General features: G+C 46.6%; 1 protein-coding gene and 1 long non-coding RNA gene across 2 annotated transcripts; both read right to left on the reverse strand.

Moving 5' to 3' along the window:
• Positions 1 to 11,402: 11,402 nt before the first annotated feature.
• LOC122834034 lies at positions 11,403 to 15,586 on the reverse strand. Its single transcript, XR_006371114.1, has 3 exons — positions 15,469 to 15,586; positions 14,592 to 14,911; positions 11,403 to 11,628 (listed from the first exon to the last, which is right to left on the reverse strand). It is a non-coding gene; the product is annotated as an uncharacterized LOC122834034 (long non-coding RNA).
• Positions 15,587 to 23,941: 8,355 nt separating this feature from the next.
• On the reverse strand, positions 23,942 to 56,548 carry dag1 (dystroglycan 1). The gene is made up of 4 exons (XM_044122077.1): positions 55,875 to 56,548; positions 37,146 to 37,757; positions 28,244 to 28,699; positions 23,942 to 27,605 (listed from the first exon to the last, which is right to left on the reverse strand). Exons 2-4 carry the CDS (start codon positions 37,560 to 37,562, stop codon positions 25,800 to 25,802), a joined length of 2,679 nt encoding a protein of 892 aa, XP_043978012.1. The 5' UTR covers positions 37,563 to 37,757; positions 55,875 to 56,548; the 3' UTR covers positions 23,942 to 25,799.
• Between the last annotated feature and the right edge of the window lie 15,541 nt (positions 56,549 to 72,089).

Below are 72,089 nucleotides of genomic sequence, written 5' to 3' on the forward strand. Positions count from 1 at the left end.
GCCAAACCAGATCTTCAGCTGCACAGCAGCCCTGATCTGTGGATGCAGAGAGACTGGAATGAAGAAAATGAACAACAACAGGAAAGTCTTTCTGAAGAGGAATGAAATATTTTCCCAGAATCCATCCTGCTTTGTCTCTCCTCTAAATATAATCAGTAATGTTTCCGTCTGCGTGTTTGTTCACTCGTTAGCTATTAAACACAAGAGCTACAGACAATAAATTCACTAATTACATGCTGAACGCAGATGTTTAGTTTTGTCCGTCAGCCATGAAGCTCTAGATCAGAATCTTCCAGCTGCAGAAACCCGATCAGAGACGGAAACATCCTGCAGCCTGTCGTCTGCCGGAACATAAAGCTGCAAATAACAGGGAGACACTTCAAACAGCATGTTGGGATAATTAGCAACCCAAACAATTAGCATTTTAGACACCTCACCAATTATTTTCAGTTCTGATCCAGAGAGGAGAGATGAAGAGGATAAAGAGGAGCGTCTGAAGACGAGCAGAAGAAGACAGGAGGATGAAGTTTAAAACATTTTATTTTTTTTAAGCAGAAAGGTGATAAAAATACTCAGGAATATTAACTGATAGAGGAAACAAGGGGCTGGAAAATATCCCTATCCAGTTAGGATAGGTTCTGGTTCTGTCGGTTTGGCCAGAACCAGAGACTCATCTATCAGAACCGCCATCGTTACTCAATATGTGACCTAATGTTCAGAACATGTTCAGATTCAGATCAGGTTCATGTGCTGAAGATCTGATGCTGTCATGCTGAGCAGCCCTCAGTTTGCTGCTTTCTGATTGGTTGCATCTTGACCAGCTGTCCTCTCATTGGTTCAGAGAGCAAACAAAATGTTTCCAAACAGAATAATTTAGTTTTGATATTTTCAACAGTCCAACAGTGAAAATGTTTTTTGTTCCGATCAGTTTGCTTCGACCTGAACTGAGTCAATGCTGGACAAATTTTACGAAGGATTCACACCGACCCAGTTCGGTCCGCTTTAACCAACTCCGGTCCATCTGCCTAGTCAAAGTCCAGCCCGGTTGGCGAGGTGTGAACTCTAATTGACCTCTGACCTTTGGTCCTCCAAACCTCATCTGGGTTCAGTTGAAGTCAACTCTGGTCCAGTTTCAATGACCAGAGACCAGAAACCGCTCCAAAAGCAGGAAGTGGACTACAGCGCAGGGCATTCTGGGTAAATCCAATCAAAGCTAACGTGCTAGCCTAGCGCTAGCAGCAGAAATGTCTCCTGGTCTTCAGCCAAAGACTAAAGAGAAATCCTCCAACACTAAAATCTGACGCCTCCATCTTGTTTCTATCTGGTGAAGAAGGAAGTTGCTCTCAGTGTCTCCAGAGGTTTTTGTGTGGTTTCCTTCAGTGGTTGTTGGTGCAGCGCCCCCACAGGCCAGGAGGGGAACAGATGGTGGGGTTCTGGTTCCAGTAGAACCGGGTCGATGGACTGAAGGAGGGAAACGGACTAAATCCTTTTTGCTCATTTCCTCAGAGACTGGAAGATGAATCATAAACTGTTTCTTCGTCTCGCTGGTAACTGTGGGAAGGTTTTCCATTTTCAGGCTTTGGTTTCTGCGATGAGCTGAGCCAGAACAACGTGGACCGATCCGTTTCTACTCGGACAACTGAAAGACATCCTCATGTTGTGTCTAAGGCAGGTTAACGGGACAAAGATAAATCTCACATCAGAGACTTTAAACATTTGAACATGTTGGTCCAGCTTGTAGCGTCACTAAAACCTGAGGACTGTCTGCGTTTCTTTACTCATTAACATTTACATAAAAATCTCAGAACTGAAGTTTCGTCCAATAAGGATTCAAGAAATCATTTGCAGCTGATCAGCAGTTTTCTGTTTCTGCCTCGTCCTGCAGGATGAAATATCAATTATCATAACTGACGGGAATCAGATTCCTCCTTCAGATGAAACAGGAATCGGTCCGGATTTCTTTCCTCTCAGGATTTTCCTGCTGATTTGCTTCGGTCCTTTCATGTCTGCTTCAGATCTGGGATTGATCCGTTCGACTCTTCAAGCAGCCGAACTCTTTGATATCAGACAAACAAACAGAATAAAGCAGAAGTTGTGTCAGTGAAAATCTCCCCAATGTTTCTGTCAGTCGAAGAACTCGGCCATTTTTTCTGGAGTAACTAGTTTAATATCTAGTTATATTAAATTGATAACTAGAACAAACTTTAAGTAGGACAATTATTATTTCCAAATCAATAAAATCCACCTGAACAGTTTGTAGCAGCAAAGCAAAGAGGAAACGCATGGCTTTGGTTTCGTTTGGTTCATGGTGAACATGAGACCTTCTGGTCTCACCAGATCTAAACGCACCGTGTGTTTTAATAGACATCATCAGTTTCAGTTGTGAAAATGTTGCATGAATAAACCATAACTTAAAATAAATGAGACTTCACGTTGATATTGGTCCGACTCTTTAAAAAGCTGCTCTGCCTTCACAGCAATGTTCACAGCAATGCTCCTCCACGATGCCGTTTACAACCAGATGTGCAGTTCCTCCAGGTGTTTGCTAATTGCTGCTGCCGCTAGTCTAGAGGAGCAGAGAGGGGGCGAAAATGTTCAACTTTGGTTGATTATTTACGACATTTTAACTGAAATGCATTTATTACTTTGGACGTTTCCAGGTTTTGAAATCTAAACTGGAGAAAAATATTCGACTCAAAGTTGATCTGATAACTTGAACTCAAACTCTGCATGTGGCCCAGAACTAAACTTCAGGAGGAAAAACGATGTTTCTCCTGGAAACTTTTTCATTTGAGTTGTTTTTTTAGGAGGTCAACTGAGTAACGCTCTGTTTCCCTCAAAGGATTCTGGGTATTATGGGCTGGCAGTGTGGGCAGCTCACAGCTGGAGCGTTCCCAGTCTGACGCCAGGCCCAGTCCAGCATCCCGTCTCATTCCCGTTCAACCCCTTTAGAGCCGAGCCAACCGTCTCCGTGGCAACTGGCCGCTGTGGCGCCTCGTTTGTGTTGCTGCGGCTTCCAGACCTCTCAGGTTGTTTTCCCTCTTACCCTCATTATCTGGGTTTGTGGTTCGTATGAAGCAATCAGGTTCTATCCACTGAAACTGAAATATTACCATATTTCATAAAAAAAACGATCATCTGATCAAATTCTTTAACTCCATCCTGAACTTTGACTCTGTTTTCTGTTTGGTAAAAAAACAGCAGGAATTTCAAATGTTTCCAAACTTGCCAGCAGTGGAGCAAGAAGCCACAACAAGAAACAGATTTCACTCTCCAACATTCAGACGGGAAATCTCACTAAATCTCTCGAGATCAAACGGGACTTCAGCGTAAACAAACATGGCCGACGAGTTGAGTAACGAACAGACGGTTGGCGACGTTTAGAAAAAATTATTATTAATTGGGATTAAAGTCCAGGTTCTGCAGAATCAGTCCAGTTGCTCCTTCGGACCCGGAGGAAGGAAAAGCTGCCCGTCTGCAGGTCCTGAGGTGAAAGTGGTCAGTTAGAGGAATAGAATAAAAGGATAAAAACACAAAGTGAGTTTCAGTGATTCATCTGGTGGATTCACAGAAACACTTTCTAGTATAGAAAATGCAGATTCAGCTCAGCACTAAAACTGCATTGAAACTTGATTTATTCTGTTATCTTTCATGGCCAAACAGAGAACCAGAGTCATTTTTTATCTGCTGTCCAGTGATAATTAGATGAAATAAGCTTTTATTGCTCTGCTGCTGTTAGCAGTAACTAAATCAACCCAGAGTTCTGCTTTTACCCGCAGTGGTTCTGAGTGGATTTAAATTAGACTTTATGAAACAAACTGGGATAAAATGTTTTGTTTTTTTTACTTTGAGTTTTTTCACACCTTAAGTTTGGGGAACCAGAACTCCATCATCTGCTCCAAACCAACCTGTTCCCCTCCTGGCCTGTGGGGGCGCTGCACCAACAACCACTGAAGGAAACCACACAAAAACCTCTGAAGACACTGAGAGCAACTTCCTTCTTCACCAGATGGAAACAAGATGGAGGCGTCAGATTTTAGTGTTGGAGGATTTCTCTTTAGTCTTTGGCTGAAGACCAGGAGACATTTCTGCTGCTAGCGCTAGGCTAGCAGGTTAGCTTTGGTTGGATTTACCCAGAATGCCCTGCGCTGTAGTCCACTTCCTGCTTTTGGAGCGGTCTCTGGTCCGCTTGGTGTTCACATTGAAACTGAACCAGAGCGAGGTTTGGAGGACCAGAGGTCAGAGGTCGATTAGAGGTCACACCTCACCAACCGAACTGGAGTTTATAGACAAATGGAATGGAGTTGGACTAAACCGGACTGAACCGGACTGAACTGGTGCTGGTGGAAGTGAAGTCTTAGTTTTTGTGCTTCTATCCAACATTCGGGTTTTAGCCCAAAGCTGCAGGAACCTTTTCAGGAACCAGAAGAGTTTTCTGGAGGAACGCAGGGGGGTAGAAATGTGCCCTAACTGCCCTGTGGGGTAACGGAGGGGTCAGTCCTGTTAGGATGGACTCTGGATTCAGATCATGACATGTAGAGTTTTATTAAAATCATCTTTTCTGTTAACTTTAAATGAATGACATTTGGTGTTTGCTCTGCTTCAGTCCAGCAGCTTTAACCTGCAGTGAAACGATTTACTGAAAGGAAAAACGGCGTCCAGCTGCAGCGTGTGTGAAGCCGCAGTTCCTACGACACACCGGATACTAGAGTCGTGTGTTCAAAGTGACTCTACAGCAGTTTCACACATTAACTGCTTCTTGGTTATTTCTGTTTTTGCCCGTCAGTCTGGAATGACTTTCAGAAGAAACGTAAACGAGACGCTCAGAGAACCCAAAGGCTTTCAGCAGGCAGCCATGTTTTTAACGGTTCTATTGTTTTATGCTTTTAAAACTAAATCAGTGTTTGTTACTGCATGAACATAAATGCTGATATCTGTCAGGTAACTGTTGAAGAGCAGACGGGATCTGTCCGTCCGTCCATCCAGGGTCAGCTGGTTCTTCTGCCGTGTTTCATTGGACCGTCAGATGGAAGTCGTGTGAATAATTTACGGATCTAACTGCTGATTGGGTTAAAGCCAGGCAGCGTCTGGACCCGTTTACGCTGCTGGACCGATGAAACAACCAGCTGCAGAAGAAACGGATCTACAGTTCTGATGAGAGGGTGAAAATATGAACACATTAAACATGAGCTTAAATCTTTAATTTCCAAAGATCCTCTGATGCTGAATAAACTTTAAAATCAACCCAAACTGAGCGCCGCTGTGACCTCTGACCCCTCCGCTGTCCGACTGCAGCAGCATTTCATCAGCAGAACCAACGACCGGGCAGTTCTGGTTCTCCAGAATCAGAACCGGCTCAGACATCCTTCTGTTCTCGACTGAGGAACTTTTTACTAATTTATCTCAAGATGTTTTAAAGTTTAGTTTGTAAAATAGGTCAGTGTTTCAGTCCTCAGCAGCTTCTGAACTACCACATGAGGCTTTTTAAAATAAAAATCCTTCAGAACTTTCTTTTATTCTGAGGTTTTCTAAATGTCTCCAGAAGGTTCATGAGCAGCATCCAGTGAGAGACACTTTTACAGAAGCAAAGAACCAAAAATCTAATTCATCTTCTGCATCTCTGAGAAACCTCGGCTCTCTTCAACTCTGGACCAGAGCCTGCAGCGTTTGGAGCGACTTCATCACAGAGAGCCGTTAGCTTTCCTTCAACAGGGAACACAGAGTCTGAACGTCTGTCTTCCTGGATATCACACCTCACCTGACGCCTTTCGCTCAGGATTATTCAGAGAGAATCAAACAGTGGAGAGGAAAAGTCAATCTAACTCAGATGAAATGAGAAGACAGAGCAGCTGAAGCTGTGATGAAACAATCAGAACCAAACAGGAAAAGATTTACTGAGATTTCTGTCAGGTTTCCATGGAGATGGTTTAGAAACGATGCAGCAGATTAACACTGATTTACTTCCATCCATTGTTTAAAGTTCTGCAAAATGAAAGATATTTAAAGAAACCTGAAGTTTAACAGAAATCACAAACCTTTTCTTACGATAATAACAGACAGTAAAACTCTGATGTTTTATCACTTTGTTGGATTTTCAGAGAGAAACTTCAATGAAATGAAAAACAACCAGAAGAAAAGTTCCTGAATGAAACTTTGATAAAAGTCATTTTGTAAATCTGTGGTTTATTTAGCTCTAAATAAAACCGAAGCTGGTTCTGCTGGAAATAAACCCAGAAATGTCTCCTCAGCAGCCAGTCCGCCCGACGAATCCACAGCCGGACTGGATTCAACATTTAACATCAAATCATGTAAAAACAAAAAACACAATTAGTTTTACTGTTTGGACATTTATTTGAGAAAAACCAAAGTTCAGATATTTGAAAGACCTGAAATTGATAAAATCTGAAGTCAACAGGACGAGTATCTGGAAAAATGTTCCTAAATATTCTTTCCACATGCCGACACAGAGAGCTTTTAAACTCCTCTGTTCAATCCCATGATGCTTTGCTTCAACCTGTGACTCAGGTTTCACTGGCAGAAATCAAATGCTGAAGTAAAATAAATCAGAGGGGAAAGTCTGAGCTGCTGAGATGAACTATGACCTCTGATGTCGGCCCAGGTGTGTGTGCGTGTGTTTGTGTGTGTGGGTGTGTGTGTGTGTGTGTGTGTGAGCTCTGAACATGGTGAAGCAGACTCTACATTCGCCGTGTTTCAGTCGTCATGCTGTCGGATGATCTGTGGTGAACAAACTCAGCGGTTTTCTCATCACTTTGTTTGCAGTTTTCTCTGCAGGTCGTTGCATCACATTTCTCATTCTGACCGAGAAAATCTGAACCATAACGGTTGAAAAATGTTTTCAGTTTCTTCTGAAAGTTTTAGTTAATTTATTCAATCTCTTGGCTTGCTCCAAGTAACCGAGGAACTGAAATGCAGGATTTGGTGAAGGAGGAGAAGTCTGCAGCAGGGGCAGGATAAAGACGGCGTGATGATGAGGCCTGGGGGAGGAGCAGCAGCTGCAGCACAGAGACACCTGCAGGGAAGCAGAGGAACTCCACACATCAGTAAACGCTGGCGGCGGCGCCAGCTGCAGCAGATGTTCCTCCGTTCCTCTTCGCCTCTGCAGAGTCCTCAGCCTGATCCAGGAAACCCTCCGGCCGCCGCGGCTCGCTGCTGATGCCAGAGGCGTCCGGTCCGCTCATCCTCTCCCTGCTTTTGTTTTGCTCCCTGTGCGGCGGGTCGAGTCGGATCTGGACCGGCAGGGAGGTCGTGTTGGAGCGCCGGGTCCGGGTTACAGGAAGCAGCCTTTACATTAGCATCCAGATGAATTACTGGTGTTGCTTTGAACTTTGACCCAGCAGAGCAGCCGCCTGCTGCGGCTTTATGAATATGAAGACGAGTCAGATCAGATTCCCAACAACGTTTTCATGTTTTCATGCATCTTTTATTCCCAGCTGCTCAAAGAACAGAAACATTCAGATTCCAGCTAAATTTTACACATTTCAACTAATTATGAGGCTTAAAGAAGAAAAGTTTTCATTCTTTACAGAATCTCAAACCCAGAACTTTTATTTTATTGTTCAGGTTTCTGGAGGTTTGTTTAGTTTTTAAAGGAAATGTAAAAACTGGAACCAGATTAAATCCATGTTTAATAAATAAGTGACTCTTATTGTTGAGCAAATAACCAGAGTTGGTAGTTGAACTACAGGAGCACAGAAGTTAAAGACTATTATTATTATTAATATTAATATAATATTATACGACCATCTCACTGAACTAGAAACTAAAACTGAAAAGAGAGACAGAAAATGATGATGGAACTGAAAACAGTAAAAATCTGAAAACAGAATGACGTAACGATGAATCTGGAGCGTTTATTAGTTTTAACTCATTCAGGTTCATTGACAACAAAATCTGTTTATTCCTCACATTAGAAATGTGCAACAAATAAAACATAAATATGAATATTTATCTCTACAGACCAAGAAACGTTTTGAAAGGTTTTTATGAAGCCAATTAGTGAAATGATGATGATGATGATGATGGTGATGATGATGATGATGGTGATGATGATGATGAAGATGATGGTGATGATGAAGATGATGGTGAAGATGATGAAGATGATGATGATGAAGATGATGATGATGATGGTGATGATGATGAAGATGATGATGAAAACGATGAAGATGATGATGAATATGATGATGATGATGATGATGAAGATGATGGTGATGATGATGATGAAGATGATGGTGATGATGAAGATGATGGTGAAGATGATGAAGATGATGATGATGAAGATGATGATGAAAACGATGAAGATGATGATGATGAATATGATGATGATGATGATGATGATGAAGATGATGGTGATGATGATGAAGATGATGATGAAAACGATGAAGATGATGATGAAGATGATGATGGTGATGATGATGGTGATGATGATGATGAAGATGATGGTGATGATGATGATGAAGATGATGGTGATGATGAAGATGATGATGATGGTGATGATGAAAACGATGAAGATGATGATGAAGATGATGATGATGGTGATGATGATGATGATGATGAAGATGATGGTGATGATGATGATGAAGACGATGAAGATGATGATGAAGATGATGAAGATGATGGTGATGATGATGATGAAGATGATGATGGTGATGATGATGAAGATGATGATGATGAAGATGATGATGATGATGATGAAGATGATGATGATGATGAAGATGATGATGAAGATGATGATGATGATGAAGATGATGATGATGATGGTGATGATGATGAAGATGATGATGATGAAGATGATGGTGATGATGATGAAGATGATGATGAAGATGATGATGAAGATGATGATGATGATGAAGATGATGATGGTGATGATGATGATGATGATGATGGTGATGATGATGATGATGATGATGATGATGATGAAGATGATGATGATGGTGATGATGATGATGATGATGATGATGATGATGATGAAGAGGCTCTCCAGACTGGATCCGACCAGATTCCTGATAAACTCCGGTTCTCCTCTCTAACGGTTTGCTGGCAGGAGCAGCTGAAGGATTTTGGTTCGGCTTCATGATTATTTATCTTTGTTACTTTGACAGAGCCGTTTCTCCTGGACGGTAATTAGTTCCAGTAGAAGTCTAGAAACATCCAGTTAGATTCTCTCAGCGTTTTGAAGCATCAGCAGAGTCACTAATTAAGCAGCGGTAATGTCTCCGTTTGCATTTTGGAAAATGACACTTTGCTCTTTCGCTGCACATTCAGTGAACAGGTAAACATCCTGTTAACGAGCCGCTCCGCTGCACCGGATTAATGAACGCTGCAGAACCAGAACACCCGGACCCGTCACACATTTATACTCTTAATGGAAGCAAAATAAAACGCAGCTGCGCTGGTTCTGATCCACAAACAGCTGCTGAACTGAATCACTTCATTCAAACAGAACCAGTGTGACGGCATGAAGCAGGCGGAAAAACAAACAAATAATATAATATAATGTAATGTAATGTAATATAATATAATATAATATAATATAATATAATATAATATAATATAATATAATGTAAGATAATATAATATAATATAATGTAATATAATATAATATAATGTAATATAATATAATGTAAGATAATATAATATAATATAATATAACATAATGGTGGCAGTATGATGGTCTGGGCCTGCTGTTCTGCTTCAGGATCTGGATACCTAGTGAGATGATTCAGCAGAGCACAGAGGGTCAAAGTTCATCTGTAACCATGTAAGACTTGTTTCTTAATTCAGGGTGTACTTACTTTTTCACTCGGCGCGGTTGGAGAGATTTCCTTTCCTTCTAAATAAACTGAATCATATTTTCAGTATTTGCTCAGGTTCTGCCTGATATTTGCATAAAAGACTGAAATCGTTTTCTTCTCTCTGCATGAAAAATTAGATTCAAACACAATAAAATGGTAAAAATAACTTTTTTTAATTCAAATTATTCTGGGTTTTTCTGCGTTCTGTGAATGTTTGAACAATTTCTGTTTTTTATCTTGTATTTTCTGTAAACCATCAAAAACCCATTTTCATGTTTCCTTTCTCTAAACTTAACCCTCTCGATCCCAGCAGATGAATTAAGCCGGGCCAGCGCGCCGCTCTGCGTTTCTTCGTTTTTCACAGCTCATCAAACCCAATCACTCTGCTGGTTCCAGTTTGGTTAAAGAATTACAGAGTCTGAAGAACCTCTGGGCCCGGTTCGCACCAGCAGAATCACAGTCGAGTCGACTGCAGCTGATTAAAGAAACTTTGTAAAAAATCCTTCCTGGCTTGTTGGGCTGAAGTCATGTGACCCGCGGCAGAGCGCAGGAAATACAGGCTGTGAGGAAACAGAGAGAGACGAAGGGAACAATGGGCCGAGAACCCGGTCCCGAACAGAACCGACCCGGAACGAGCCGGGCCCAGCAGAAACGCAGAGAGGTCGCGACCTCTGGGTGAGTTTACTGGAGTGTTTCTGCTGGCGCCAGGTGAGCCGGGTTGGACTTTAACTTTACAGCAACTAAATAAAAAACAGGAGGAGTTTCTGTACGGAGAACCAAACGTGACGAAGTTTGTTAAAAACAGTAAAAACAAAATAAACAGCAATATTTCAGTTCATGTTTTCACCACATGACTCAGCATTTCTAAACATCACAGTTACAAACTGAATATTTCATTCACAAATTAAACATTTGGTTTGTCAGCTAATTATTTTGTTAGCTAGGTAAATATTTAGTTTGGATCTAAATATTTAGTTTATTAAATGATTTGACTAGAGTTCCTGGGAGACAGGAAAGATCCTGCTGTTCTGATTTTAATAACACTTTTTTCAATCTCCTCTTTGTGTTTTTGCCATTGACAGATATTTTATTAATATCTATTTCTGTATCAGTTCAGTCTTTTTTGTTCTCTTCATGGTTTTCTTTTATTTTGAAATCTGGAAAGGTTCAAAGAAACTGAAATAAATCGGTTCATTAAACTTAAAGCTCATCGATTCCAAAAACAGTCCAGCTGTTTGGCAGGATGTGACAGTTTTCCAGTTTGCTGCTCCTCCGTCCCTCCAACGCGGCGCCAGACAAAAATAATTCCCCTGCAGGAGAAGAGCCTGTATCTGTGTCAAGGGCAGAGACTAATGTAGGTGCTGATGGCTGGCGGCGCTAAATGTGACGATGTCTTTCTTATCGCTCTGACTCATCCGCTGGCAGCTCAGGGATTAGCATGAGTTCCTCCGCGCAGCGTCTGCATGTTTGGCTGATCAGTTGGAGACTTTCTGCTTCCTCTGATTGTTTAAACATCTGCTGAACATCATCTCACATCACTGACAGCCACTGATAACGCTGCGGCTCCTCTAATGTTAAGGTTTTAGCAGAAATCATTAGCAGAATTATTTTTCATGACTCATTTAATCAGCGGTTTCATTACTGTGCTGACAGAACCCGGTCCTTCCTTCCAGCGCTGGCTTCCACTCAGCACAGTTCATGGTCCATTATCTCCCAGAGATGAGCAGACTGTCATCAGCAAAGGCCATTACAGAGTCTGGGAGGAGCGCCGTGATTCCCCCCACCGACCGGGACCCAGAGCGGCGCTCGGCTGGTTCTGAACCGTTAGCTGGGAAACCGAATGCTAGCTGACACGATGCTGCCTGGAAAAGCAGCCAATCCAGGAGCACCGTTCATTTCCCTGTGCACCGATTGGCTGAACCGCCGGGAGCAAAGATGAGAAAAACTGTTTTCAGTTCAGTTTATTTATGTAGCATCAGGTCTCAACACACTTTACAAGATACAGCTACATACAAGATCCACGACTCCAACGTCTGTAAAGTCAAATTACTGCAGCACATGGTTCTGTTCAGGTCCGGTTTGGACTCAGGTGTTTGTTGCTATGGTTTCTGTTTTTCCTCATATCTCCTCCTGTCCCTTTAAAAGCCTTGATCCAAACTTGATTTCTTTTCTGTTTCAGGTGTGTGTGTGTGTGTGTGTGTGTGTGTGTTTCCAGTGAAGGAATGTGGGTTCTGTGTGTGTGTGTGAAGATCACGGTGTGTGAACCTGGTGGAACAGAGGAGCGGCCATCTTGTGAGGCCCTCCACCTGCCCTCTTATTCAGCTGATTGTTTTCTAGGCGGCTTCTTGGTGGTCCCTTAAATCCGAAGCTCCGTGCTGGTGTGTGTGTGTGTGTGTGGGTGTGTGTGTGTGTGTGTGTGTGTGTGTGCACGCTGTAAGCAGAGTGCTGACAAACCTTCTGACAAACAAACTACTGTAAGCAGCTTCTATTGGTTTTAGATCTGGAGCAGTTAGCTCACCATCACATACCCTCTCTGTGTAAGAGAGAGAGAGGATGTGATGGTGAGTTAACTGCTAACTGAAGGAAGCGGAGCAGAAACCAAAAACCCGTCACCATGACAGTTGTAAACACGTGGAGACGCTCTCACTCTCTCACTCTCTCACTCTCTCAGTCTTTCAGTCTCGGCTGAAAACTTCTAAAACTAAAAAGACAAACTGAACTTGATGCATAGATTGAAAACTAGGATTAAAAGTTTCTGTTCCCTTGAGACGTTTTGTCCTGAAATAAACGAGATGAAGTGAATTTGCTGAGACTCAGACTGAGGTTGCTGACTGATGACCGTTCAGCACCAGAAAGTTTCCTTCTCACCTTGAAGCTGCTTTAATGTTCGACCGGCAGAGAGTCTCTTCTGCAGCAGCGCTGGGAGTCCAGTCTGGTCAAAAAGCAACAGCAATAATTTGGGTTTTTATCCTAAGAAAATATTTAGTTTAAGCTAATATTTAGTTAGTTGAGTGTCTTACACATGCCAAACCCACAGGGGGCGGTGTAGCTTATGTAGCTTATGTGAGCCAATCAGATTGCTTCCAAACAATCATGACTTCCTGTTAGGAACTGGACATGGCGCCATGAGGTTCATTTGTGTGGACAGATTTTTAAACTGAACTAGTTTAACATTTATTATATTATATTATAACGTAAAGTTATTTAAACATAAAGCAAGTATGTGGACATTTTGGCAGAATTTTATAAAAACTGGGACTCTAAATAAAACGCAAAACACAAACGGAGAGTTTTCTCAAATCTCCATTTAGTCATTTTAGTGACAGTTTTTGTGGATGAAAAGCTACAACGTATAAACATGTATTTGTTTTTCCATATGTGAACTAAGAGTGAATCTGAAAGCAGAGCAGGGAAGATAGGATGGAAAATGAGGGAAATGAAGGGCAGGAGGAGGAAGAGGAGGAGGAAGAGGAAGAGGAGGAAGAGGAGGAAGAGGAGGAGGAGGAGGAGCTGGAGGAAGAGGAGGAGGGTTAGCGGCGTTTCGGTCGCTGCTGACCAAATGATTCATGACAAGTGAGCCCAGTGCTCAGACCTCTGGGTCACACAGGAAGATAATGGGAGGAGGGCGATGACAAAATGAGATGGAGCAGAAAAAAGGGAAGGAGTGTGATTGGAAGAGAAAGATGGGAAGATTACAGAAAAGAGTGAAAGAAGCTGGGAGGTAATAGTGGATATAAATGTGGGTCAGCTGTTGCAGTTTGGAGGTCACACAGGGAGAAGCAGCAGCTCCTGATGGACGCCGTGTCCACGGTCATGGAAGCGCCGCATCCAGAATAATTTTAGACTCCCTCCCAGCGGAGCCGACAGGATGTCAGTCGCTTTGTGTCTTCTTGGAACGCCGAGCCCGACTGTCAGAGCGGCGGCGCTTCATCGCCTCGCCTGACCTCGACTTCCTGGTCCAGAGAACCTGGAGCGCCGATTCAAAGACCAGGAACCAGCACAGCCAGGAAAGGAAATCAGCTTCCACAATGAATCTTTGCAAACCTTTCCTGACCTTTGACCTCTTAGAGGAAGGTCATCCCTGATGGTTCCTTACGTTCTGGACGGGTTCTGTTCTGTGGATGGTCCAAACCCGAGAACAGAAGAGCGGCAGAGAAAATGACCAGCAGCTCCAGCAGGAGGCTGGGCGTCTTGAGCTAAGCTAATCATGGAACTGGACGTTTACAAAAGGTACAAAGGCTAAGATGCTAACGAAGCTAAGAGCGCTAAACGTTTTCAGAGTTCATCTCAACGTTTTTACTTCTGGAATATAAACTCTGCTTTTCTTCTGTTTGGTAGAATCCAAATAGACTTTATTGTCCATTAGAGGAGATCTGGACTGAAGGCTGCAAGGCAGCAGCTGCCAAACAGACAATAAAGACACATAAAGTCATAAAACAGCTGGAAACGTAGAAGACATGAAAAACTACAACTGAACCCAAAACTATTGCATCAATTCCAGACCTCAACTTCCTGTCTGTTCAAATTAGAATAAAATCTAGTTGGAGGAAAAACTCAGTGTCTGCAGACAGAATGTGGAACGGATCCAGCATGCCCAACAACTGTAAATGGATGTGCGTGTGTGTGTGTGTGGGTGTGTGTGTGTGTGTGTGTGTGTGTGTGTGTGTGTGTGTGTGTGTGTGTGTGTAGGTGTGTGTGTGTGTGTGTGTGTGTGTGTGTGTGTGTGTGTGTGTGTGTGTGTGTGTGTGTGTGTGTGTGTGTGTGTGGCGTTCAGCTTACCAAACAGGCGCCTCCCTTTACAGATGTTTTGATAAATTACACCAGTGGCACCTTGAGGATCCCGGGCGGTAAAATGCAGAACCTGGTTGCTGTTTTAACGGCGCCGACGCTGCAGAATAATTACAGCAGATTAATTTTACCGGGGCGGAGTGGAGACTGCATTCATTCCCTTTCATTTCAATAATCTACATTAAAACTAAACAAATCAGCGCCTCGCTTCCAGCTGAGGAACCTCTGGAGCAGATGTGACTCTGTAACCGGATCCTTCCTGCGTTGAGTGATCAGTTTGTCTATGAAATGGATGGATTCTCCGTTTTATTCTGACGAGAACAAACAGAAAACAAGCTGTCGCTCCACACACTACACAATACAAAAATACATAAAACTAAAGTTAATTCCTGCTATTTTGTAATTGTAGGTTCACTTTAATATTTACATTACAGAATGTATTAATTCATATTCTTATATTGCAACGGTGATGATAACAAAAGCTAACTTAATAAATCTATAGATAAACTGGATGATAAACAATTTACAGATCAATTTCTTCCTAATATTAGTCAATATCAAGTCATTATCAATATCCTAAACATTTTCTTCTTATAAGTAAATAAATTAATAGATAAAAATATACATGATTCACTTAGCTGATTAGCATAACAGCTAAGGGCAGCCAGTGCAAAAATAATTAAATTATTGTACAATTATTTATTAAAATTAGAATTAAATGTTAAATATTTCACTATTTAACATTATATAACTCTCTTTTTCATCAAATAATACTGAAAAAATTAGCGTAATGGTTACGGAACCGCAGCAAAACATAGCATGCTAATGTTAGCATTAGCAAGCGCCAAACAATAAAACAAAAACTCACCTGTTTGTTTCTTCCCATTTCTAAATTCAGGAAAAACAAATATTTTAAAGATTAGAGGCGTCTAAAAATGTCGGTAAAAATATCATGTTCAAAATTTAAACACTAATTATTTAAACGGTTTAAAACCAATGAAAGCCGGAAGCGGAAGCGGAAGCAGCAGCAGCGGACCCTAAACGTCCTTAGGCTCCGCCCACTTTTAAAAACTCAAATCCCACAAAACCTTGCAGGATTTCATACTCAGTCATATCACTGGAAGACAGCGGATCATCTGGGATGAAAAATCATAAACTCCTGAAAAATGAGACCAGAATGAAGTTTTTATGAGTTTTTATGATTTTTTATGACGTTTGGTTTCTGTCAGGTTCTCACTTCCTGTTGGACCTCCGGGATGTTTCTGTTTACTCACAATTATTCACATTCTGCTTTTATTTTGATTATTTTTTTTAAGCTAAAAGTTCAGAAAATAATCTGAGCAGGCGGATTTAAAATTACTATTTTAAATAATAATTTATTATTTTTTATTATAAAATTATTATTTTAAATCTGCCTCCTGTCCACTCCTGTCCTCCCCTCACACACCCAGCAGCTGGTGGAGGTTCACTCTGACCTCAGATTTGATTCGCAGCACAAACTTTCTTCCATATTCTATATTTTTATGATCAGAAATAATATTCTGTGTCTGATTTATATATTCTCACACATTCTCCTTTTACTTTTGATAAAACCAGCAGTTGTGTTTGTGGAAAACTGCTAACAGCAATCCTGCATGTTCTGCGTGGCCTTTAACTAGGCCGAATGGGAGCAGAACAGAGGAGTTCAGGGTAAACTCAGAGTTTGAACCGTGGCTGTGATGGAGGGTTAATGTTCTGCTTACAGTCCCAGAAGATTTGTCTGGAATATTCCAGCTTATCTTTGTGACATTAATGATAAATCACTTTTCACGTTTTGCCTTCTTCACCGTCTCCAGGAGAGCAGAGCTGCGTTTTACGGAGCTGTCAGTGAAAGCAGCAGGAAATCTAATCATAATAATTGTCAGACCAGTAGAACCAGTTCACCTGGCTCAGACTGGACATGTCAGGAGGATTTTAACCGGATCCGGTTTAGAACTGGTTTCCAGAACTGGTTTAGAAAACGTTGATGCAGAACCAGAACCAGAACTGAAACCTGAACTCCCTGCTGACCCGTTCCTTCGTCCAGGTCTCATGACTCCTGCCGGGTTTGGATCAGAACCGTCAGTGAGGCTGATGGAGGTCAGAGGTCAGCCGCAGGTTCCTGCAGCTGTTGTTGAGTTTCCTGCGTCTCGATGGCGTGCCAGCACGGATCATAGCCGCAGCCTGGCTGTGACTTTCCTCCTGGCAGCGGCGCCGCGACTCGGCCAGAGTTTCAAACATCCCTTACAGCCTCAATGAGCAAAATTAGAGCTAATTAGTCACCAGGCTGCCACGGTTTATTAGGAGTGACAAAGTTAGGGCTGCGCTGACGGCGCTCGCTCTCTGCAGTGACATTACAGAAATAAATAATTCACCATCACATCTGTTATCTATTCACTGCTAGCATTCCTCTCATCAGGCTGCGACTCGTTATCATTCCAGCTCTGCAGAGTTTCACAAGCTGCAGGAGCAGATTGGACAACATTTGGATTTAGACCAAGATTTAAACAACAATCAGATAATAAATGAAATATTTTGAGGAAGGGAATCTGGGTTCATACTGCTGTGGTTTATTTTTAGTAAAAATGTGAATTTCCCCTGAAGTTAAAGTTGTTTACTGACATTCGACCAGAAGACAACAAACTCTACTGGATGTTTCATGTTTTCTGATTCTCCAGATGAAATATAATCATGTGGCAAATCGACGCCCTGACAGGCAGAGAAACCATGTGGTGTGAATTCAGCCAATCAGGAGGGAGAAGCTGTGGGTTTCTAAACATGGCTGCCTCTGGCCCCCAACTGGGCGAGTTATCTCCACAGACAGTTAGCTGAACTGGAACCAGTAGAAGCCATACTGGTGGAAACCATCCCAGTTCAGCTCTCCTTCTCTGACGTCCGTCAGCTGCTGCAGGTTTCACCTCAGAGTTCAGGATGTGAAGGATTTTAAAACATTTACAGGAAATGACATCATGCTCTTCCTGCCTATTCAGACTCAGCTGATCGAGCAGTGACATCACTTCCTCCAGACCAGGAAGTCGGGTCTGAAGTCTCATTCCTCCCGTCTAACATCTCCTGCAGGTCGTTGTGCTGCTGCACATCGGATCACAAAGTTCACAGCCCAGATCAGTTCTTCCCGGTTCCGTTGAGCTCAGCAGGCGCTGCGTTTTTATTTAGAGCCTTAAATAAAACAGACACAACGGAGAAGTTGGACCCGGTTTCGGTAGGATCCGGTTCCGGTTGGATCCGGTTCCGGTTGGATCCGGTTCCGGTTGGATCCGGTTCCGGTTGGATCCGGTTCCAGTTGGATCCGGTTCCGGTGGGATCCGGTTTCAGTTGGAACCGGTTCCGGTTGGATCAGGTTCCGGTTGGACCCGGTTCCGGTTGGATCCGGTTCCGGTTGGACCCGGTTCCAGTGTCTGTCCATCATCCAGAGGATCTGAGGTTCTGCTGCTGATGAACTTCAGGCTGATCGTCTCTCAGCTTCTGGGACCAAACAGAGAAAATAAAAGCCGACTTTCCTAATACCTGCGACACAGAGTGTTAAAGCGACACACACACACACACACACACACACACACACACACACACACACACACACACACACACACACACACACACACACACACTCAGGGGCCCAGGGAGACGCAGCGACACACTCGCAGCTCGGCTGGCTGAGCAGCGTGTTGCTTGGCATTCTGAAATGTCAGAAGGAAAGTGTTCAGAAAAACAGCCGGGCACCTGGGAGATTCCACTTTATCAACATACAAATGAGCCGCTCTGAACTGGCTGCCTGACAGAACGCCGAGCGCCGCAGAGATGAGAGGAAAACGACTTGGTGGCGCTCTGTGTGGCGCCTGCAGGCGCTGCGCTGGGGCAGAATTCATCAGCCAGCAGCTCACCGGATCAGACGCTGGAAGACCGGAGAGGTCAGGAAACTAGAAACTGTCCTTTAATGAGCAGAGAGTCCAACATGATTCACTGAGGAAGATTCTGCTGATTATTCATGACAGGAAACAAAAACTCAAAGACTTAAAGGAACAGAACCGTCCAGGATTCAAACCCTCACAGAGGGCAGAGCTGCAGCTTCCTGTGGCCGGTCCAGGATCCAGAGTCCATGGTCCTGGGTCCATGGTCCTGGGTCCATGGTCCAGGGTCCAGGGTCCATGGTCCATGGTCCAGGGTCCAGGGTCCAGGATCCATGGTCCTGGGTCCAGGGTCCAGGGTCCAGGGTCCAGGGTCCAGGGTCCAGGGTCCAGGATCCAGGGTCCAGGGTCCATGGTCCTGGGTCCAGGGTCCAGGGTCCTGGATCCAGGGTTCTGGGTCCAGGGTCCAGGGTCCTGGGTTCTGGAACAGGAAACGCTCTGAAGAGAGAATGAGGAGGTTGAAAGAAGAGCAACAGCTGATCTCCTCAACAGGATGAACTTCAACCAGGTCGTTTTCCTCCGACTGAAATAAACTTCTGGACCAGCCGAGTTTTGGTTCCGGCAGCAGAACCAGACCCTGAGATAAAACCGGTCCCACGTCAGTACTGGGACCAGTTTGGTGGAAAGTGGAGCTCTGATCTGTTGTTGGGAACATCCTCTGCGTTTCTCCACAGGTGTGTGATTTATTCCTCGCTGTTCAAATATGAATCTGAGAGCCGCGTTGTTTGTGTGGCCTATTTATTTTCCCATCAATATGCAAAGTATGGCAGCTGCACATTAAGCTTCCCGACTCTTTCAGCTGCAGAGATCAGCAGGAACGCAGAGAGAGGAGCTCCACATCTTTCATCTTTAATCCTCCGTCTTTATGTATGAACGTGTTATGATTCTGTTCCATCACAGGACGCCAGAAACACATTCACCAAAACCCTCTGCATCCACCGTTAGCTGGGCTTTAATCAAAGAGACGGGAGCCCAGCTGGAGCCAGAGACCTACTGCTTCACATACTGGTTTGATCTGGTTTAGAAGTAAAACAAACACATAGAAAATTACACAAATGTAAAAGCAGGTAACAAATGACTTAAATAATACCAGCTTGTGAAAATTTTCCTTCAAGAAAATGCTTCAAATAAACAATATAATAAAAAGGTGCCTAAATGTAAAAAATGTAAATACCACAGTTACTGCAGCACACGTTTCCACGCTGCTAGAGAGCAACTGTTTAGTTTAGTTTGGATTGATTTGATCGTCTCAGTTCGGACTTGAGGTCCGGTCTGACTGATCCGGTGTGAAAGAATGGAGCAAAGCTTTGATGTTACATTTTATTCAATTGAGCTGAAAAAGGCTTGAATGAAGCACAAGCAGAACCAAATGTAATTTTCTCCACATGCATCAGATCCAGAATAATGACTCACTAGCAATGTGAAGAGCTCACAGCCTGAAGTGAAGGGTTTGAAGAGGATTTATCAAAGCTGAAGCATTTTCTATCAAACAAAGCGGGAAGAGCAACATGAGAGCGTTTAAAGACGAGAACTCACTCTGTGGTTTACAGAAGGAATGAATGGGAGATGAGATGAAGAGGAGGAAGAGGACGGGGAAACACAAGGTCAAGAAGACTCAGAGAAGAGGAGCTCCATCAGGAAGGCTGGGAATCGGACCAGAGACGCCGTGGAGCCGACGCTTCTCACACTGCAGCCTGAGAAACAAACCCAGTTTGTTCCCAGTTTGATCCCAGTTTGTCTGGTTTGCCTTCAGCACAGATCTCTACATATAGAGTTATGTGAACAAAGAGCCACTGGTAACCCGACCTGGGAAAAATAAAAACTCCTCTAAATCTCAGTTTTCAAACTATGGAGTCCCATTTGTAACGTTTCAGTCAAAGATTAACAGCAATAAGAGAAATGTTAGATTCACCATGTTGTTCATTCCTTTATAATTATCACAACTTAAAATTAAATATTTAGTTCATCAACATAACTAAATGTCTTGTTGTCAAGCTAGCTCGCTAACTAAATTTTTAGTTTGTATCTAAACATTTTGCTTGCTAAATAAATGTTTAGCCTCAAGCTAAATATGTAGCTACAAAGCTAGCTTGGTGTGAACACAAAGCTAAATATTTTGCGTGAACCTGAACATTTAGCTGGCCAGCTAAATGTTTGTTTCTTAGGGAATGGTTGTCTTCTCTGGATAGATGGAGGAAGTGGAAATCATCAGACAGGAAGTTAAAGTTTGGACATAAATGTTTTTCCAAATGGACAACGTCCACCAATTTAGCTACAGAGTAACTGAATGACAACAGAGTTAATGTTCTACAACTTCCATCACCAGGTTCTGATGTCAGTCGCAGAGAAAATATGTGACCAGAACCGTGATCCGGTCCCACCGGTTCTGTCAGAAATGGGCCAGAATCCCAGCAGGCATCCCAGAGGAACGGGTTCACGGTCCCAGAGGAGAGTCATGGTGGCACTTCATGATAAAACTGGAGCCACTGAGACGCTTTCTGAAAGGTTTTCCTCAGATTGATGGTCAATTCCTTTCCAATTTAAAGTCCTGATCGCTGCACAGCTTCAACAGCCAACACACGTTACGGGAACACACGTTTTCTTCCTGCTGTAATAGAAACCCTGAAAACTCTGTGTGTGTGTGTGTGTGTGCGTGTGTGTGTGTGCGTGTGTGTGCGTGTGTGTGTGTGTGTGTGTGTGTGTGTGTGTGTGTGTGTGTGTGTGTGTGTGTGCTCTTTTAATCAACCTTCCCTCCAACAGACCTGTAAGAATGAAACACTGGTCACTAAAGCTTTTCCTCCAACAATGAACTGAACAACCGACAAACGGAACAATCTGCTGCCTTCACGGCTTTGTTCAATTACTGAAAAAGTGATTCAGTCAGCTGAAATTACATCTCATAAAGTCTGTCACAACTCCAGAGAGAACTAATAATCTATCACAGGGCTGGCTCGATCCAAAATGAACTTTTTCTTTCCTCCATTATGTGGAGAATGTTTCAGAAACTGGTTTCAAAAACTGGTTTTAACCTCGGGAACTCTCTGCTGTGTTCAGAACCTGGAACCATAAACTGAGACTTTACTGTTGATTAAAGCTGGTACTGATACTGCTGGCTCAGTGGGCCGGTACCAAGACCTGCTGGGAATAAAATCAGCAGGAAAGAGGATAAAGTGCAATAAGATGTCCAGATAGACGGCTGTTCAGACTTTAGTCTGGATTTTTAGGATTGGAAAACCACAAATAAAAAGTCAATTTCTTGTCATCCCTGTTGGATTTCAAAACATACAATTTATGCATATTAAAATTTCCAACCAAAATAGAAAACTTTCTAATTGGCTGAAATAAAACTCTTTGCATCTGGATGCTGATCACATTTGACCCTAAACGTTTTTTTTTAGATGTTTACAGACATCCACATTTATTTTATTCTAGAGTAGCATGTCGTTTTACCCAGTGCTTATGAAACATTTTCTAAAAAATGTTTTTATTCTACATGTTTGCCAAAACTCTCACTTTATTGTGGCTGTAAGGTATGTGACAGATAATCAGTGATAAAAGAAACATTAGCATAAAAAGGAGCTTAAATGTAAATACCACAGTTACTGCAGCACATTTTTATGCTGCCAAAGAGATAAATTAGAATTCACAGGCATAACACGGTCCACTCAGACTCCATGTCCCCCACCTCCCCGGGACGTGTTCGAAGTTCTGTCAGAGATGGGAGTTAAAGCTCCGTCTCACAGGAGATTCTGCCAGACGTTCCCAGCAGACCCTCACAACACGTTAGGGCTGCCAGGTCTGACCGGCATCCTCCCCCACCAGCGGAGCCAACTCACCACCAGGTAGTGGTCAGTGGACAGAACCTCTCTTCACCCGAGTGTCCAAGACATACGGCTACAGATCCGATGAAACGATGACAAAGTCGATCATCGATCTGCAGCCTAGTGTGTCCTGGTGCCAAGTGCACATATGGACACCCTTATGTTTGAACATGGTGTTTGTTATGGACAATCCATGACGAGCACAGAAGTCCAACAACAGAACACCACTCGAGTTCAGATCGGGGGGGCCGTTCCTCCCAACCACACCACTCCAGGCCTCACTGTCATTGCTCACGTGAGCGTTGAAGTCCCCCAGCAGAACAAGGGAGTCCCCAGGTGGAGCACTCTCCAGTACCCCCTCTAGGGACTCCAAAAAGGGTGGGTAACCTGAGCTGTCGTTTGGCCCCCCATTTGACATTTGATTGTTGATTTTACTACCAATAGGTGTCATTACTACCAGTTACCTTCGTACAAATAAGTAACAGTTTCTGTTGATCAGAGTTTGATTGAACTGGACATGAGGTTGGCTGAAGACCTTGATCCATTTCTTGCGTTACTCCAGACTTTGGTTTTGGAGATGCAATAAATTATATTCTGCCTCTAAGCATCCTGGGTAACAGCAGATTGAACTGCATGTTCCTCTCTGAAGTTTGACTTATTACTATTGTCCTTGAACTCTCTCTGCAGCAACGAACAACGTTGACGCAGGTTCAGTTCCTCCGGATGAGGGCCGTGTACCTCCAGAGAAATGTGAGAGCTGATTGGTCACAAACACACTGGAATGACGGACAGGCGGCATCATGTCCAGATTTAGATAAAACTAAAGCTGTTTGGTTTTTAATTCTGATCAATTAATATTAAAAAATGCAGTCAAAGCGTTAAGAAGCTTCGAATCGTAGAAATCAAACAAATCAGATCATTCTAATAATCTGGACATTTAGAGATAAAAAAAGTTCCAGATAAATGTTGAAACTGTCTGGATTTTATTTTAGTTGATATTTAGCTGAATCAGTGGTGCAGGAAGCTGTTGGTTTAAACTCAGGGGTCTGAGATGAGCTGGTCCTGGAACAGGAAGTGATGTTTTAAAGATTAAACTCAGTCTGATCTCCAAGTTTAACGGGAACAGCAGCTGATTGACTCAACATCCATGCAGTTATACATCCAGCTGATTTAGTCCGACAGCAGAGAGGCCGGGATCAATCCTCCATTAATCTCCATCATTCCTGCAGGAACTCATTCATCATCGCTCCTCCAAATTAAACTCCATCATGAATCATCGCCTTGGGCCGAAGGAGACGCTCAGCTGTTTACTTCTAATCAATAGTCAATATCAGAGCAAAGCGTTTGGATTCGGTCGGTGGAGAGTCTGATTTGACTGGACCGAGTCTCCAAAGCAAAACCTTTAACCAGGAAGAGAAGTTTGGACAAGTTGGACAGCAGCTTGTCCGTCCCAGACAGCATGAAGCTGTCGGAGGAAAAGAACTTCAGTCGGGGAGGGAGAACCAGAACCAGGCGTCAGGTCTGACGGAGCAGACAGCAGGAATGAGGCGAGAAGCAAGAAAGACGAGCCAGGCGTCGGTTTGATTAAGGTACCAGTTGGTTTTATTATTACAATGCACACTGGATAAGCAAAAAAAGCCTTGGCATCCTGCGAAAACCAACATCATGACAGAATGAGTCACGCGTGAGGCTGCATGGAGCGGCCGCGCCGCACGCTTTTATTGCAAAGGGTCACTTCCTGCTCCAACTCAGGCAAAGGATGGAAACAAAACGACTTCGGGTTTCTGCGCCGCATCGGAGACGCCAACACACCAAAATAATCCAAACGTGACCCAAGAGTGAACTAAGCTAAAACTTTAACAAATCACAGAAGACTAATCATCAATTCAGATCATTTTAATAAACAATTTGAGGCTGTATCAAAAAGTAAAAAAAAAAAAAAGTGTTTCTGGGAGAAACTGGTTGGAAATTCAATGTTTTTGTTTTGCTGAATCTCAGCCACAATCTGGAAAAATCAGGAAAACAAAACTTCCCTTCTGGGAGCGTCCCAGCGTCACGTAGAAAAAAATCAAATCAAATCAAATCAAATCAAACGATCCCTGGATTAAAGTTTCTGGGTTTCTTGTCCCGTTTTACCGGAGAGAAAAGAGGCGGAGCTGGAATTCTGTGGAATACCAGTTTAACCAGTACAGGTCATGGAGGAATACAGCTGCTCCACATGCAGCCTGAACACCAGGGGGGGTCATCTGGGTCATCAGGCGGTTACCAGAGCGTCTGACAGTGGGTCAGAGGATACAGAGCATGCCCAGCAGATGACCGGCACCCGATGGAGCCGTCAGGGTCACACTGGGGTCACGGTGAAGCTGATTGGCTGCAGGATGTGACATCAGAGCAGGTAAACCCGACCTCCTCACCATGAGCTCAGTTCTGTTTCTGAGTCGCTGTCGGTTGCTCTGGTTACCGCCTGTAACCCATCAGGCAGCAGGTGGGCGGCTTTCTGTCCAAACCAACACGACCGGCACCGGACGAACAAAACATTTAAACCTGTTTTCTGTCACATATTTGGGTTTTTTGATGTCCAAACTGTTTGGATGGTCGATGATTGGACCAGTTCCCACCAGTTCCCACCAGTTCCCACCAGTTCCCACAGGATTCCAGTCGTTGATCTCACTGCCTGGTTTCTTTCGTCTCAGAGGACCGGACTGAAAGTTGTGGCTGATTTGTCTTGTAGAAAAACAGGAATAAAAAAATCACCTGTTAATATTTTGGAAGATAATTCTTTCCCTCTCACTTCGCTCCCCCAAATAAAAAAATCTTCCAGACGAACGGTGAACTTAAAACCAACAAAACAAACGATTATTCATCTCTACCTTGTTATTCTCAGCTAGACTTTATGAATAAGGATAAAAACAGACAAACCGAGTTAAAAGGCAAACCGTTATGAATAAACACACACACTCATTCACACACACACACACACACACACACACACCTCGGCCGCCCTTCGATCGGAGAGCTGGGGGTTGGGTCGAGGGTCTGATGCTTTCAGAAGACGTGTGTGTGTCTGGTGACGCTAGCAGGACACGACAACGGCTGTTAGGCAACGCTTCAGTCCAGTGAAAAATAAAGGTTATCGGGAAAAGAAGAAAAGTCAAATCAGTTCTCAAATGTAGAAAAAGCTGAAATGCTGAGGGAGAGCAGGCCTCCCGGTGGTTTCCTCTGGCTGAGCCAGCGGCCCGCTGGGATCAGAACGCGGCGGCTACCACAGAACCAGTAGTCCCTCAAAGCCGTTCCAAACCCACCCAGTCCATCGCCTCCGTTGTTTTGGAACTTTAGCACCTCTTGACATCACTTCCTGTAACAGTCCAGACAGAAACAGCAGAAACCAGCGCAGTTCCTGGAGCCTCCCTCCGCCGTGAGGGGAGGGCAGCCGGGCCTTATGGCGGCACGTAGGGGGGCGGCGACCTGTACGGAGTCATGTTCTTTGGACGGGAGCCCTTCCCCTCCTGGGGAGCCGTGAAGGGAGGAGGCGGCTGGTAGGGCGGTGCGTTAGGGTCCTCGTCTCGCAGGGCGGTGTACTCCCCCAGCATCTCCTGGTTGAGGGGCGTGGTCTCTGGGGAGGCCATGTTGGGGTACTCGGGGGGCGGCAGCGGCGGCTTCTCTTCCTGGAGAATCAGCGGCATGCTGGAGGAGGGGGGCGGCTTGGAGTCGTCCAGCTCATCGGCGAAGATGATCGGCACGCCCTTCTTGATGAAGGTGGCCTGATCCTCGATGGTCAGCTTGCCCCGCCGCTTCTTCCTGTAGCAGATCATGGCGATGATCCCTGCGATGAGCAGAATGGCCGCCACCACCACAGCAGGGATCACCGTGTGAAGGTAGACGTCATCGGTGCTGTGGCGGCTCGACCCCAGGCCTGGAGTGACCGTGGAAGGTTCTGGGATGTCGACCTCTGCTGGCGGGATGAAGGAGTGCGTCCGGCAGCTGGCTCTGCCCTGAACCTTCACCTCCAGCGGATTGAAGTCCGGTCCCATGTAGTTCTTGAACTTCTGTGAGGGTCTTCCGTTGGCGTCTCCGAGCGTCCTGCTCATGTTCCTGAGCTGCTCTTTGGGACACGGATTCCGCGGCAGGCTGGTGTTGGTCCATTCCACCACGATGGAGCCTTTGCTGATGTTCCTCAGGCTCACTGTGCTGCTGTTGCGGTCGCCCAGAACGTACGCCAGCTTCTTGACCAGCAGGATCTTCTTGTGGATGTTGTTGGTGATTAACCGTGGCTCTCCTTCGAAGCGGGCCGTGAAAATGACCGGCGTTTTGTCATTGGCAGGCCAGCGGTTTACTTTGACTTCAAACGCGTCGATGGCGTTGCGGCCTCCTTTGTCGGTGGCCTGCATGAAGTACTCGTGCTTCCCGACGTGCTGAACATCCGGCAGGCCGTACAGCAGCTGGCTGGTGGTGTTGAACTGGATCCAGGACTCCTCTCCAACCACATCCTTGTGGTTCTGTTTCAGAGACAGGCGGAGCTTGTCTGTGGTTCCGTCCTCTTTGTCAAAGAAGGTATCAGAAGGGATTTTAACCTCGAAGTACGTTCCCACCAGTGCAACAACCTGATCAATGGGGTTCCTCAGCACCGGCTTCCTGTTGTTTGGGTCGTCGATGACTCCAGATGACGGTGTGCTGGCTGTGGGGGTTTTGGGCGAGGGGGTCTTCGCGGTGGTGGTGGGTGGTTTCCTGGAAGGTTTTTTGGGTGGGATGGTTGGCGTGGTGGTGGCCTCTACTGGGATCGTCCTGGACATGGACGGCTGAATGGAAACGGTGCTGGTGGTCACAACGACCTTGGTCGGCTGAGGCGGGCCCAGGGTCGGGGTGTGGGCGATGGGGTCACGGATTCTGATCGTAGGCTTCCCTGGCAGAGGCACGGGGCCCCGAACCGGAGGGGCAGAACTTTCTGTGGGCGCAGCGATGGAGGGAGAGGAGAGGGTCGGGACGATCCTGACCGGAGGTTCGGCCACCGAGGTTGGAGGAGGAACGGCCAGGACGGGCGTCGGAGTGTTGTTCAGCTGCCTTCTCACTCGCTTTGGGACTTGTGGCTTCTTGTTGGCGATGTGCCATCCCACCACGGGGTACCCCAGCCTGGCAGACATGGATCCGTCTTTAGCTGGACCCTGGACGCTGTTGATGTCTGGAACGCTGGTCCGGTCCAGGAAGCAGCCCAGCTTCCACGACAGGAGAGCTCCGTTCTCCACCACCTGAGAAACAGACACAGCGATGAAGCTGCTGGGTTTCTGAACATTACCTGCAGCTCTAATGGCTGATGTGAGGATCTGTTCACTTCTGCAGTTTGATTTCTGCAGCAGCTCCAGAACCCTGGAGAAGCTCTGTGTGAAATATGAGGCTGAGTTTAAGGCCTGCTGAGGAACTCAAGTCTTTTATGACCTGGAAGGTAAATCCTCTGGAGGTTTACTCACTTACACTCAGGAAAAATGGTGTTTTGCAGATATGGCAGCTTGAGTTGTTGTGGTGACAAACACATTTTTTATGTTTGTGTGGGGAGAACAGATGCATGTGAATTATTTACTACGATGTTTCAGAAAGTAAAGAAACGTTTTGGTTCTGGCTTGTCAGACGATAATCTGACCAGCTGGTGAAGATGTGAAAAAAACTGACAGTGAGATGAAAACTGAAGACTGGGAGGAGAAGCAGATTGTTGCCCTGTTAGCATCGTTAGCTAACAAGATGGCAGCTCCTCCTGTTAGCTAACGATGCTAACAGGTGTGACTGAACCTCTGAATGTCAAGAGAAGCAGAATAAATGCTAAACATATTAATTATGCACAGAAACCAGGAGAAATTATTAACTTTACGTCCAACCATCTTTATCTGCTGACCTTCTTGGCGTTTCCTGGGCCGGCCATGAAGGCCGACATGTCGAACAGCCGGTTGTTGACCACTGGCAGCATCTTCATGCCCTGCAGCTCCACGCCTGAGAAGCTCCTCATCCTGTCCAGCAGCTCCACCCGTTGCGCCGAGCTCATCTTCGTCAGATCGGCGTCCAGAATCACCGTCAGCACCGTGACCGGCTCCTCGTTGCTACACACGAAGGGCCGGACGGGATCCTCCGCCGCCGCCGGGCCGGACAGCGGCGCCGATGAGTCGCCTTCAAAGTGGTCGTCCGAGTGAACCTCGATGGAAAACTCCTCTGAGGAAGAGGAAGTGTGGTTGGAGATGGTCACAGAGATGTAGTGGACTCCTTTGTCCTCCTCCAGAGGAAGCCCCCGCAGGATGCTGCTGCCACCGTCCCAGTGCAGCCAGGCGGGCAGCGAGGCCTTCCCCACCTCCGTCACCTGGAGACAAACCAGAGCAGGAATCAACAGCCGATCCAGGATTTAGGAACATTTGGGAATCACTGGTGGGGAACTGTTGGGAGATTTACACTGTGGTTACCGTGGCAACTTGGATTAGGAACACAAGTTATCAATTAATGAGTTGATGTAAAGTCGACTGATAAAGTTAACTGATAAAGAGCCATTTTTTTGGCTCTCTGAAGCTCCGCCTCCAGGAAGTTGTCCCAACATGGCTCCTCTATTAACCCTTTAACTTTTTTACCAGCGTTGCTCTGAGCAGCAGCTGCTGTAATGAGATCAGCTGAACAGAATCAAAGCAACAGTCCATGTTTGTGTTTGAGTCAGACATGAATTACATTCAAACAGAACCACATAAATGCATCTGGACTTTGTTTGGACCGTTTCTCCTTCACATTCTGGTGTAGTGTTGCCATCTTTGTTTCTGTATCAACTGGCTCAGCTTGAGGACGCCCAGAGGCGCCCTCTTCTGGAGGGTGGCCAAACTACAACAGCATTAATAAACCACTGTCAGTTTGCCGGCTGCACAGTGGTGCAGTGGGTAGAGCTGTTGCCTTGCAGCAAGAAGGTCCTGGGTTCGATTCCCGGCCCGGGGTCTTTCTGCATGGAGTTTGCATGTTCTCCCTGTGCATGGTGGGTTCTCTCCGGGTTCTCCGGCTTCCTCCCACAGTCCAAAAACATGACTGTCAGGTTAATTGGTCTCTCTAAATTCTCCCTAGGTGTGTGTGTGTGTGAATGGTTGTTTGTCTTGTAAGTCTTTGTGTTGCTCTGCGACAGACTGGTGACCTGTCCAGGGTGAACCCGCCTCTCGCCCGGGACGCAGCTGGAGAGGAACCAGCAACCCTCCTGACCCCATTAGGGAAGAAGGGTGTAAAGAAAATGGATGGATGGATGGATGGATGTCAGTTTGCCTTCCTGCCTCAAACGAACCGATTCTATGTGCTGCATTTCTACCAGTCAGCTGCTGACTCAGTCAGTGTTTCGATTCAGGTACCTGGACAATAAATCCAGTTCACCCTCCTCTTCCTCACATGCAAACAAACACAGAGCTGAATCATTATTTAAACGCAGCTAAATTTAAAACGAGTCGGTCAATTATGAGGCTGATGAAGAGAAACGGATCACAGGGGATGGACAATGCCAACGCAAAGATAAACTCAGAAACAAGAGTGAATCTCCCCCTCCCCCATCCACAAATTAATTCTGCGGCTGATAATTCCTGGTTAATAAATTATGCAGTGAGCTGCTCCCAGGATGCATCATTACTGCTGCAGCCGGCTGACGAGAAGCAAACCGAGAGACGGAGCTCAAGGTTCTCGTCCAGGAGACGGCAGGTCGTCTGACGGGACAGGAGACGGGCGTCCACGTCTCCTGATCAGGATGCTGCTCCACCCGCTGCCCCACTCCCTGGTTTTAAACCACAGAGACGCAGCTGAATTTGGAACAGATTCTCCTTTTATCAACCAATTATTAACCAAACTGTTCAGTTTTTCCTCATGTTGATGTTTGAAGGACGCCGCCGTGCAGCAGGCTGGCCTCCAAACCAACCGGCTCCAGGAGCGACAGCCGTGAAACGCAGGGAGACGTTATCGCCTCCGGCAGATTCCTGTCTGCATGGCCGCCTCCTGATGGGCGGGGTCAGGGGTCGCATGGTGAGCTCATCATCGTAAAGTTTAACCTGACGGCTTTATATGAGGGTGAAAACAGTAAGGTCAGGCTGGAACAACACGGCTACATTGGAGAAAACTGGAGGCCTCTGATTGGCTCTGACCGCTCATCAGATGTTTAATAAATTAATCTGAACTGAAAACTTATCAATGTGGAAATGAATCAATCAATAGTTGAATCAACCAATACTTTGCTTTGAGTTTGGTCCATTTGGAAAAATGTAGATGAATAAATGCCGTTCACACGGAGTTACAGACCTCCGCCACCAGGGGGCGGTTGTCCTGAATGTGCTTTATTATGAAGAAGGAGCAGGTCACGTGACTGGCTGCACTGGTTTGATTGGTTATGGAAACCAGCCAAGATGGGCGGAGTCAAAGGGACTGACATAAAATTAACAGTATTTAATTAAAATACCCAATTTTATTACAAACTAAAGACTTGATTCACTTTATGACGCAGAAAGTTACATTTTTATACATTTATTTAGTTTAATATTTGCTTTTATAATCGGAATTATTCGAAAAGTCTGAATATTATTGGCTGTCTGTTGCCTAGCAACGGGTGGGTCGTGGGTTCGAGTCCCACCCTGGGCTCTTTGTGGACGTCCTCCCGTCCGTGTTGGGTTTCGTCCGGGTCCTCCAGCCGAACCCCCTGACCTGCTCCGTGTCCTCTCCTGTTTGGGTCTCAGCTGGAACCAGAACCGCGCGGCTGCTGCTGGCTCCGGGCCTCGGATTTACAGCCTCTCCGTCTCCATCATCATATTTTAATGGCTGCTGCTTCCGCGTGTCTGTGGGCGGCTGGAGTGCGGCGCATGCGCAGCTGCCTGTCTGAAGACATGAAAGTTACGATCCGTAATGTCTTCCTCATGTACCGCCGCTCCCAGAATAGGTCCATTAATAGTAACGGCCCGTTTTTCCTGGAACCGGCTGCGGCTCGGGGAATTTTCCGTCCAGAACAGCTCAGCCGGTACCGCCGTCCTCTGTTTGGACCCGGCCCGGAGGAGTTCTGGTTCTGCCCGTTTATTCCTTCAGTGTAAACAAAACGGGAATCATGAAGGAGCAGCAGAAGGTGGTGGTGGTGAGCTGAGCCCTGATTGGCCAGTTCGGGTCGGTTCTGTCCATGTTCTGATCCGGCTGCAGGTTCTGCTCCTGCTGTGGATTCCAGCCACAAATTCATTTTTAAGAGCAGAAAATGAGCCCAGAGATAGAAACGCTCCTGTAAACATCCACCTGGCTGCGGGCCACTCCGGCCTGCAGCTCTTCACCTCCTCCATCCCTCCATCCCTCCATCCCATTTTCCACTGGACGTCCCTCTGCCTCCCGCCTGCCAGCTCCCTCCCTGTTGGCTGCTGCAGCTCCTCTTCATCCTCCCTCCTAAATATGAGGCTTATCTGCCTAACAATCGCCTCCTTTCTCCGCGCCGCTCCGCTCCTCCGACAACGAGCCGCTTTCTTCCGCCGCCGGCAGCCCGGCCTCCTCCTCATATCTCTTCATTCTTCCAGCTTCCCTCTCCTCTGGCTGATCAAACGTCTCTTTTCCCGGGATCATCCTGCGGCGGGTCTGTGGGGAGCTGCTGGTTCCCACTCACTGGGAAACAAACCGTTACTGGGAGGAAGCTGGAGAACCCGGAGAGAAATCCTCAAACTGGGATTCATCCAAATCCCAACCGAACCACCAGTATATACAAAAATCACTTTTTAATGACGTTATTCTGGAGTTAATAAATCCAAACGCAGCAGGTCAGTGATCCGGCGACACATCATGTTTTTCACTTTAAAAAAATTAATTCACAGAAAATCTGACCCAATAAACAGCAACTATAAAGTCATCAGAAAGGCAAACATAAATATTAATGTCTGCACTCAGTTGTCTCATTAAAATATCCCAAATTTGATCGTGACTGTCACTTTATTAGCTGTTAGCATGTAGCCTGGAATATCTGGGGGAAAAGCTCAACGTCAAACTGGGAGTGGGGAAAAATGGGAGTGAAATGGGAATGACGACTGGGTCGGTGAAAGTCCAAGTTTAAGTTCTGAATGATGGTTCTGACGGACAGGATAAGTAATGGAGGTCCAAACGGGACCGGCGGTTCTGTCTGGAGAAATGACCGGAGGGTCAGGAAAAAAACTATTTTCTTCACCAGGAGAAAAGTAACTTTTTCTATCTGCATGTTTTGATTCATTATTGTGAATAACAGCAAGAAACCTGCAGCAACTGGGAGCTTCGTGAGAGCAGCAGCCATGTTGGCAGCAGAAAGACCCCAAATAAATGATGATGATGATGATGATGATGATGATTCAGGATTAAAGACGCAGTTTGGGTCAGAACCCGGTTCATTCAGATCCAAACTGATCCGATGTCGTGATTTCTGCTGAGAAGTGGAGACTTGTTGTATTTTTCCCTGAGCGCTGCCTCGCAGGCTCACTGCGGAGTAAAACAGATGCTATCTTTATCCAGCTGACGAGCTTTAACCACTAAATCTTAAACACACTGACGGGGATAATGAGAGACGTGAAGCTGAAGTAGTGAAGAAGTGATGGCAGAGGCAGCATGAGGAAGAGGAGGAGGAGGAAGGGTCAGACTCCCACGGTCCAATCAGAGCGCGGCTGGAACAGTTCACACCCAAAAAGCCTCCGAGTTCACAGACCGGTTAGCATGACGACCCGAACCGGGTCAGAACAGGAACATTTAGATGAGAGATGAGCCACAAAATTTATTCAAAATTCTAATTTTCTACGATTCAAAGTCAAAAAAAGTCCCAAAATCAATTTTCTAATATAAAATGATAAAACAAATCCAGTGTTTATCGGTCTCCAGTTTGTAACTCCACGGTTCGTTGTGACGTCATCAAGCTGCCGGTTCTGGAAGGTTCTGGTGAAGCACCAAAACAAAGAGGAAACTCCAAAAATAAAGAGGATTCATCCAGGAAATGTTGAAGGAAAACATCTGAACTCATTTTGGTTTTGAATTCCTGGGGAGACCAGCTTCACAGAGTTCAAAGTTCAGGAAGACCCAGGACTTCAGGAACGGCGGTAGTGGGCGGAGCCAAGCTAGGGAGGAGGCTTGTGATTGGTCAGGAGGTTAACCAATCACAATGACAATGAGAAACGCTCCTTAAAGGAAACAAAAACTTTTAAGGAAGTTTATCTGAAGCTGTGAGGAATTATGGGCATTTCTTATGATTCTTCATTAAAGAACTACAAAGAACTACAAAGAACTACAAAGAACTACAAAGATGGCTCAGGAGTCCTGAATGGAAACGTCAACATTGATTTAGAATCAAATGGTGAGGCAGAAAACGATTAGAGAACGTTTCTCCTGTAAAGCACGGCGGTGGAGGACTGGTGATGTGGGCTGATTTTACAGCCTCAGAGCCGAGGCGCTTTGGACTCACTGGATGGATCGTCAGCTGGAGCTCGGTCCAAACTGGGTCACCAACAGAACCATGATCTAAAAACTCCAGGTACTTCTGTGGCCTAGTCAAAGTCCAGACTTCACTCTGACTGAAGGGTTGAGCAGAACCGGTAGCGGACCACCTGGTTGGACTCACCTCATCGTTATGGCAACACTTCCTCCTGCTCTGATTGGAGCAGATTGCATCAGAACCAAACATGGTTCTGTAGAACCTCGTCCCGTTGGATCAGAACCAAACATGAATCTCTGTGGATCCAGAGGGAAACACCAGCAGGGTAAACCTGCGGCCCGGCTCAGGACCGAATGATGCACATCACAGACCAGAACCAGAACCAGTAATGGTTTCCAGAACCAGAACCAGTAATGGTTTCCAGAACCAGAACCAGTAATGGTTTCCAGAACCAGCACATCCAGCTGATTCATGAATGAGGAAGAAAATAATCAGCAACATGTGAGTCCAGCTGCTGCTGCACGTTTAATTACATAGCAACATGGCCGCCAGCGCTGCGGCGCCAGTAACCTCATGGCAGCGTGCTACAGCGCCCGCCCCGGCCCGGCCCGGCCCGGCCCGCCTGACTCATATGTTCTGCTGGGTTTCATCTCCTCCCAGTTCTCCAGTTTTCCGCTCCCGTCCTGCCAGCTGCCAGAGAGGCTGCAGAGCTTCGCTGGTTTGAGAGGCAGAGCAGCAGAGAGACGATGATTAAAGACCCGGAGAACCGAGCGGCGGATTCTGGAGGAGCCGCAGATCCGCTGAAAGATCTCAGCAGGGGGGAAATGTTAACAGAAAGCAGAAAAAAGTTAAGAAGAAAAACAACAAAACAGAAAACTGGAGATGGAAAAAAACTGATGAACTGAGCAGGTTTTAGTGGCTTCTCAGGGTCCTAGTTAAATCCTGGTGGCCTTTTTTAGGGCCAGGTGTGGAATGTAAAATAAAATGCAAAATATAAAAACATTGACTGATTAGAACCAGTTCCCTGGAATGAGAAGAAAAGGTTTGGATCAGAACCAAACCCATCCCGACCATGAAACATTTCTCCTGACCGTCTGATGAAAAGGGCTGCTAAGCTAACAGCAGGGCGCTAACAGCAGTGCTGCTAACAGCAGGGCGCTAACAGCAGGGCGCTAACAGCAGGGCGCTAACAGCAGGGCTGCTAAGCTAACAGCATTGCTATAGGTGTCCATGTTTAGTCCCACTAAAATCAGATTGTCTGATCCCCTTTACTCTAACACCATCAAATAAACTCCAGCTGAATTACTGCCATAACCAGAGTGCTGCGGCGGCCATCTTTACTGTGGTAACCAGAGCGATGCGGCGGCCATCTTTACTGCTGTGGGTCAGAAGCCGTTCACGCAGAAGTCTGACTGCCGTCACATTAAACTAGCAGGAACGATCAAACAAAACCAGGTTGATGTTTTGTATCTGAAACCTGCAGGTGATGAAGAGGAAGCTCCGTATGACCAGATAAACGGTGATGCATTCACTGTCCTGGCCTAAAAATGGCCAGCAGAGCGTGAACATGCAGGCGGGACGGGCGTCCTGCAGGCGGACCCCGCCCCCCCGGTTGGTATGAGAGCAACGCTGAGCTGAGAAATTGATTTGGCCTTTTCCTCTGAAACCCTCGGCATCACCGACCTTCCAGAACAACTGGAGGGGAAGGAAGAGGTCCAGAGGGAGCGGTGCAGGACGAGCAATAAAAGATGAGGAAGAGGAGGAGGAAGAGAGTGTGGAAGGAAAAATAAAAAGGAGAATGAACTCCCAGCTCTCCTCATCAGGACGGAGAATCTAACCTGTAACCTTCCATTGGAGGACAGATGGGATGTTTTCCCCAAACACAGAGACCTTCCTGGGGCCCTCAAGGGCCTCCAGCCTCCTTCTGTTTTCCAGCCTCCCCAAAACCCCCCTACCCCTCCAGCAGAGGGTGTTAGCTTAGCGACCCGCCCACCGGAACGAAGGATGAGTGGCAGGACAACAAAACCAAGCAGAAACTTTCAGAGCGCCTGATGGAACGTTTACTGAGACAAACAGCAATCCCCACAGAGAGAGAGAGAGAGAGTGTGTGTGTGTGTGTGTGTGTGTGGGGTGAGCTTCATTAAAGCAGCTAAAAGTGCAAACTACTGTTCAATAACATGATATGATCTGATGTGACAGAGTGAGAGAGGGATGGGAACTGGAGAGATAAAAGCAGCGATGGAGAGAAGATGGTTGGTGTGTGTGTGTGTGTGTGTGTGTGTGCGTGTGCGCGTGTGCGTGTGTGTGTGCGTGTGACTGTGTGTGTGGTGATGAAAAGGGAACAGCAGGACAGAGGAGGTAACTGAGGAACCAACGGCAGGAGTTAGGACAATTAGAGCCGGGGGGATGTTCTCCAGCTGCAGGTGACGGAGGACAGGAAGGAGACGGAGACTTAATGTCTCCTCGTCTGAGATTTCATTAGAGAAAATCGGCTATTTTAGAAAATGAGCTGCAATTACAGATGAAATATTTCTGTAAAAATTGGATACAAAGCACCGATTCCTGCGGCAGGTTTTCAGACGGATGATTCTCCAAGAGACGTTTCAAGAACCGACCGACCGGTCGGTTCTGCCTCAGAACAACGGAGATCTTCTGCTTCTCTCTTTATTAACTGGCTTTGTGCTTCTAAACTTTACTTTTCAAGGTCCTTTAGTTCAAATTTTCACACAAATAAAAGGCACACATACCCAAACAGTCTTGTGTCTGGAAACACATGTCAGTGTTTGCTTCCTGGAAGGAGAACCAACCGGAGGGGCTAGGAACGTCTTCAGGCCCGGGAACTTCACGGTTCCCCCACAGGAAGATGGAGACGGTCAGCAGGAAGCCACCCTGCGTCAGGTCCAACAGGTCCGTCGGGTCCAACAGGTCCGGCAGGTCCAACAGGTCCGTCGGGTCCATCGGGTCCATTGGGTCCAACAGGTGCATTGGGTCCAACAGGTCCGTCGGGTCCATTGGGTCCAACAGGTCCGTCGGGTCCATTGGGTCCATCAGGTCCAACAGGTCCGTCAGGTCTATTGGGTCAGTCAGGTCCATTGGGTCCAACAGGTCCAACGGGTCAGTTGGGTCCAATGGGCCCATTTGGTCCATTGGGTCCAACAGATCAGTCGGGTCCATTGGGTCCGTCAGGTCCAACAGGTCCAATGGGTCAGTCGGGTCCATTGGGTCAGTCGGGTCCATTGGGTCCAACAGGTCCGTTGGGTCAAGACAAAGAGTCTCTGCTTGGACTCGGATCTACCTTCTCAGCAGAATCCAGAAACTCCTGAGGAGTTCTTCTATAAACCAGCGGTCCCTGAACTCATCGTTTATCGGTGGCCTGTAGTTGAAGTTGCTGACTCACCTTGACGATGTCTCCCAGGTGAACATCCTCCATCTTGTTTGGCACCTTGATCTGGAAAACGCGGCCCACCGCCGCCGAGGAGTCTGGGAAAGCTGCGGGCGCGGCGGCTTCCTGGCGGCTCGCCGCCACGCTGCCAGGCTCCGCGGCCCGCCGGCTGTCCATCGCTTCCTGGAAGTCCTGCAGCAGCGAGGAGTGCATGGAGGCCTCCAGGTCGCCGCCCGGCTCCTCGCCGTCTCCGCCCGCCTCCAGCAGCACCAGTCCTCCCAGCATGTCCAGCTCCAGCTCGGCGCAGGCCACAGGCGGCGTCCAGCCCGCGGCGGCGAGCAGCAGCACCAGCAGCCAGACTCTAGTCCTGGGCAGAGTCCCGCCGTGACCTCTGACCCCCCTCAGCCAGCCCACACTGCCCTCACTGCACATTCTGGGCCTTTTGTCAGCCTGACAGAGAAGCAGAGAGCAGCAGGAAGGAGGATGATGATGATGATGAAGGAGGGGCGGGCCGCAGGCGGAGCATGCACCCCCAACCGATCCTCCAAATCCGACCGTCCAAACCCCCCGCCTCCTTTTGTCCTCCGCTGGTCCTCAGAGCGCCGGCGGTCCCATCGGGTCGCAGATCTGGAAGGAAAGAAAGACGAGCGATGAAGAACCTCAGACCCATTCAAACCCCAGAAACCTGGCTGATAAAAATCCATCCTGCACCGGAGCGCAGGGAGTAATCTGATTAGTTCTCTGATTAGTTCGGCTCCGGTTTGGGGAATAAAGGATGAAAGATGGAGAGATGAAGGAGGGGGAGGTGAAGGTGACTTCACCAACAATGGCCAACCAGCAGGGCTTTCTGGGAGAGTCCTAATGAATGCATGCCTTCTCCATTGTGAGAGGTCAAACTGAGTGTGTGGAGGTGTGTGTTGCAGGTCTGAACTCAGATCCCCTCCTGACTGAGTGTGTGTTGGAACAAAAGGCCTCAGAAAGAGTGAAAGAAAGCAGAGAAAACGGATGGGAAAGAGGGCGAGTCCTGCTGTGATTCACTTTGTCCCGTCAGAGAAAGTGGATTCTCTGCAGGAGTCTCCTAGCAACAACACGTCGCCTCCGAGGAGGACCGGCAGCCCCACCGCTCACCTCCGGACCAAACTTTGCTTTTAATCCTTTAAAGCTGCTAAAAACACTTTTCCATCAGCTAAAAGTCAAGATGCAGCCTTAACTTTTAGTTTTTGCTAAGAAAACTTTACATCCCACCGTTCTCCAGCTGCTCTGGTCGTTCCCTCACTTCTTCCCTCCACCAGATCCAGTTTTACTCAAACCAGCGGTCATTAGGCGACTACAGGCTTGGAGATGAAGGTGTGTGTGTGTGTGTGTGTGTGTGTGTGTGTGTGTGTGTGTGACTGACCAACGACCAGTGGTGGGAAGTTGAATCTACAAAAATGAATCTACAAAAATGGAACTAGGTAAATATTACACAACAACCTTATTTCCTCTTTTTTTTTTTATTCCAGCTTTCAGTCGAACCTCTACACAAAACCAAAATTCTTGGTTTTAATTGCTAGCAGGAGTTTTTGTTTAAGGATCTGTTTAGAAGAATATAGTGGCACGTAGAGACGTGAGATGCAGGTGAAATTGTACTTAAGTACAATTTCCGTGTATCTGTACTTTACTTAAGTAGATTTAATAATGGATACTTTCTACTTTTACTCCACTACATTTAACAGTAAGTATCTGTACTTTCTACTTCACTACATTTCTATACAGCGTTTAGATTTTCGTTACATCCAAGACGCATTTCGGTTTTTTGATTTGTTCGTTAGTTTGAAAGTATCCAATGGCGAGAGCAGAATCAGTCCGCTGAACCAATCCGAAGCGGGAAATAACCATTAGGCCCTCCCTCAAGAAGAGCAGCACAGTAGCAGGACCTGCAGAATCATTAACTCCCAGAATAGAGTCCAAGGATAGTCATCCTCCAGAAGACCTGCCCCACCCATGGCCTTATTTAAAAGATTTCTTTGAAATAACTGGGTCAAAAAACGCTTCCTGGAGATTCCAATGCCGCCTTTGCCTTCCCCGAAAGCACGAAATTCTATCTTTCAAAAATTCACCATCAAATTTGAAAAAAACATATTGAGGTAAGTTAAGTTGCTAAACGCTATCGATGTTAAATTAATTTGTGTTAGTGAAGTTTTAAGGGCTGCACAGTGGCGCAGTTGGTAGAGTTGTTGCCTTGCAGCAAGAAGGTCCTGGGTTCGATTCTCGGCCCGGGGTCTTTCTGCATGGAGTTTGCATGTTCTCCCTGTGCATGGTGGGTTCTCTCCGGGTTCTCCGGCTTCCTCCCACAGTCCAAAAAAACATGACTGTCAGGTTAATTGGTCTCTAAATTCTCCCTAGGTGTGAGTGTGTGTGCATGGTTGTTTGTCTTGTATGTCTTTGTGTTGCCCTGCGACAGACTGGCGACCTGTCCAGGGTGACCCCGCCTCTCGCCCGGAACGCAGCTGGAGATAGGCACCAGCAACCCTCCCGACCCCATTAGGGAAGAAGGGTGTAAGAAAATGGATGGATGGATGGATGGATAGTGAAGTTTTATGTAATCTTAGCAAGCTTTTTGTTGAACTCGACTGCAGTAAATAAATACGATTACTGTATATTGTTATAAGCTAGCATGAACTTGCAAGTAACAGTGATTACTGCGGTCGTGATCACGTCTCCCGCCATGAATGTTACATATAAGTTGACGCTAAACTCCTTCACGTCCTGGTTATTAAATAAATGTTAGCGCCATTAAAATAATCTCCATGTAACAGTTACAGTCATATTCAATAAATTAGAATATGGGTTCCAATGAGACGCAATTGTCGCAAGTCCGGCGACATTGGCGGACATTCCCGCCCACAGAGTCAGCCGTACCCCTCCTGCCTGGAAAGTGTTTATTGTTTTTACCTTAGAATGGCCAACTCTCCGTTATTGCTATATCAATGAAAACATGCTTTATCTGCAGCATTGCTCATTAAAATGGTACATTACTGATTTATTAAAACTAAATACGATAGGTACACTTAATGACATTATATTAGACGTTAGATATTATGGTTGGCAAGTACTTTTACTTTTAATACTTAAGTAGTTTTAAAAGCTTGTACTTTCTTACTTTTACTTAAGTAAAATAATAATGTGGTACTTTGACTTTTACTTGAGTAAATTTTTGTCTGTGTATTTGTACTTTTACTTAAGTACATTGTATGAGTACTTTCTCCACCACTGACCAACGACACACGGAGAGGTAAACGGTCAGTTGTTTTTATGCACTAACACACACGCATGTTGAGAACATTTTCCAAAATAATTTCAATCAGCTGCACAAATTTCTCTTGTTTTGAATATTCCTTTTCTAATAACTACAGTATTAATAATTAGTATTATACAGTTTTACCCTAATTGTAAATTATATTGTCATTTCCTGTCACCATAAAAAATAATGCTGGTCAGATTTATGATGATTTCTGGTCACAATAAACTGAGCAGTGCTTTTCCAGCATCATCAAACTTTAATACATCAGAGAAAAAGATTCAGCCTTTTTGTTTGGGTTTATCTTTATGAGGCTCAGAAAGTTTTGTAAAATAAAATAAGTAGCAGCAGAACATATCGAGCCTCACTGACATCTGATAAAACTTTAACCGCTAACAGATGCTAACAGACGCTATAAGATGCCAATAGATGCTAACAGACGCTAATAGATGCTAACAGATGCTAATAGATGCTAATAGATGCCAATAGATGCTAACATACGCTAATAGATGCTAGCAGGCATCATGGGTTCAGCTTTGTGCAGCCACGTGATAAAAGCTAATATGTAGCAACAGGTGCTGCTGTAGCAAGTGTTTGATTACAGCCAGATGAGGCGGTTCTGAATCGGTTCTGAATCGGTTCTGAGGCATGGACGCAGGTCAGGGTGGGCATGTTTGGTCAGTCAGGAGGTTCAGCTCCAGGTCTGAGTCGCACACATGGGCTGCTGATGAACCTCAGAAACCCTGCTGTGAACGGTTCTCTAAACGCAGCTGAAGCTCCCAAGAGAGAGACGAACAGAAAGGATCAAATAAAACCAGAAATGAATAAAAACAGAAACTTTTACGTATCAATAGCCACAGACTAACTGATCAACGTGTAAAAAAGCTCAACTCTTCCCACAGTCCAGGAAATGTTCTCACTGCAGCAGCTCCTGCAAAGACAAACTTCTGAACCGACCGGATTTTAACCAGAACCTGGCGGTTCTGCTGGGTCACTCTGACTCGACCTTTAAGCAGTTATTGTAAGTGTCGGGTTTGTGAGTGTAACGCCAAAGATGTTCTGCTCTATTTTTAAAAAGCCAACTGTGATGCAGCCGGTCAGGGTCTCTGCTGGCGAGCGGTGCTCGGACCGGGCCAGAGGGAGCGGGTCGGGTTCGGAACACTATGTGAAAACTGCTGAGTGGATCTAAAGATAGAAAGCTGCAGATGCATTTCCTATTTGGTGTGAATGACAGGGCAGCTGCTGCCTGGCGCCGCATCAAAGCGTCTGCGCATACCAACAGTCACACAACATCGACCCAAATAACAATTAACAACCACGTGACCCGGATTAATCACCGCTTCCGTCACAAACACACAAACAGCCCGTCCAGGAGCCGATCCGGCTCCCAGAATGCCCGGCGCGTCGGGAGGCGCCGCTCCGCTAAACGACACAAACGCAACGACTCTGGTTTAGTTAGGGAAGTAAGGGAGGCGTTCAGGCTCACCTGATCCAGTCGGAAAAATCAAAAACGTTTATCTGAACACAGGGACAAGAACTGGACCGAACCTGAACTGGACCAGAACCTGAGAGAAGGTTCTGGAGAACTGTTGATGAAAAGCGTTCCAGGTGCAGGACGAGCGGCTGAAGTCTCTGGTAAAACAGAAGAACTTTCCACGTTGCTTTGATCCAGCAGCATTTCGAACAGAACTAATCGGGTCATCGTTAATGTTTAAACCTGATGACAACACTCCCGTTCTGGTTCACCCAGTCCGACTCGGAGGATCCTACAGACCTGGAGTCCAAACAGAACCAGCATCAACCCAGAACCAGCACCTCTCTGTTCACAAACCAGACTGACCGTCAGGATGTGAGCGCAGAGGAACTGACCCAGTCTGGCAGAACCACAGACATGTTCTGTCCTAAAGACAGAGCCGGGAGGAAAGGTTCAGGTCCGACTGGATGAGGTCCAGTGGTCCGTTCCAGGGTTTCCCCCAGACGCCTGGCGGGCTGCCAGGCTTCATTTCACCCAAAATGGTCCATTTGGAGGGAGGTTCTGCAGAGCAGGTTCTCCGGTACCAACATGTTGTCAGAGAAACTGCTCCAACTAACCGTGAAGTAGAAAAGTTTTGCTGCTGATCGGTTCGCATTTCTTCAAAGCCAAACTCAAAAGTCTGAACCATAAAGGCTGAATGATTATCATGTTTTAAAGGTTCAGCTGATGTGACTGTTAAAGAGCTTTCCTTGTTAATCTCACATATAATCAATACCAATCTCATATAATCAATAATGGTTCTGGCAGCGATCGGCTCTGTGTCCGACTGAAAGAAGAACAGAAACATCCTTCACTGTCACATGGTGGAGAAATACTGGAGCAGAGAGACCGAAACCCGCCGAGGTCGACATCCGAGACCAGAATCAGATCATCGTTCTGCACGGAAAACACAACAGAAAGACATTAAAAACACTGCAGAACAAAACTTCACACAGACAAGTGAAAGTCTGTAATGACTGAACCCTGAAGGAGTCATTTAGAGGCTGATTTGGGCTTTAGTTACTCCTTCAGAAAACCCGAAACGGCTCAGCATGTCAGAACTTCACCTGGAAGAAAGTTTTAATCCCAGCAGGAGGTTCTGCTTCTGATCTTCCTCAAAATAAACCAACAAAGAAGAAAACAGACGTCAGCCTGTCTCAGACACGCGGTCGGATTGCAGAGATGAGAACCCAGCTGAGCCCGTTTCAGACAAACTGGATCCAGAAGGTGTGAAAGTTCCTGTCTGAACCTGAACCGGAATCTGCAGCTGGAATTTCCCCCAGCAGCCAATGAAACGCAGCGAAAACCACCCAGGGGCCAATTATAGTGACAGCGTCCCCACATGGCGGCCAATCAGACGGAGAGACGTCTGGCGGACATCAGAACCGGGTCGGTTCTCGCCGCAGTCGCCTCTATTAATGGCCTGCTGGCCGCCAGCAGAGAGCGAGGCGTTTCCTCTGGAGGGAAGCAGGATTACAGCGTTTACCTTTACAATGAGATTTGGGTGTTTAGCACTCAGATTAGACACGGTGGCGGTGTTCAGGGTAAACAGATTACTCCTGCGGTTGGCGGGAAGAAGTCTGGATTGTTCCGAGTCTTTGTGCCGGTTCCGACTTCGTTATCAGCTGCTTATGGAGGAATTTTCAAAGCTGTGACCTCTGAGGGAACAACCTGCGCTGCCTCCAAAAATCCTTCAGCTGAATTCAGATTAATCTGCGCTCCCACTCTTAATTACTCCTGTAATTAGCTCGACTGCAGTTGGAACGGGACGGCGAGCCGCAGAATGATCCGCCGCCAGAAAAGCAATCAATCACCCAGCAAATCCACCGTCTAGTCCAAGGCCGAGCCGCTAGCTGCCGCTACGCCAGGCCATATGTGTGAACATAAGGTGGCAGGCGGACCAGCGCCATGCCAACACCGAAACTCTTCCAATGAATTAAAAAGCATGTTGAGCGGAGGAGCAACTCCAACTGGGCTTTGTTTCAGCAGCCAGCCGCGTTTCCAGAACCTAAAGACAAGATTACTGCAGAACATCTAAAGCAGGTTCCAGATGAAAGCAGCAGTGAGTCGGAGCCGATCCTGCAGCAAAGTAGGTCAAACATGGAGGAACCAGGACTTACTGGACTTTACAGGACAAAACACGGAGATGCATGACAAGAGGCCATTAGGATTCAAAGGATGAACAAAGACTGAAAACATTTTATAGAAATGATTCCTCAATCACCGACTTCACAACAACGATGGCTCCAAAACTGAAACTCATTTTTATTATATTGATGTTATTGATGGAGAATTCACCATCAACTGAAAATTAAATTCTGATCATACAGACGATTTTCCCCAATCAAGTAACTGATCATTCAGAGGAGGCTGCATCATGCTGTGGGCCTGTTAGTGAAGGCAGCATTAGTGGAGCAACATCCACGATCAGAGTCCAGAACCGCTGTCGGGCCGGTCCCCGAACCGGACCCCGATCCGGACCCCGATCCGGACCCCGATCCGGACAGTTGGACTCTCCAGACGTGTTTGTAGGAAGTCTTCATGGCGACAACGGCAGAGTGACGGTTTGGAGAAGAAACTGAACTGAAAATGGTTTTCCATCAAAAATGTCCGACTTTCTGACGGGTTCCAGATGGAAACTAGAAACTTTATGGGATCTGGAGCTCAGATGAGTTCTGATCCGAGCGGTGGGAGTCACTAACACAGAACCTTCAGAAACAACAACCTCTGTAGGTCCAGCTGCAGGCGGATGTTTCCGGCCGCTCCTTGGCGAGTTCAGGAACGTCGGGACAGCAGGAGATCCAGAGGGGAAGCTCTGTCGGGTCACGCCTCGATGAAAACACGAAACCCAGTGGGAAGCGGCACGGCGTCCTGAAACAGCCGCCGTCAGATCGGTAGCAGGAAGCAGAACGGCGGCGGAGCGGCGACCTCCGACCTCCCGGCTTCTATAAACACGGAGCAGGACGGATTTCAGCTCCGGAGTTTCACAAGCAGACGACCTACAGCCCTGGAACGCCTCATCTCCACAAACAAGATCTCCATCTGTGGAATCACCCTGAGTGGAAAACAGGCCCCACCGAGCGCCAGACATCCGGACTGAACCGGCAGGAACCGGGACATCGGGCCAGCCCTAACCTGACCTTCACCAAGGTCGGGGCGTCCTGGCGTCCAGCAGTCTGAAAACATCAACGGGATGGACTCGGGAGCCCCGGGCCCCTTAGCCCCCACCCGGGCTCAGCAGCTTCTTCTAAATGAGAATTTAATTTAAGGCGAGGTCCAAAACAAATAAACAGCCGTAAGAAGGAAAGCAGCAGGAGGGAATCATGGGAATTATGGTTCTGCTGCAAATGCAGCCAAACATGCGTCCACTTTAATCAGAGCTTTCAGTGTGTGTGAGAGAGACAGAGAGGATACTAACAGCTCATGAGGGGAAATGTTGAGAATCTTTTCATTATAACGATGCAACTGCTGCAGAAATGAAACATGAAGGCGTCCCACAGGGAGGACCGAGACATAATTACTGCTGAAGAACCTCTGATTACGTACATTCTGAGCTTCATCTGCAGAGATCAGCCGACAGCAGAACATCCAAACAGCTCCTCTGACACTTTACTGAACTGCCAACACAAGAACCACACAGAGTCTGCAGGAACGGGCTCACCTGGAGGCTGCTGGGAAATCCTGGAGACTAAAGTTCCTGTTAGAAAACGTCTCAGTCTGGATGAAGCAGCAGCATTCACACCAGCCCAGTTCAGTCCGCTTTCACCCAACTCCAGTCCGTCTGTCTAGAAACTCCGGTTCGGTTGGTGAGGTGTGAACACTAATTGACCTCTGACCTCTGGTCCTCCAAATCTCGGTCTGGGTTCGGTTGAAGTGAACTCTGGTTTGGTTTGAACATCAAGCGGACCAGAAACCGCTCCAAAAGCAGGAAGTGGACTACAGCGCAGGGCATTCTGGGTAAATCCAACCAAAGCTAACATGTTAGCCTAGCGCTAGCAGCAGAAATGTCTCCTGGTCTTCAGCCAAAGACTAAAGAGAAATCCTCCAACACTAAAATCTGACGCCTCCATCTTGTTTCCATCTGGTGAAGAAGGAAGTTGCTCTCAGTGTCTTCAGAGGTTTTTGTGTGGTTTCCTTCAGTGGTTGTTGGTGCAGCGACCCCACAGGCCAGGAGGGGAACAGGTTGGTTTGGGTCAGAACCACAGCAGCTGGAGGAGGAGCAGATGTTCTGGTTCCAGTAGAACCGGGTCGACCGGACTGAAGGAGGGAAGCAGCCTGAGAATCTGCTGCCCCTCCCCTACCTGCTGCTGGATGTTAGATAAAAAGATTTCTTAAAGTATAAACTAAAAGGAGAATCATTATTAATTTATGGAGCTGAATGACTGAAGCATTTGGTTTAAAACCAGCAGAAAGTTTTTATTGTCGGGGGAAACCAGAAGAGCTGATCGTTCCTCCCGCTTTAATTTAAAACTGTATCTGTCCGGAGTTTTTAATCACAGCTTCATCTTTAATAAATAACAACAGTGTGCGTCTGATATGAGTACCAGATTATTCTGAATTAAAATCTTACTCTAACTTTCTGTTGGTCATGTGAAAAGATGTTTAGTTTTCTGAGTCTTGTTCCTCCTGAAGCCTTCCTGCAGCCATCCCAGACGTAACCATGGCAACGTGACCACGAATCCAGCAAAATGAAAGTAAAGTTATGAAAATGTTTGACGCGTCTGCTGTTCAGGGAGGAAAACGCTTTAAGAGTTTTAGTTTGGACAGAACCTGATGATGGGTCGGTTCTGAAAAGAGAATAAAGAAAAGAGGAAACAAAACGAGTTTAATGGGATTACAGCCTCATTTAACCAGACAGATGTCAGGATTATTCATCAGCTTCTCACAACATCAATAACTCAAATGTCTGCCTGGAAAACAAACAAGAAAGTCAGTCAGAGTGAAAACCCGGTCCAATGTGAACATGGCCGGACCACACAGAACCTGGGCTGGAATTGAGGACCAGAACCAGAACCAGAACCAGAACTGCTGAACGAACCGAGGTTCATATTTAAACTGATTCAGCCTGAAGAGCTTTAGGAGAATTAAAGGCAGGAAACTGAGATTTAAAGGTTCCTGGATTAGTTTCTATTATTCTGGAACAGGAACAAGAAGCACATGCAGCAGCTCAGCGTGTGTGTGTGTGTGTGTGTGTGTGTGTGTGTGTGTGTGTGGTCAAACTGGACCACCAGCTCGGACGTGATGGACCCTGACAGCTGGCAGCAGCAGGTCACGTGTGTTTGGATGTGTGTGAGCGACAGCTGCTTCCAGCTGCTGCTGACTGAAAGTGACAGCTGGGCAACAACACACGCACACAAACACGCACACACACACACACACACAAACACACACACACGTGCACATTTTTGCGCAGCTATCTTTACGGGGACTTTCCATTGACTTCCATTCATTTCTGCAGCATAACCCTATCCATTACATACCTAACACTAACCAACCAAAACTCAATTACCACCTTAGTCCTAAATCTGACCCCTGACCCAAAAACATCGTTTCCCCTTGTGGGGCCCGGGCTTCGGTCCCCACAAGGGCAGTGGGTCCCCACAATGTAGTGTCAGGAAGATGGTCCCCACAAGGTATTAGAAACAAATGCGCACACACACACACACACACGCACACACACTCCCAGTTTGGCTGGTAACTGTTCAGATCTCACAGCAGCTGCTGTTGTGATTTTTTTTGTCTTCCTGTTGGAAACTTGAACTGGGATCTTCAGAGTGATTCTATTTTCGTTTTTATGATTTTCAGACATCGTTCAGGTCCAGATTTTCCACATCTGGAAGTTTGTCAGATTTCACGTCTTGGTGAGTAAAAACATGGGAATGGTTTTGTTCAGACGGCGGTGAAAACATCAGATATGAGTCGCAGTCGCCTGCTGTGAAGCTGAGCTTCATACACGGACAGCGACTGTCCTAAACGTAGCGGTCCTGTTGTAAATATTGGTTTCCATGGCGACAGCTCAGAGGTTTTGGCTCCAACGGCGCCGGACTGCAGCGGCTCCGAGCTCCACGTCAGACAGAAATATCCTGAGAGGTCAAACGCGTTTGGGTGCAAAGCGTTTCATTTCACATCATCTGCACGGCGGAGCGGGTTTGGGTTCGGGTTCGGGTTTGGGTTCGGGTTCAGCCCAGCGTTTATTTCTACTCTGTGACTCATTCAGACAGAGGAGGTGTGGGTGGGAGCCTCCAACCGGCCGTCCCGTTTTAGAACCACAACTTTGACTCACTGGCACAGATTCATCCTCCTAACATTCATCTTATCTCACACAGAATGAAGCAAAATCCTGATTTTTTAAACTGTTATTATTAAACATGATATGCATCGACCAGAGGAACGGATCTTTTTGGTTTTAATTTCATGTAATTACATGGAAATGTTGATGCGTTTTGGCCCATTTTTAAAAACAAACCAACAGAGAAAAATGATTCATGATTGTTGTAGAACCATAAGGAATATTTTTGTCCTCTACTGACATGCAGAGAGGACAAATCAATAATCAATACCAGATATGATACGGATAAACTGACCAGTCAGGACAAACCGGTCCGATCTGGGTCCGCTGCCAGAAACCCCGAGATGCATCCAACTCTGGAACGCCGTCTCCTGACGGATGTGTGTGTGTGTGTGTGTGTGTGTGTGACGGCTCTGCAGTGATGGGCATCTCATCCCATCCTCCCTGCTGATGCAGGTCATCAATTCTCATCTCACCTGCCCGCCTCTCTGAGCGCAGCGAGAAATATCAGAGCAGAACCAACCAATCAGCTGCAGACACACCTTCAGCAGGGATCTGCTGTGTTACACACACACACACACACACACACACACACACACACACACACACACAGTTTCACTGGATCGTTCCTGTTACTCTGTCCAGACTGGGACGGTTACTTCCAGAACCCGGCTGATCAGGACTTTTTTAGACCCGGTGAGTCAGTAAATCGTCCCATTCTGACCTCTGACCTGAGGACAGTAACTGTGTTCCCGGCTTCAGTCAGAACCACTGAATGTTTAAAGGAAGGTTTTGTTAGATCCCCTAGTTTCCATTGGGAGAACCACGGAGCGTTTTAAAAATATGTTAATCAAGAAGTTATAGAATTAGAAATAATCTGTTTAAATCCAACTAGCAACTTATAGTCCAGTTATTCCCCAGAATAAATCGTTAGTGCAGCCCTAACTGCCATTTTTTATAGTTCAAACACCAAATATAGCTCAATATTCATTCAATTGTCCCAACGCTACAACAGAAGCTAACCGCTACAATCTTCCACATCTCCAGCCAATCAGCAGTAAAGAAAACAAACAACGCGCTTCGATTGGCTGCTTGCAAGCAGCAGCCAATAACGTGTCAGGGAGCAACGCTCAGCCATTTCAGCTTTGAGCTTCAGTTTCTTTCATACTTTAGATTTGATCTACGAAAAAACACCAGGAGTAATAAGGAGAAGAATCTGGAAATCCTGAACAAGAACGGGCAGAGGTCAACTCTAGGCATGGCTTTAGAGTTGACCTTTGACCCCTCACAGTACTGGCAGAGATCCAAACACCTCATCATCATCCTGGTGGAGCTGAACGACAAACCTGTGGAAGAATCATCCTTGAAGGACCAACATGGCCGCCGTTGGTCAGCTCCCTGCTGCTCCGTCTTGAAACCAACATGGCCGCCGTTGGTCAGCTCCCTGCTGCTCCGTCTTGAAACCAACATGGCCGCCGTTGGTCAGCTCCCTGCTGCTTCGTCTCGAACCAACATGGCCGCCGTTGGGCAGCTCCCTGCTGCTCCGTCTCGATGTTCCAACAGCAGACTCGTTTCCTGGGCGTTGAACTGGAAACCGGCGGCTGCAGAGATCAGATCTCTGGCGGCTCTTTGAAGCCGTTGTGTTGCTAGCAGCGGGGATCTGGGCGCGCCATCTGTTTGCCTTATTGCCCTGTGCTGCATGTAAACACCCTCCACCCCGTCCTCTGGGGTCGCCCTGAGCGGACGCTCCCTCCTGCTGCATCCATCAAGCCCTCGTTTCCTCCTCCATCCTCGCTCTCTCACTTTCTATTAACCCCGTCTTCTCCCAGCAGCCTCCTCCCCAATAAATCAACTCGTCACATTCACACATCCCGGGTCGTCGCTGCCTCCTGCTACATGGCTGACGGCCGATCGGGAGGGGAATAAAGGTGCCGGTGAAGGTGTGGATTCAGAGTGAATAACGGGATAATGGGATTTCTGGAGAACTGGATGTGTTTGTTTCAGAGAACGTTCGCTCTGCTGGACGTTGCAACAACGAGAGACTGAATCGACCAGGAGAGGAAAAAAAATCACCTGAAGCATCTTAACGATTACAGAATCCAGATGTTCCAGCAGAAAACTGTTCATATTAATAACTCATCTTTACTTACATGATGGTGATGCAGCAAAGGATTGTGGGTGTTTACAGGAAGCAGAAAGTGGAAATTTTGATAATTACAACATAATATAGAATATAGACTGATATTAAAATTCATATCAGCCCATTTTTCAGGACAGACGATTATTTCAGTCCCATTGATTATTCTGAACATTACTCAGATAATAAAAATGTCCAATTCTGAAGATTGTTTCATTCACCACTCATGTCTTTTTGTTGCAATATTTGAAATCTAAATAAAAAAAAATCCTTTCTTAAATATATTATGTTGCCTAAAAGTAAATATTGGCGTCTTTAGTTTGTAGCAAACAATGAACCTGCAGCTGAGAAAAGTTCAGGCTCTAAACCATGTGGAGCTGATCTGATCATTAAATATAGATCTGATCATTTAATATAGATCTGATCATTAAATGTAGATCTGATCATTAAATTTTTCTTTTTGACCTTCTAAAGGTCTTTAAACAAGAACCAGGAAACATTTCAGTGAATTCAACGTCAACAAGCTTCATGTTTTAAATGCCAATAAGTTTATGAAACCATAACTATAAACTGGGATGTGGTTTCAATCTGACCAGCTTTTCTGCTGAGGTTGAGGGACATTCAGGGACAGTGGGAATATTGAGCTCTGCAGCAGCGCCGATCCTGGATCAGTCAGACTGCTGCTATTTAAAAAAGCTGCTGACTCGTTCACACCTGCAGCGTTAGTGCAACCTGAGGCTTTCCTCTCTTTTGGGTCAACAACCCCCAGCTCCCACCACACACACACACACACACACACACACACACACACTCACACACACACACACACACACACACACACACACACACACACACACACACACACACACACACACACACACACACACACACACGCACACAGGTGTGAAATGGGTCGACTGTTGTTTGACTGTCAGATTTAACAAGTCGGCTCCTCTCAGCTCTCATTTCCTCGGCCGGCTGCATTTGTTTCCCACCGAAGCTTCAGTGCCTCCCAGTTTGTCCAAGTCAACACACACACACACCCCCACACACACACGCCCACACACAGAGTGTTATTTTAAAATGGCTGCACACTGACAGAAGATCTGCTCTGGGTTTTCTGCAGATTCGTTGGTAGAAACTAATTTTCTGCTCCACATCATGAGATCAGATTCATCTGTAACGTTTGGTGTTAAGGGTGAATTTTTAACACCAATCGGACCATACAGAACCGGACCTTCCAGTGAAACAAACCTACAAACATCTACAGAATAGACTTTGATTTATTTTCCCTGCCATAAATTTAAACCTGGTTTTATGACCCGAGGTAAATTCTTCACCAACCTGGAGGTTCTGGTTCTGGTTCTGGTTCTGAGCACCAGTGTGGCATTGCAGCAGGTCTCCCAGGCTGCACCCCCTCCTCTCAGCTGGGGGTTAATGCTGGAGCTGGATTCCTTCACAGCGGACCGAGCAACGCTCCTCCACATGTGGCTCCGTTTCCACGGCAACCAGAGCCGGCGGACGCCACGATTGGCCCGTCGCCACGTCTCAGCCGGACACCATGGCGACTCTAGGAGACGGTTTACCGCTTTGTTGTCATGGAGATCCCAGGAAAATCCCACTGTCTGATTAACCAGCCGACAGAACCAGAACCAGCGTCCCGTCCTGCTGGGACCGGACCGGTCCGGGCCGGGTCTCTGGGTCCCGGCAGGCAGAGGGAGTGCCATCATGGCCGACCAGCTGACCGTCTGGCTCGGTGTCCGGAAAGCTACGCAGCCTCAACAGACGCTAAAATAAGCAGCCAGTGATCAGCAGTTAATGTCCCTGAACTAATCAGGGCCCAGAACAACGATACCGACCCGACCGCCGCCAGGCCCACAAGGACAACTTCAGGTTTCTCTGCCTGAATGCATCAAACATTTTCATTCGGTTTTAATCTGGAGGAGCTTCCAGGTTCTGACTGACTTCCTGTTTCTGCTGCGCCTGCAGGAAATGAGCGAAACCTGATGATACGTTAACTCTTAACTGTGTTTCCCTGAAACGTTTTTTCTGCACAGTTTTAGTTTCTAAATGATTTCAGCAGAAGATTTTATCAGTTTCCTTCCTGCAGGGCCTGAACCGATACTTTTGGAGGTCCGGTGAAGCCCCGCCTGCTTCAGGAAATCCACCTGTTATTTTTTGCAAAGCACTTATCAGAGATTAAAACTGAAACCTGGACTTTAAAACTTGATTAAATGAATTTTACTATTTAGTTCTGTGTTTTCCAGGCGGATGTTTGTGTAGCGTTTCTGCCACTGGGCTGCTAACGAATGCTAACTGCTATTAGCAGCTATGGAGGGAGCCGGCAAGCGACGGAAAGAAGAGCCACGAAGAAAGAGGCTAAACGTGTCAACGGTGTGGGATCAGTTTAGAAAAACCAGGACAGAAGAGCTGCAGATGGAGTTTCACGTTAACTTGTCATCGATGATGCAACGCCGCCACAAGAAACATCCACTCCATGCAGCGAGCGCCTTCATTCCTGTTAACAGTTTGTTCCCGTCACAAAAAAACACTCTGAACTGTTAGCACATGAAGAAGGAAATACGCTCTGATAATGTTGGACGTAGTTTCTGATGAATAGGATTAATGACGTAAAGGTTTTTCATAATTTAGACTTGAGACAAAATGATGTTTGAATCGTTTTACATTTTGTTGCATCAAAAGAAACGGTATTGTTTTTTACTAGCAGTTTGTTTTGTATATTTATTTTAGTAGCTTAAGTAGCGACTGCAGACCAGGACAACATTTATTTGATTAACCGTCAGAATAATCGATAGATTACTAAAATAATCATTTACAGCAGCCCTATCTGAGATATTCTGAAGAAAATGCAGTTTGGGAAGCTGAAATACCTCGGCGCTATGCTAGCTGACACGCTATTGGCTGGTCAGGAGCACCATTCATTTCCTCGCTGCTGATTGGCTGAATCCCAGCGGGCAGCGATATGGAGGTTTCCATGGTTTCCACTCTGCGTGTTAAAGTATATTTGGTGTTTTAACTATTAAAATAGACAGAGGTGTGATGGTGGGGGAGCTCAGGTACTCACTGAGGGCAGTGACCTTTGACCCCTACCAACACATCCGGTCTCCTGCAGCCAATATCTACAGACGTCCAAGCAGTTCTCTGCATATTGATATAAAATGACAAATTGGTGATATATTGTGAAGTTCCAGTGAACTAAGTCCGTTTAGTTCGGCTCCGTCCAGAACCCGTCCTTCTGTTGGGATCAACCCATCGTATCCCGCTCCAGGATCCGCTCTGCACAGATCCAGAGCTGCTCCACTGAGGAAAACTGATCTGGTCCATGATCAGCTGTGATCCAACTGGCTACAACGGGATGTTCTGATCCGATTCATCAGAGGAGAAAACGGATCAGAAGAAAACAGAACCAACAGAGAACAGATCCGAGACCGACTGATGGAGGAGAAACCAGGAGGAGGAGCTGAGAGGAGCCTGAGCTTTTCACTCAGTACTGAGACTGTTTCTCACACACACACACACACACGCAGACACACACACACACACACACCCACACCAACACACACACACCAACACACACACACACACACACACACACGCAGACACACACACCCCTACACACACACACACACACCGACACACACATGCCGGAGTCCACCTCTACACAGAGATCTTTCTGTAAAAGCCAAAAACACATGAAGAAAACACACAGCGAGAGGAAAACATCGGGTCAGAACACGAGGAGCAGATCTCTGCAGCAGAACCAGAGATCCAATCAGAACCAGGCAGAATTTCAGGTAAATTAATGCTGAGCTCATATTAACATGTTGGATCCTTCAGTTTTATCCAAAAGCTGCAGAAACTAAACGTGGCGTTTTCTAATCCAGCAGATCCAACCAGAAACAACCGGAACGCGAGCCAGAGCGGAACCGGTCCGAAACCGATGATCAGAACCAACCGAGAGCATCAGAACAGAGAGATTCTAACCTCCAGAACTGGACTTCCTTCGGTTCTGGCCCATCAGTCCAGTTCGCCTCATATTGAAGATTTTGGCTTTTTTAGTCGTAAAAACAAAACTGATGAAGAAAGAAATCACTGAAATTTCCAGGTACGGTTGATGTCCTTGAATGCAGCATCAGTTTGTTCTGTTGGTTCTGTTCAAACGGATCCAGGTTCTTTGTTTTCAGGTCCAGTGCCTCAGAAACCAGGACAACGGGAAAGTTAAAGTTCTGGAATATTTTCTGTTCTCCTATCAGGATTAGACTAGATATTTGATTACAGGAGCGATTATTAATTATTAATGAATTTATTAATATTATTTATTGGAGAAAATAATTCACTCGTTTCAAACTTCTAAAATTATCCTGCAGCGACTCCTGGGTCGGAAGAACCATGATCCGGATCACCTGGAGGAAAAACACACACTTTCCTCTGGTGGGAGGACACACACTCACACACACACACACACACACGCACACACACACTCACACACTCAGAGCAGCAGGTCAGTGATTTACGTCACAGTGTCTCTCCAGAACAGAACCAACTGTGATGAACTGAGAAAGTATTGATTCGGCTCCCAACAGAGGCAAAGCGACCTTTTTTCCTCAGACAGAGGAATGGCCCTCATGGGGCCCTCATGGGGCCCATCCTCAGAAACAGACTCCCGTTTCATTACTTCAGCCTCAGGAGACTAAAGGACATGTTGGAGCCGACTTCACACTTTCAGCTGACAGTCAGGAGGTCAAACTCAAAGGTCAGCAGCTCAAACCTCCCTGGGACACCGAGAGGCCCAGAAAGCGGCCAAGGACACGTTCAGGTCCTCCTGGGTCGCATCAGGACCGAACCCCCGACTGGACTGCCACATGTCCGGGTGTCCCTGAAGGCAGCAGGAGTCGCGTCCCCGGAGGGAAACTGTCGGAGGTTTGTGGACCCTCTGTGTCCTCGCTGTCAAACGTCTCCATGGCAAAGCCAACGTGAGGGGAATCAGGACGAGGCGCGCGCCCTCTCGGTGCGTCCCGGCGCGCGCACGCGCCCCCTTACCGGCCCGTTAGCCCTCGCGCCGGGTTCGTGACCGACAGAGAATGGCGCGAGGACCAGTGAGGTCACCGAGCCCCGCAGGCTGCGGGAGCTCCGGGTCTGCTGCCTTCAGGAGCCCAAAATAACTCCGGAAATCACACGCTGAGAGGCCCGGGCGGCGCTGTCCGTCCCGCATATATCACGCACCTGTTCGGCGTGGAAGCGCGTGACCGCCCGGATAATGTCACGGACAAGAGCCCCTCCAAAACCAAAACACAAAAAATTTCTACCGAAGCCGGAGCGAGGATCCACGGAGCCGCGGGGCTCAGCAGGCGCTCTGCCCGCACTCCGGGCTCCGTCTGGCGGCTGCAGCAGCTCCGGAGCCGCCGCTGCTGTCCGCAGACAGCGGAGGAAGAACAGCTGAGAAAAAGAAGGGGAAAAAGAAGGAAGCGAGGAAGGAAGGAATAAAGGAAGGAAGGGAGACTGACCGTGAAATTCCTCCCCGGATTAGCCCTCCTGTTCCCCGCGGTGGCGGCGCTCCGTGTGCGGCTCCGGCGGACAGATATAGCTCTGTGCTCGGTGTCAGATCTCCTCGGTCCCTCCTCCTCCTCCTGACAGGCTGCTCCAAAGTTAGCAGCAGCACTCCTCAATCAATCCATTGGACTCCGAACCAGCACCGGGACCAGAACGCGAACAAAGCAGCAGAATCTTCCTCCGGAACCAGAGTGAGGGGATCAGCTGGATGTTCCGGAATCTCATGAAAAACGGCGTTTTTCCTGAAACCAGCTGAAGGACAGCCGATGTCGGAGCTCAGCAGCCTCCACGGCAGCCAGAGTCCCGATCCCCGGCGGAGCTCCACGCAAATGTCCGCTGCTTTCCACCCGGAGGAGGAGGAAGAGGAGGAAGAGGAGGAGGAGGAGCGGATGGAGGAGGCAGAGCCCAGCATTTTCTCAATGACTCCTCCCACAGGCTGCTGCCTCCTCCTCCTCACTGAATGTGTTCTGGTTCTCCTCTGGACGGTTCCGAACCGCTTCCCTCCAGCGACCTCCTGGTTCCGACATCCCAGTTAGAAATTGGGTCTTTCTGAGAATCTGCCAGAACTTTTTAGCTCCTCCCACTGCCTCCTCCTGCCGGAGCGAGGATCCACGGAGCAGTTTCAGTTTATGCCTCTCTACATTTTAGAAATAAAGCTTAATGGGATATAAAAGCTCTGCTAATGAATTCATAAAATCAGCTTTTATGATCTGCTTCAGCAGCAGTTTTTAAAGCCGGACTCTGAACCGTAACCTGAGTCTGACACAAAGTTCCCATTCAGCAGCTCTGCAGAGATCAGCCTGGCGTCATCATCATCATCATCATCATCATCATCATCATCATCATCAGGTAATGAAGGAGCTGAATCCCACCTCAAAGGATCCACATGTTAAATATTACAAAGAGTCAAAGAACAGATTCATCGTTTAACCCGACAAGGCTGTTAGACTTCAAAACGCTTCAACTGGATGAAAACTGATGAGACATGAAGAGACGTTTGACCGGGTCCGGTTCTTCTCAGAGTGTCTGAATCGTTTCTATTTTGTCTTTGGTGAAAGACTGCAAACCACTTCTGCTGCTAGCGCTAGACTAGCATGCCTGTTTTGGTTACCCAGAATGCCCTGCGCTGTAATCCACTTCCTGCTTTTGAATGTGTAATCAAACTCCAAACCTCCGTCTGAGTTCGGTCGAAGTGAACTCTGGTTCAGTTTGAATGTGAACACCAAGCAAACCAGGAAGTGGACTACAGCGCAGGGCATTCTGGGTAAATCCAACCAAAGCTAACATGTTAGCCTAGCGCTAGCAGCAGAAATGTCTCCTGGTCTTCAGCCAAAGACTAAAGAGAAATCCTCCAACACTAAAATCTGACGCCTCCATCTTGTTTCCATCTGGTGAAGAAGGAAGTTGCTCTCAGTGTCTTCAGAGGTTTTTGTGTGGTTTCCTTCAGTGGTTGTTGGTGCAGCGCCCCCACAGGCCAGGAGGGGAACAGGCTGGTTTGGGTCAGAACCACAGCAGCTGCAGGTGGAGCAGATGTTCTGCTTCCAGTAGAACCGGGTCGACCGGACCGTCAGGAGGGGAACAGGTTGGTTTGATGATGGAGTTCTGGCCTAAAAGCTTTTCTGCGGCTGAACTCCCTCTGATGGATCATGTTGAATGTTTTCACTCAGTGATTCTGGATTTTGGTTTATTTTCATTAAAAGATGATGAACTTTGACGGCTGAGCTTTCTTCACATGTCAGTATTTAACAGGTTAAAGGTCACTGGGAACCTGCTGACATGCAGTTTTTATCTCAGGAATAAATCTCCTGTTCCCAACAGCTCAGACTCCGGTGGCCAAGCTGCTGAAGGTTTCAGGGAGAAACTCCAGACTCCAGTCTGTTTGGAGCGTCATCCTCCACAGGTTCTGGTTCTGGTTCCGTCCTCCTCTCCCGCTCTCTTGATTAGGAACGGACTGTAAACCTGAGCATTGTTGCAAACGTCTGCAGGCAGAGCGTGAGCTCTAGCAGCAGAAACGCGGCTGATGGATGTGTCCTGAAGGGAAGGTCGACGAGGTCCGGAATTCTTTAATAGATTCCCGACGAAGCGCTCCGAGTCATTTTCTCCATTCCCTGGGTAAATGTCACCCGACCGAGACTTTTCAGAAAGTGTCTGAGGAAGTCAGAGGTCTGCAGCAGAACTTTTGATTCCAACAGAAACGGCTTAATTCCAGTTAATCTCTGGAGTGATGAGGACGGTTCTGGTTCTGATGGTATCTCTGTATCCGCATCGCGTCGTCTGTCTTATTGGAATAATGGGATCATCACCAGAGACAAGAGGAGGAACTGGTTCATTGAATTCAGATTTCATTTCTCACACCAAGCAAAATTCAACATGAAACCGTCGGAGGTTCTGGGACCGTTCAGTAAAACATGAAGAGAGAGATCCGTCTGAAGGAGGGAGGGAAACGGCCGGGTCTAAAACGGCCCGCCAGCGAGACGGCCCGCCAGCGAGACGGCCCGCCAGCGAGACGGCCCGCCAGCCAGAACCGGAACAAAACAGCAGCGGCAGATTTAGTTTGTACGCACAACATGAATGTTGTCATTCTCAGTTTTTCCAGAAAGGAAAGACGATCCAACGTTCAGCTACTTGAACTCCACCAAACAAATCTGAATTCTTTTCCCAAATGTGATTCATTAAACTTTCCTCCACACACTTCAGATCTTTTATCTCCAAAAAATCTAATCTCTGCCACTTCCTGACGTGGAACTGCATCCAACACGCATTCAGCGGTTCTCAAAGCGTCTGCAGTCTGAACTATCATGTCGCATTTTATCAACTTTTTCATAGGAGCATCCAGAGATCCTGGAGGTAGATAAAGACCCCCACAGCATGCTGCCACCACCACCATGCTTCACAGTTTGATCTTTTTGGTATTCTGGGTTGCTGATGGATTTCCTTCCACCTGCGCTGCAGTTCGGGTCAGACGGTTAGAGCTGGACGCAGCTGGCTGTTGCAGCAGGATGATGATCCATGTTCAGATGGATGAAGCATGCTGTCATTTTATGTTAATGAAGCCATGAAGAGCTGAAGCTTCAGGCTCTCACAGCTTGTTCAGCAGCAAAACCAGAACTCAGGTCTCCAGTCACAGCTGAGGTGCAGCCTGCTAACTAAACATTAGTGTGAGGGTGTGAATAAATGCAGTTTGTGTAAGTTTGACTGAAAACTTAAAGCAGTTTGTTGCAGATAAAGTTGCCCTGACAGGAGCAGGCAGCAGAGAGCCAGCAGGGACTGAAGTCAGTGTTGCATTAAACTAACAGCTGCAGACAAACACCCAGAGCGTTGGGAGAATCTCCCAGAGTCTCTGCACCGATGCAGGGAGCGCACCAGGCGAGCCTCGTCCAGGAGACCGTGTCTAATGCAAAGCGGCAACCGCCCCCCTCTAATCAGGACTCCCCTCATTGTGGAGAACATGCAGCTAATGCCGCCGTATTATGCTTTAATTACCTGCGGCGCGGCGCGGCCTGGGAGACGGCCGGCGCCTGCAAACGTGTCATAAGCTGGTAAACGGAGAGCAGCAGCTGTTAGGAACAAACTCTGGAGCTGCTCACACCTTTACAGACAGCAGGTAAATTGATTATCGAACGGCCGGCATTCAGAGCGCGTCGGGTTTCTGATGAGCGTCTGATGGAAAAACTTCACTCTGAACTCCATCAATACAACACAACGCAGCACGCCGTCTGACGGGCCCAACCGGCGGCAAAGCCCCTCTCTGAGCTCCGACAGAAATATCTGTGTGACATCAGCCGTCTGAGAGTAAGGGTGTGTGTGTGTGTGTGTGTGTGTGTGTGTGTGTGTCAGAGGAGGGTACAGAATGTGGGTTAGGGTGTCGTCCTCATTAATATTTCATCTCAGCTGTGGCAGAAAGAAATGGGGCAAAGAAACACACACACACCGACAGACACACACACACCGACACACATCATGTTTTCGGAGCCTGAATTGTTCGTTTCTGTTGATCTCACATCCTGTTGACCCCGGTGACCTTTACAGCTTGTCATCTCCATCTGCAGTTCTTAAAAATCACATAAAGTCTCAATGAACCTGTTAATTTGTGTTTATTGTGTTTAATGTTTATAAAATCTCGACCAACTCACAGCTCCTGTTACTCAGCTAGCTAACGATTTAGCCCAAAACTAAATATTTAGCTCTTAGCTAGCTGAATATTTAAGTTAAATCTGAGATAAACATGCACCTTCATGTAAATATGTAACCTAAATGTGTAGCCTGAATGTGTTTAGATAATTATTTTGTTAAACTTTATATTCAGCTCTCAGCTAAACGTGTAGCTCAGAGCTAGATATTTAGTTTGGAGCTAAACAGCTAGCCTGCTAACTTAGCATTTGGAGCTAAATATTTATTATGAAACAGTGGAAATATGAGAAATGAACCTGTTCGTTTCTGAATAAACCAGATTTTTATGTCAGCAGAACATAAAGGGAAGGCCAGCCGATTTTGTTTGGGTCACAGTGTGTGTCTGAGGTCAGAGGTCATGTCGGACACTAACCCGGCCCAGTGGGGTGTTCTGGGCGGCTCTGCACCATCACTGGTGTGATGAAGGAACCAGTTGAGCCCAGTCTGGTCCGCTCCTGTCAGAGTGGACGAATGGGTCCGGCAGGGAAGCTGCTGCTTGTTTCTCCTGAAATCTTCTAGGTACCTGAAGGCAGCAACTCATTGTGGAGCAAATAAAACCCAGACTCATCATTTCCTGCTGGACAGGAGATGAAATGACTGGCTGCGACTATGACCAGGACCAGAGCGTCCCGACTAAATTACAGAGCTGTGAGGATTATCAAGCTGCACAGCGGCTCTTTAAAGTGAAATATGGGGAATTAGGGTGGAGATAAGAGCGTTTTAGAGCCAGTCGAAGGCAGAGATATGAGCAGGGAGTTGAGATTCAGAGCAGGGAAGCGACAGGGAGCACTTCTGGCAGAGATGAGTGTTGAGCCTGTGGCAGGAGATAACTGAGATGTTCAGGAGCCTCAGGGCTTCGGCGCGTTCTGAAATAACAGCGCCTGAACCCCGACCTCTCGCTCTTTTCAGCAGAACAGACTCTGACCAGGTCCGACACAGTCCCACCGGTGACCTCTGACTCACCGTGACCTCTGACTCTTCTGTTCATCCATCCAACCATGCATCCATCCATCCGTCCGTCTGTCCATCCAGAGAACTCGGCTTTCAAATTCACTAAAACTAAAACATTAGAACCATAATGAGACCCAGCAGCACAACGTGATGTTAGGAAGAAACATTTTAAAGAACATAAAGACACAAACTTCTTCATCTTTCCCTTTAACAGATATAAACTATCCAGCCCTCCTGCAGCCTCTGCTTGCTGCTGAGCTTCCTGTGTTTGCTGCGAACTGGATGCTGTGTTTGTGCTGCCGAGGCATGAAAAGCCCACTGGGACATGAGGACAGCATCCAGTTAGAGGATTATGTTGTAAACAAGATCAGGGATCTGGATGTGGTCTCCTGAAAGCGACAGGGGTCTGATTAGGGATTCAAAGACCCGGAGATCAGCAGCGCTTGATGAAGCAGACGTTAATCTCCAGATGTCAGCGCTTCGTTTCCCTCTGATGGAAGGTTGGCAGAACAAACATGATTAAAATGTGAAATAATAAATCCTAAAACCCCACAGTGAAAACCAAGACAAAGAGTTCTTCATCATTTTCACTCTTTCAGTTTCAGCATGTTGCTGTTTTTTACTGCAGTCCAACAAAACGTCATTTGGAGGATAGTTTAAAGATTCTTAACATGATTATTATTGTGGAGAGCTTTCCAGGAAGTTAGTGAATCTTCAGGGTTCATTTCCCCCCCGGTCCAGTTCACTCTGCTTTAATCCAACTCCAGTCCGTTTCTCTACAAAATCTGGTTCTTTTTGTGTTAATGCTAATTGACCTCTGACCTCTGGTTCTGCAAACCTCAGTATGGGTTCGGTTGAACTGAACTCTGGTTCAGTTTGAATGTGAACATGAAGTGGACCAGAAACCGCTCCAAAAGCAGGAAGTGGACTACAGCGCAGGGCATTCTGGGTAAATCCAACCAAAGCTAACATGTTAGCCTAGCGCTAGCAGCAGAAATGTCTCCTGGTCTTCAGCCAAAGACTAAAGAGAAATCCTCCAACACTAAAATCTGACGCCTCCATCTTGTTTCCATCTGGTGAAGAAGGAAGTTGCTCTCAGTGTCTTCAGAGGTTTTTGTGTGGTTTCCTTCAGTGGTTGTTGGTGCAGCGCCCCCACAGGCCAGGAGGGGAACAGGTTGGTTTGACTCAGAACCACAGCAGATGATGAAGTTCTGGTTCCAGTAGAACCGGGTCGATGGACTGTTCCCACACACCAGAATCAAAATTATTAATGACCTCCTCAGGTGTTCTGCAGTTTGGGCCAAATTACAAACCATCCACCATGTTTGATTAGCCGTGTCTGGTTCTGTCCATCTTGGTCCAATGTCTCCACTCTGGTCTCATCTGTCCAGAGGACATTGTCCCAGAAGTCTCGTCCTTCAGGCTGCTCTGCTAATCTCAGTCCTGTGGACCTTTGACCTGCTAAGTGAGGCCTGTGGGCCTGGAGTTGTTGCTAAATGGATGATGGTGTGTGCTGCTTCTCCATGTTGTTGTTCTGAGATTGGATGTAATAACAGCCTAGTTTCTTCCCACTGAGACCTCTCTGAACAGAAGCAAACATTAGCGTAGATGGAGTTGCTGCAGCGCGCCGCAGCGAGGAGAGCAGGAGGATTCCTCAGACCTTCTGCAGCACCTGTTGAATCGTCAACAACCAGGAGACTCCAGGATCTAATTACAGAACTGCTCTCTTCTTCATGGCTCTGTTTACAACCTCTCTGCTTCCTTTAGGCACTTTTTCTCTCTCTCTCTCTCTCTCTCACACACACACACACACACATACTATCCAACTGCAGCAGGTTTCTCTCATGTCTCTGCCTTCAGGCCACATGACCAAGTCACTAAAGCATTCTGTGTTCTGCTGAGCGACATGTGAAGTCATGGATGCTGTGATCCTGGAGATCAGGGTCCAATCTGCCCCTCCCTTACTGCCCCTCTGCCCCCTTACTGCCCCCTGGCTGAAGGAATGTGAATCACAGCAGGTCTGCTTCCCTCAGGGCTCACATCGTTCAGACGGTTCAGTGGGAAAACAAGCCGACATGACAGATGGTGGTTCTGGTGGTTCTGGTGGTTCTGGTGGTACCGTCCCTCCTTCATGCTTCCAGGTTAACTTTCCTGCTCTGATTCTGATGGTAAACAGGGAATAAAAAAGCCTATTTCATACTTCAGTTTAAACTGAGGAGAGACATTATTTATGACTCCTGAAAACAGCCAGTAGTTAAAGTCACTGCAGCTTCATGTGTGAAATAAACCAACCGCTTCATGCAGGCTGAAGTTTTAAAGTGTAAAGTAGAGACAGCAAACATCTGATTGTCTAAATGTGTCAGACTAACAGCTCACAAAGTGTTAGAGGCTGCAGATCCTGCAGTCATGAACCATCAGCTGATAAACTGTTCTTCAAATCCACCTGCAGCCATAAAATACATTTTAATAAATACAAATATTTACATTTTACCATTTACTTTTTATAAATATTTTATGTTACAACTAATGGCCCAAGACTTTACTGTGTTAATCTCAATGAATTAATTAAATTGATGTTAACAGAATTATTTGCATGTATTTTTATTTTTTAGTGGTTTCAGCTGGAACCTTTTTATGTGGCTGTTTCTGGTACGCCCATAAATCTGACGCACAGCGACATAGGCTAACAGCAGATACGGTCAACGAAGCCGCTGGGTTCATTTCTGCTTCTGAACCATCTGATTGGACGCTGGAAAAATCAGTGTTGTGTTCAGGTTGTTGGACCAGAGAGACTCTAAGAGCTGCAGGACACCGGACCTCCAGAACCAGGACTGACCAGCCCTGGTTTTATCAGACATTAGACCTCACTGGCTCCAAGTAACAATTCTTTTCAGATGTTTTAGTGGTTTTGCTGCTGGGTGCTAAATAAAATGCTAGCTAAGGTATAAAACTGGCCCCAGTAATGAAGATCCATCTATTTCTGTTCATCTTACTTTGGCTTTCTGAGGAAATCCAGCAGTTTCTCCTCAGCTGGAGAAATAAGTAAGAAAAGTCCCAACACCCGGCTGCCTTATTTTACTGGCATGTTCTCTTGTCTTTCCCATTTCCACTGGTTTTTTAGTTTAGTGTTTTCAGGGCCGTTTTTACTGTGAGAGAAGAGGAAATGCTTCATCTTTATCTCACATGCGTTTTGATTCATGCATGTGAAGATTAGAGGGAGTAAACGAGGCGGGACAGCAGACTCAGCTGCAGCGTAAAGCTGGGCCTTCATGTACAAACTAATAACTGGTGACCCAGATACCATGAAGACAGACAATCATAAAGTCTGCTCTGAAACGCTCCTGCAGGCACAAAGCGCTGCTACTGCTGCCCTTAGATAAGAATAACCAGTGACAGCAGAGGGACTGCTTAGATTTGATCACATGCTGAACTCAGTCCAGTTTTAGTAAATACCTGCGATTAACGCTGAATATTAAAGCATTCAGTCAGATGTTGTCAGTGTGTCTGACAGCAGAAAGCCTTCCAGTGAGGAACAAATCTCTGGAGCAGCTCCGGCGACGCGGAGGCTGAATAACAAGTCGCTGCTGTCTCACTGCATTAATGCAAATAGTGTTTGCATTAAACACATCAGCAGCAAGAACAGCATTTTAATAACTGAAACCGTTCAATTTAATGCACCACAGAATAGAACGTGGAGAAGCATCGCTGAGAGTGTGTTCAGTGCTCCATCATCTCACTTCCAGGGGGACTTTCCAGAGTCAGGAGGGGGAGGGGAAACGATGCATTCCTCCCACGAGGAGTAAACAGGAGCTGCTGCAGCGTCTTCATGTCCCAACCTGCCCAACCTGGAGCCGGATGTGGAAACCGTGTGTACACAGCGCCCTGCAGATGCCTCTAAACCCTAACCCTAACCCTAACCCCCTTCACGTGAACGGCTCTCCGATGGAGGTGTGGATGTTTCTTTGTTTGGTCCCAAACAGACCAGAGTGGATCACATTCACCCCAACCCTTCACTGACAGGAAGGAAAGACCGTAGTCATGACAACATGAAGAGTTTTCACAGGTTGAATGAAGACTCAGATTCCACCAGTTCAGGTGACCCCTGACCTCTACCATAACACCAAGAGCATCAGATCTAAACTGAGTCTTGTTTGCAGTAGTTGAGTTGTGACAGGATTACGACGTAGCTGATGATGCTGTGATTGTAGAGAGAACAAGCCGGGTGGAGACAAATGTCTGTGGAGGCTCTAAGGTCAGAGGTCAAGTCAGCAGGTGGCACTAATGGAAAAACACAAAAGGCTCTGCACGGCTGAAGTGACGACATCGGTTCTCATCGTCGCTGTTGTACAACAAAAATCTGGTCATTTTGTTCTCATGTCGTCCGCCTGTTTCGACCCCCCGCCCCGGGGAACATTTACCCCCCTGCATAAAGAAACGCAGTCTGATTGGTCAGGATTGTGTGTTTACATATGTGGAAAATATACTCAACTTGTAGAACTCCGTTCTGACAACATGGAAGATAAACGTAGACATTACGTCTCGTTAATCATCATTTCCTCCTCCTACGAACTCGTGAAGTGGTGAAGTGGTGAAGTGGTGAAAGCCGCTCCGCTCCACCATGATGGACGTTTACCACACTATGACCTCTACTGGGAGCTTTCACTGGAGGCCGGCTCAGCGGGTCTGGTGCACCATAAACTGCAGTTTGACTCCGGACCGACCATGCCGGGCCCTTCAGGCCTCCTGATTACTTCAGAGCTGTCGAACTCTACAGAGTCCTGCTGATGACCCGGCTGTTTGGTTCAGGTGTGTTGCATCAGAGGCACGTCTAAACGTTGAAGGACCCTGACGCTTGTGGCTCACCTGAACACTTCTTCCAGGTTTACCTGCTGGCTTTTCTCTCATTTAGCATCTCAGAGCTGCAGCAGATGGAAACTCTGAAACTTTCCACTGCAAAAAACTAAGAAAATATCAATAAAAGTCAGAAAAATATCAAAGCAAAAGAGAAATATTTCATCTTAGCCTGATGTGGGGTTCATTGAAGGCTCCATGGTGAGTTACTGTGGACATAAAGGTGGTCGGTTCTACTGTGATCTAAGAGGATCCCTGCAAACCCAACTGGATCCCTGAAGGATCCGAGGCGCCGCTTTAAACAAAGAATATTTTCTATTGAGTAATATCTTCAAACCAGACTCTTAAAGAGCAAAGTTTTAAAGGAATAATTCCTTCTGCAGTGCGGATTTAAAATTTCACACCAAAGTGAAACAAATGAAAGGCCTGATAATGAGGATGAGTCGTCCGTCTCCGGTGACGACTCCTGAGTCCCTGAGGGCTGCAGGTGTTAATTATGATGATGATGCTTGTTTTGCCAGAGTTCACTGTTTACACATTTGCCCATCTTTAAAGATTCTTTTCATTCACACACGCAGCTGAATAAAAGCCGAGGGTTTAAACAGAGCTTGAAATCGATGCGTCAACATTTCAGGAGGAACCTGGACGATTGTCTTCAGAGCCTCATCTGCTCTCACATCACTTTCTGCTTCACAACCTCCGTTTACAAAGAGAAGAAAGTGCATTTATCCATTCATCCATTTACTCACACAGGCATTCATTTCGCCATTTCTAGCTCCATCTTTGACGCATGAACACACCCAATTCTTCAGCAAAATCAAGCATTCATCTTTACTCAGAGCAAACAAGGTTAACTGTGCAATAATGGCTTTAACAAGGTACATGAATCCATGGCCCTCTGCTTGTTTTTCATGCTGTGTTTGTTTGAAGTGAAGACGGTGTGTTGTGATTCTGTGCAGAGCTAAAAATCAATGAACACTGGATGAAAACACGGCTGAATCATTCCCTAAATGAAGCCGTCACATCAGTCATGGTCATGTTTTCCCTCAGGCTGCAACGGCTCCATCAAACGCTCAACACTCTGACTTTGAATTTCATTCAACACCAAGCCAGTAATTACACTGGGATGTTCTCCAGACGTCCTGAAGCTCCTCTTGTCTTTGGTTTCTGTGGTTTCTTGTTGCTCAGCGGTCAGTTTCTCTGGCATGGCGTTATATTTTTATGCAATCTTCCACTTCAGTTGATAAAACGGTTTGGACCTCAAGGTTTGGCTATGGTTCTGTTGATTTGTAAAGGGTGTTTGAGATGTTGTTGTTGTCTGAGCAGTTTGTGAGAACCGCCTTCGCTCGTCCAGTGATGTAAATCCACATGCCAACAAATACAGTTTTCTGTTAATCAAATGGTTTGAGTGAAATATCCGGATTGTACCACTCCTCAACTGGTCCGGAAAACATGCAAGAAATGCAAATGAATCTGGCCTGGGCGGACTGGGGAAGAACCAGTTAGAGCCACAAGATGAGTCCCATCTGAACTTCTCTGGTCCGGTTGGGAGAGCTCACAAAAAGGCTCCTACAGTCCGGTCATGGGCTGGGCTCGGACATCAGAGTTCTGTTGGTACCTTCTCTTCATGAGCTTCAGTAAGTATTGATGAGAATCTCTGGTTTTCTAGGAACGTCCCGTTCAGTCTGGCCTGGGAACAGCTGAGGAATCCTACAGGAACAGGAAACTCACCATGAATTAACCACAAGTATGAAAACAACTATAATCTGATGACATGCTGATCTGAGTTTACTCTGGATTACTTCAGAGCAGAACACAGTCCAGACTCCCTTCACCCAGGTGACGATCCAGTTTCACTTCTGAATGTTGCCTCCAGCAGAAACGCTCTGCTTTCTGATAAATCATCTCTGCACACCTGGAGGTGGAGCTGAAACTCAACACCGAGGCTCAGAAAGGAGGGAGTCCCCGCCGGGCCGACACCCAGGATTCTTCTCCAGAAGATTCCTGAGTCACACAGACAAAGAGGCCAGTTTCCCCCGAGTGTTTCTGTGGAATCTGATCAATGCTGCAGCGACCTTCAGCATGCGAACAGGTAAAACACACACACACACACACACACACACACACACACACACACACACACACACACACACACACACACACACACACACCTTCAGCTGAGAAAATGAGTCAGGAAACAAAGAGTAGAACTACTGCAGGCTGACGAGACGCAGCTGCAGAGAAGGAAGGTCAGCAAACAGCAATCAATACCTGAAAGGTCAAAAGCACTGAGACCAGAGTTTGGCTTTTTACTTAACAAATACTTATGAATCTGATAAAAACAAACAAATACCAAAAGCAGAATGTGTCATGAAAATGACTGATGGACCTAAAGCAGGTCTGTTCACCAGATCCAAACGATCCCCAGCGAATGTTAGTGACCAAAAACGCTTTATCTCAGCAAAAGATAAATCTTTCGCTGACATAAAGCTCAGAACCAGAGCCGGACTGGGTCAACGGAGACACTGGAGGTTCTGTTCTGCCTCCACCCAAACAGACCGTCTACCCACATCCACAGCTGCACCGCTCCGTTGGCCCCCCACTCATGAACAGGACCCAAAGATACTACAACTTCAGAAAAATCTGCAAAAAGCAGAAATCCTTATGGAAGCAACCAGAACTGGACCAGAACCAGAACCTCAACCACTGACCTGCTTGGAAAACTCCACCAACAAGTCTGACTGATAGTGCTGTAAATAATTCAGAGGCACATGGAACAGTTTTCTGGAACGAACAGAAATGTTCTCCTTGTTCCTCCCAGCAGTGACTGAAGACAAACTCAGGAATTTGGGTTGGAAAATGGAGGAAATATTTCCTGAAGAGTGGAGAACTCCACTGGGTGGACCGCACCAAAGGTTCCTGATCAGTTCATAGAAAACTAGCAGGAGAGCCAGTCTGCCTGGTTCTGTGGTTGGTGGGCAGAACCAGCATGTGAGCCGCTGATTCATTTTGGGTCTTATGGAGAAAGTTTGAAGGTTCTCCACTGTTCCATGATCCACCTGTGATCCATACGTGGGTCATGGGTCTCGCTGTGGCTCTCTGGAGTCCCAAGGCCTTGGAAATGTTTTGGTTGGATTTACCCAGAATGCCCTGCGCTGTAGTCCACTTCCTGCTTTTGGAGCGGTTTCTGGTCTGCTTGCCGTTCACACATTCAAGCTGAACCAGAGTTCACTTCAACTGAACCCAGACCGAGGTTTGGAGGACCAGAGGTCAGAGGTCGGTTAGCACTCACACCTCACTGACCGGACTGGACCGGACCGGACCGAGGCAGATGGACTGGGGTGGGATTAGAGCGGACTGAACCTTTAGTGCACCTGCAGTGTCACATTTTGCTGGATGCTCAGAATCCCTTTGTCTGATGTTGAGACAATATAAATGGCGCCGTATTGCTGGGAGTCCGATGGGAAAGAGGAACCACCTCCAGGTGAGTGTCGGTCCAAAGGTTCTGCCCAGAACCAAACATGCAGATGGAGTTTATTAAGGCCTGATGATAGAGGCTTTTCCAGTATCTGCTGTCACTGTTACACACACTATGTACTGTGGAGGCTGAGCTGGGTGGATCAATCCTCACACACACACACACACACACGCACACCCACACACACACACACACACACACACACACACACACACACACACTGATCAATGGTGAGTACCTGCAGCCCAGGGCTGTGTGTAATTGTGGTGTGAGGAGTGATGGGTGCTGTGTCATGGGGCAGCAGCATCACCAACGTTTCATCCACAGAGTCCAGTTTCCATCTCTGTCCAGAACTGTACCATCCATTCATCGTCCCAGTCTGGACCTGAGCCGCCTCCTGACCTCGGGCCAGTCTTCACTTTTACAGTTTGCTCCTTACGCTGATCCATAAGTGCACAGAGCGGAGCTACAGCGCTGAAGGCTGCTGGACTTTCTCTAAACTTCCTTTCATTATCCAGGTTACAGGTTCTGCTGAAATATGAGTTCTGTTTGTAGTTTGGACTTGTCCTTTTTAAAATGCCACCATGAAACAAACCAAAAGGCGTTTTCTGCCTTCCCTCCCACGGTGCCTGTGCCCGCTGTGAACTCAGCCATGCTGCAGTAAAGCTCTTGTAGTATTTGTTGCAACCAAAGGCAGTGATCTGGAGGTCACTTCCAGCCAATCCGCTTAGACTTCCAACCAATCCCATCTGAAGTGCTTAACGGCTTAAAGCCGGGCCACCCTGGATGGATGAGGGCTCCCTGCTGGAGAACAATGCCAGCCCCGCTCCTCCCTCTGCAGCATTGTCTCACTCTGACGGCTAATTGGGCCGTTTGGTTTCAGATTCATCTCACTTTCACATTAAACACAACAGCTGCTTTCTAAAACAAGCCGGGAATGAGGCGCCTTTTATGTTTCTCTGTGTTTTCTGAAAGGACTGGAGAGTCGAGGGGGTTGAAGTCCACCTGCCTAAAGGAGGTTTCCCTAACCCGGACTCAGCCGACCTCTGCAGCGGGTCGGGGAACTGATGGGATGACTTTTCCTCTTTTCTCGTCCAACATTTCACCTGAAATCAAAGGGTGACCCGTTTTAAAGGCAACGCCGACATTTCCAACAAATCTACAGCAACAGGGATGATTTACCACCAGAAAATGTTTGGTTCTAAGAATCCAGCTTTTATTTTGATTTTTGTTCCATTTCCAAGTATAAGCAAGTGAATTTGCATATTAAGCTAACTCAGACATAAATATTAAAAATGGAACTAAATATTTAGTTCCATTCTAAAACTGAAACTGTGACATTTATAAATAAATCAATTACATGGTGAAAACATAACCTCTATTTTTGTCTCTTATCACAGACTAAATAAATCAATTTATTACTGTTAATCTTTAAACCACAGGAGAAGTCTTGCTTTATGTAACATCAGTTTTATGGGATAATTTCTTATAAATGTCCAGAAGGAACAAGAAGTCTGATTTTTTGCTAAAGTTTATGATGGGAAGGTTTCATGAAAGAAACTAGCAGCTCTGGGATGTGAGCTTTGAGTTTAGAGAGGAGGAAGACGAGAAATATCTTATTCAGCAGCTAACAGCTAGCAGTTAGCACTTGAAGCTAGCAGCTAGCATTAAAAGCTAGCAACTAGGAGCTATCAGGTTTAATCAACCAGCAACTTTATTTTACTAAGTTTCTCTGGTGAAAGTCAGAAACAAAAGTCAAATAGTGTTGATGTAAAGAGAGTTGCTGACGTTTTTACGCTCCATGTTTTTCTTGTGGGGCTGCACAGTGGTGCAGTTGGTAGAGCTGTTGTCTTGCAGCAAGAAGGTCCTGGGTTCGATTCCCGGCCCGGGGTCTTTCTGCATGGAGTTTGCATGTTCTCCCTGTGCATGGTGGGTTCTCTCCGGGTTCTCCGGCTTCCTCCCACAGTCCAAAAACATGACTGTCAGGTTAATTGGTCTCTAAATTCTCCCTAGGTGTGAGTGTGTGTGAATGGTTGTGTGTCCTGTGTGTCTCTGTGTTGCCCTGTGACAGACTGGCGACCTGTCCAGGTGACCCCGTGACCCCGCCTCTCGCCCGGAACGCAGCTGGAGAGGAACCAGCAACCCTCCTGACCCCATTAGGGTGAACAGAAAATGGATGGATGTTTTTCTGATCTTTATCCCATTAAAACATTTCTAGTAACAGACGAACACAAAGTGAAGCATAACGTGTCACAGAGGATCAATGACTGTAGAGGTACCGATTGGGTCGAGTAGAGCTGGAAGTCTTCACATGTCCCTACACAGCATGATGCTGCCACCACCATGTTCCACTATGAATGATGGTAAGAAAGTCCAGAAGGTTGAATGTACACATCTATAGAAGAACTGCAGAATGAAATTTTCAACGTGGTTCTGATCCGAGGTTCTGCAGGTTTTCAGGTCATTTTCATTGATATCCACTCAGTCATTACGTGGTTCTTTAAGGAACCGTCCTCAGTGAAACTGTATTTAACCTTATATTTAACCAGAACCTCCCTCACTGATCCGTCCTCCGGTCAGAACCGACATTCACAGAAAAGGAAAGTCCTACTGGAGTCAGAGAAAAACAAAAGTCCATGGAGTTAAACTCCCATGGAGATGTCGGGTTTATTGTTCCCTGCAGGCTGACCTGCAGCCCGACCCCATTGATCACACAGGG

Source organism: Gambusia affinis, linkage group LG07 (assembly GCF_019740435.1).
Source record: "Gambusia affinis linkage group LG07, SWU_Gaff_1.0, whole genome shotgun sequence".
Classification (NCBI taxonomy): domain Eukaryota; kingdom Metazoa; phylum Chordata; class Actinopteri; order Cyprinodontiformes; family Poeciliidae; genus Gambusia; species Gambusia affinis.

Coding starts and splice junctions, on each gene's coding strand:
- dag1 (XM_044122077.1), bottom strand. CDS start 37,562: ATGTGCAGTGAGGGCAGTGTGGGCTGGCTGAGGGGGGTCAGAGGTCAC. Junction 28,700..37,145: donor ACCTGGGAGACATCGTCAAG/GTGAGTCAGCAA, acceptor GTTTGTCTCCAG/GTGACGGAGGTGGGGAAGGC. Junction 27,606..28,243: donor GCCCAGGAAACGCCAAGAAG/GTCAGCAGATAA, acceptor TCTGTTTCTCAG/GTGGTGGAGAACGGAGCTCT.